The 72,089-nt window shown below is 42.6% G+C and overlaps 1 protein-coding gene across 1 annotated transcript; it reads left to right on the forward strand.

The window, feature by feature from the left end:
• Positions 1-7,999: 7,999 nt before the first annotated feature.
• Positions 8,000-45,588, forward strand: fam174c (family with sequence similarity 174 member C). The gene is made up of 3 exons (XM_028816626.2): positions 8,000-8,384; positions 12,472-12,588; positions 43,814-45,588. Exons 1-3 carry the CDS (start codon positions 8,107-8,109, stop codon positions 43,815-43,817), a joined length of 399 nt encoding a protein of 132 aa, XP_028672459.1. The 5' UTR covers positions 8,000-8,106; the 3' UTR covers positions 43,818-45,588.
• The last annotated feature ends 26,501 nt before the right edge of the window (positions 45,589-72,089 follow it).

A 72,089-nucleotide genomic window follows, 5' to 3' on the forward strand; every position in this document is an offset into this window, starting at 1 on the left:
ATTAAAATGTGGCCCACGTATTCTTCAAAGAAACGTGTCGAGACAGTTTAGTTGTTCAGATATCGCAAACCAAATAGCACTGTACAAAGTTTTAAAATTTCAAAATCTCTCATTGAAGAGCATTGGCAGATTTGCAAACTCATCTCTCTTAAAATTGAAAAAAGTATATTTTGCATGTTTTCCCCTTTTACGCCTCCAATAGCCGGTATGGACAGCAAACAGATCCCCGATACAAGTGAATGAAACGCCAGCAGATTGTGTGCGCAGGTAGAAAGTTACTGTCATTGGCTGCCTGCATGCACTGTAGGACAAAATGGCAGTCCCTTCCAAAAGTATTGGATCAACCAGGCCAATTTGTTTTTTGCTGTGCACTGAAGACATTTGTGTGTGAGATCAAAAGATGAATATGACGAGTGAGCAGAATTTCAGCTTTTAGTGTCATTTCAGCCATATACAGTTAATACAGCACATAGTGAAATGAAACAACGTTCCTCCAGGACCACGGTGCTACCTAGAACATTTCCGGCATCCAATCAGAACTGCAGGGACTGCTGGGAGTTGAAGTTTTTACTGCCCGGTAGCACTGCTACAAGGTCATTCATTGTATTTCACCTGATAAAATTTCAAGAAAAACTGAGGTGTTCTAAAACTCTTGAGAAGTAGTGTAAACCGTAATAATACAGAATTCATGGGCTCAGAAGAGGGAGGCTGTGTTTTACTAACATGCTGGAATTCAATGAGGAAGCAACAAAAGCATATGACTAGAGTGGAGCATAATTACCATATATACTCGCGTATAAGTCGGGTCTTGAAACCTGAAAAATCAATCATAACATCAGACCCCGTCTTATACATCCGTTCAAAAATGCAACCCTTATTTTTAATTTTTTTTTGACATGAACTTTTCTACATAGTCACCTTCCCTTGTGATGCAATTTTCCCAGCGTCATACCCACATTTTAATACCATCAACAAAAAATGTTTTTGGTTGAGTGTGTAGCCACTGATGCACTGCTGCTTTCACATCATCATCATCATCATCACATGGTCTTAGCTGGACGTCGGGAGCGCTCTGCATCCGTCACACTAGTACTGCCATTTTCAAACATTTCAGTCCACTTATAGATGATGACAGAGAACTTTATCCCTATAGTGAGCACACATGCGGAGATGAATTTGTGCTCCCAGCACACACAAAGCGTATAACAGACCGCTGTTCCTCTTTGGTGCAATTTCTAAGTTTCACAGTCATCTTCAACACAGAATGACAACTCTTATACTAAACTGCAAGGGCAGCCAGCTTGCCAGACAGAACTAGTCACATGACACTCTCAGCCACGCCCAATTACTACTCCTCCCTCCCGCCTTCACTGTTTCCAACGAAAACAGAAAAGTGCGGAAACTTTTTGAACGTCCCTCGTAGATGTTGTGTGGGCTTTAACACATTTGACTCTCCCCTTCTTCCAATTTGTTACAAGTGATTTCCCCCTTAAATTCATGAGGTTTATTTTTCCAGACTTTTTCCATAATGTAGTGCTGGCATGTCAAACTGAAATCCCGGAGGCCCACAGGTTTTCGTTTCACTCACTTTTCTTAATTGGGGTCGATTATACTGTTTAGGATTGTCTAGACTATAAGTCATCAGACATTTGCTTGACTCCTATAGAAGAATAGCTATTAGAATATGGTAGAGTCTTTCACCCCCTGTGAATTAGGATGAGATAGAACTTTCTTGCTATATCTGCTATTTTTATCCAAAAAACATTAGCTATCTTGGTTCCCAGAAGTGTACTTAGTCCTATATTTTTCATCAATGTTGTTGGTGGTGATACAGACAACCCAAGTATTTACTTTAAAAACATCCAAAGTCCCTAGTTTGTGGTGCGAATGATGTGTACAACAATAACCAGAGATAGAATCCTTATACAAACATTCACAAAATTGCCCCAATTTACATCTGGCTGTGGCCTTAAATTAGATGATGCACCTTTGCTGCATAAAAACAGATATCTTGCTAAACGTAGGTGTCAATCCTCCCTTCAAAATGGCAGCACTACTCTCATTAATGCAAGCCATTTAACATTAAAATTGCAAGGGTTCGTTCTATCTATCTATCTATCTATCTATCTATCTATCTATCTATCTATCTATCTATCTATCTATTATATAGTGCCTGTTTATCTATCTATCTATCTATCTATCTATCTATCTATCTATCTATCTATCTATCTATCTATCTATCTATCTATTATATAGTGCCTGTTTATCTATCTATCTATCTATCTATCTATCTATCTATCTATCTATCTATCTATCTATCTATCTATCTATCTATCTATCTATCTATCTATCTGTGTATGTATGAATGATATGGTGTGTTAATGAAGTCATTTGTAGTTGCTGCTTATAATCAGTGGCTGGTCAGAGTGAGATTTACAAATATATGAACCCCAAAGAGTAGTTTATTCACTATTCAATTGGCAGTATACGCATTGACTACTGGTTATGTTTCATATCTCATCAGCATTTTTTACACACACATTAGTAAGGTACATATTTGGCTAAGAAAGAATGTTACATTTATAGCGGCGAGAGAGAGCAGAGAGAGTGCATTTGCTCTGCAGCCTTCATATGTATTACTGAACTCCATGCGCCTGTTCTTCCTTTTGAAAATCTCCCATCACTTTCTTGGAAAAGTCCTCCTTATATTCCTTTAGTTTTAAAAATCCATTTTGGCAGTGAGTCGGAACAAAAAATAAAAATAAACATCTCGATGCAGTGCACTTCCATCCATCCATTTTCCAACCCGCTGAATCCGAACACAGGGTCACGGGGGTCTGCTGGAACCAATCCCAGCCAACACAGGGCACAAGGCAGGAACCAATCCCGGGCAGGGTGCCAACCCACCGCAGTGCAGTGCACTTGACTTTCTGATATCGCTAATTTAAAGAGCCTCTGTGTAGAAGAACAGCAGCAATGAGCACCCGTTGGGCCCACATGCGGTACTGCCTGCCTCACCATGTTCCTTTTCACTGCGGTTTTATGTCCCATCAGCAAGACTAAATATGTCACAGACATTCATTAAAGATATTAGCCAGACTGTGGGAAGTTAGGGTGTATAATAAATGTGTCTGCAAACCTTATATTGGCGACATAAAGAGAGACAGCAACAGGTACGCACATCAACCCTGTCAGTGTGTGAGGGAGCGCGCAGTCCAAGGGGAGGTGAGGCTCATCGCTGCCGCACCTCGCGTTTCTCTGTTTATTTGAACAGGAAATGAGCCAATTCAGCGATTTTGACTATAAAAATGATCACAATTATTGGAATCAGAAAACAAATTTATAGCACAGACCAGTGGACACATTTATCTTATGTTATCATTATTAGTTTTTTTTACTTTTCATGATGACAGGGCCTGCTTAGAACAGGTCCCGTTGCTAGCAGGGACCGAAAGACCCACTTACAGCATGAAAATGGGATAAGCATCCAGCTTTCTGTGGTTGATCATTTCCATCCTTTCGTTCCTCACACATCACCATATCAGTCCATAGCAGTAGAGAGAGCCAGCAGGATTTTCGGACCACCCATTGTGTATTCAAACCTCACATTTTTACTTCCTGTGTGTAATTCTTTACATTTACTGACATTAAATTTCATCTGCCACAAATCTGCCCAAGCCGGTCTGCTGTCCAAGTCCTTCTGTGATGATATAACGGATTCCAAAATTATCTGCTACTCCACCTATCTTGGTATCATCTGCAAACTTAACCAGCTTGTTCCTTATATTCATATCTAAATCATTTATATATATTAAAAATAGTAGCAATATAGCAATATACATTATAAGAAATTGACTCCAGATAGTCACAAAGGTTTGGGGCAGCCACCTGTATGATATGATCCTAGCTGCAAAAGCTTTGAAAAAGTGAGTTGTTTACAAGACAGAGTCCAAAACAGAACTGCATAAGTGGAGGTAAGATGGCGGTTTTAAGGGCTAGAAGAGGAAATAATGTCATCCATGCTGGAACTGGAAGTGGCGTCTCCGTGGACCGGAAGTGACATCACCAGATGCGCCGGAACCTGAAGTGATGTCATCAGTGGCACTGGAACCTGCCGGGATTTCCCGGGAATGGTCTGCAAGAGACTGAGAGAGACAGTTGGCACACTCTGCCACCCCCTGGTCTGACGTAGTATTACAGTCACTCAAGCCCTTTAGCTGCCTCCTAATCGCACGTGTGTGACAATATATATATGATACAGTATCTGCCAAACCATACAAAGAGCATACGACACGTGTTTTGCCCTAATTGGGGCTCGTCAGGTGTAGATAGATAGATAGATAGATAGCAGTCTGTCGCTGAAGCTGCTCCTCTGTCTGGAGATGACCCTGTTCAGTGGATGCAGTGGATTCTCCATGATTGACAGGAGTCTGCTCAGCGCCCGTCGCTCTGCCACAGATGTCAAACTGTCCAGCTCCATGCCTACAATAGAGCCTGCCTTCCTCACCAGTTTGTCCAGGCGTGAGGCGTCCCTCTTCTTAATGCTGCCTCCCCAGCACACCACCGCGTAGAAGAGGGCGCTCACCTCAACCGTCTAATAGAACTTCTGCAGCATCTTATTGCAGATGTTGAAGGACGCCAGCCTTCTAAGGAAGTATAACCGGCTCTGTCCTTTCTTACACAGAGCATCAGTATTGGCAGTCCAGTCCAATTTATCATCCAGCTGCACTCCCAGGTATTTATAGGTCTGTACCCTCTGCACACAGTCACCTCTGATGATCACGGGGTCCATGAGGGGCCTGGTCCTCCTAAAATCCACCACCAGCTCCTTGGTTTTGCTGGTGTTCAGGTGTAGGTGGTTTGAGTCGCACCATTTAACAAAGTCATTGATTAGGTCCCTATACTCCTCCTCCTACCCACTCCTGATGCAGCCCACGATAGCAGTGTCATCAGCGAACTTTTGCACGTGGCAGAACTCCGAGTTGTGTTGGAAGTCCGATGTATATAGGCTGAACAGGATCGGAGAAAGTACAGTCCCTTGTGGCGCTCCTGTGTTGCTGACCACAATGTCAGACCTGCAGTTCCCAAGACGCACATACTGAGGTCTGTGTACGCGCTTTTGCTTTCCCTTACGGCAGGGTTGGGCAGATTCAGTCCTGGAGGGCCGCAGTGGTTGCAGGTTTTTGTTCCAGCCCAGTTGCTTAATTAAAAACCAATCCTTGTCAATTATTTAATTTCATGGCTTCTTAGTGCTTTAACTCTGCCATGTCAGGTCATTCTCATATCCTAGATTTATTTTCCTTTCTAAGGATATCATCCAAATGATTTGAAGTCTAAAACAGATGAGTAATTCTCAGTGCTTCACTTTTTTCTCTTCACTTTCCTTCCAAGTATTTAATAATAAAACCAAATAGTGCGTGATAAATACACATAGGTGTAAATGAAAACAAGCTAAATGGAGAAATGCTGGTCTCTTTTGTCATTTGCATGGTATTGCTAATTAGGAGCAATTAAAAACCAAGAATACAGCTGTTTAAGACTAAAATAAGCAATAAAGGTTCAAAATCTTAATGAGCGAGACAACTAACGTGAAGATGAAGTGTTACTTGAGCAATAAGGGCTTCTTATTAAGCAATTGGGTTGGAGCAAAAACCTGCATCTACCGCGGCCCTCCAGGACTGAATCTGCCCACCCCTGCCTTATGGGGATCGAACCTTGGATGTCAGCGCCTGAAGTGAAGCCACGGCATGCTGGTTTGCTTACTTGACAGGGTGAAGATGGGAGAATTACATTTTTAGGTCTGAGTGGCAATCTGATTATTATGGTATGTATTGCATACTATTCATAACTCTCTGAATGTGTGTCGGTATTGTATTGTCAGCTGTTCTGAGATGACATTCTGTTAAAAGTTTCCTTAAACAGTGTGCATATGACAATAAAGTTGAAGTTGACAAAAGGGTTCTGAGAAAAGTCAGTCAGTCAGTCAGTCATTAGCCAACCCTCTATACCAGGGGTGTCGAACTCCAGGCCTGGGGGGGCCGCAGTGGGTTTCATTCTAACCGTCTCCTTAATTAGTGATCAGTTTCTGCTGCCAATTAACTTCTTTTGCCTTTGTTTTAATTGAGGTGACTCGGACCCCTTAGTTGTTTCTTTGTCCTTAATTAGCAGCCAAACAATAATGAGACACAAAACAAGCAGCCACATGACCAGCTAACCTGTGCCCATCACACAATAGCTGAAAATAAAGAAGGGTGAAGGTCTTAGTAAAACAGACGAGCAACAGTTTTGGAAATGTCTGCTGTGGCAGAATGAGAGCAGCAACAAGTCCTGGAATTAAATGACGGGTTCAAGAATCAGCATCTCATTAAGAAACTGGTTGGAGTGAAATTGGTTGGAGTTTGAATCCCCAGTTTAATTGAAAATCTGTTGGCTCGTTTCACGTCTAATTTCTGTTTGGCTGTCATTTAATGAAGAAAATAATGAATTCAGGGGACTCAATCCTTAAAACAGGGCTACAGAAAAGAAGTTAATTAGCAGTAAAAACTGGTCACTTATTATGAAAAAGGTTAGAATGAAAACTTGCAGCCATTGCAGCCCTCCAGGCCTGGAGTTTGACATCAGTGCTCTGTACCCTAACACTGGGTCACGGGGGGTCTGCTGGAGCCAATCCCAGCCAGCACAGGGTACAAGGCAGGACATTGACAAAGGGCCACCCTAACGTATGGGCGCAATGGGCACTGGCCAGGGGTCCACGATGTTTCTGATGCCTTTGTATGTATCTCTTATATTTTATGAAAACAGGGGTCCCAGCGCACTACTTTGCCTGGGGTCCTACGATGCTTGTAAGATGGCCCTGCATTGACAACCAAACTTAATCATGTAAGCAAAGATCTTCAAGTAACCCAGTATTCATTTTCACGCATTTCTTTCTATATTTGGGTCAAAATTGAATGCGCTTCTTTGAGGTTTATTTTTTACATAAAGATAAATAGACAGTGGCCAGATATTACCTTATTTGTCCTAAAAGGGAAACGAATAGCTGAATTTGTAATAACATCTTTAAGTAAAATGCCTCCTATTCCTTAGATCAGGGGTCCTCAATCACGGTCCTGGAGGGCCGCAGTGGCTGCAGGTTTTTGTTCTAACCCGGTTGCTTAATTAGAAAGCAATTCTTGCCAATAATTTAATTTCATAGCTTGTTAGTGCTTTAACTCTGCTATGTCAGGTAATTGTCATATCTTAGATTTTCTTCCCCTTTCTAAGGATATCATCCAAATGATTTGAAGGCTCAAATGGAGGAGTAATTCTCAGTCCTTCACTTTCCTTCCAAGTATTTAATTAAACCCAAATAATGCATGATAAATACACACAGAGGTGTAAATGGTAACAAGTTAAAAGGAGAAATGCTGGTCTCTTGTCATTTGCATGGTATTGCTCTGCGGTGGGTTGGCACCCTGCCCGGGATTGGTTCCTGCCTTGTGCCCTGTGTTGGCTGGGATTGGCTCCAGCAGACCCCCGTGACCCTGTGTTAGGATTCAGCGGGTTGGAAAATGGATGGATGGATGTTATTGCTAATTAGGAGCAATTAAAAACCAAGAATACAGTTGTTTAAGACTAAAATATAATAAATATATATAAAATAAAATAAGCAATAAGGGTTAAAAATCTTAATGAGCAAGACCACTAAAGTGAAGCAGAACTGTTACTTGAACAATAAGTGCTTTTTATTAAGCAATTGGGTTGGAGCAAAAACCTGCAGCCATTGCGGCCCTCCAGGACTGTGACTGAGTACCCCTGCCTTAGATGGATTCTCTCATTCGTTTGTGTCCGAATTATTAACCGGTTAATATCGTCACCTACATCCCCACATGTTTCTCATATCCCGCCAACGACTTCCGCCCCCTCGGTCCCACGCTTATCGGCTTCCCGGAGACAACTTCCGCCCCTCAGTCCCACAGCCATCGATTTCCCGACAACGACTTCCGCGCTTTGCTCGACGCGCACTCTGTCCGGCAACTACTTCCGGTTTGTCACGACCAGGAAGTCTTCAGCTTTCGAAGGAGTAAATCCCCCTGCTTGCTGCGTGTCTTTCCGTAGAAAACAAAAATGAAGATTTCATATTCCCTTCATCTGTCTTGGTGGTTATGGTTTGTGTTGTTGGTGGCACAAAATAATATCCCATGGCGGACGATGGCGGAATCACATAATAACGCGCCGGTTTTAAGCACCAACGCCACGACTTCATCACATCTTCGAAACGAGACCAGTGGCGGACATTCGATCAAGGGTCTTGGCATCGACAGGTCCATGGTCAATCGGGCGTTATACGTGCTCATCGGGTTCAGCACTATTGGAGTGTTTTATTTCGTGATCAGGGCTGTCAGGTAAGCATTTTTACTTTTGGTGTTTAGCCATGACGCCGCTCAGTGTGGGCGAGTGATACTCTTAACAAAGCCTTTCGATGGCAGTGGACGGGTGATGCTGGAAGCTATGGATTACTTTTACGTACCTGTCACCTTTAAATGCAGGGCTCACAAGATGACAAAAGGGTGCTGTGATGTAGCCTGGCATGCGAGTAAACCTTAGATATATGAGTGAGACGGGGAATTTGGTTAGGTTGTGTTTTTGATGCCACTTTAATCCTGTGATGTGAACCGGTGAGTGATACACCGAAATACGGAGTTCACTGGATCTGACCCAGAAAATGAACCTTTAAATTGAAAATTTGCCCCAGTTGCTCAGTAATTAGATAGTGTAGATTGTATTAAGATGGCCATTTCTTGTAGACTAACGTCCACAGTACCAGTACTGAACATTCGCTCTTCTGACCACCCAGCCTGGCATTCTCTTAACCTCTAGGTGTGTGTTTAAAAACGGAAATCTGGGTTATGTGCTATACAAGTGAAAGTTGTCATATTATGTGATCACCGATGGATCACTGTGCTTTTGCGAGTTGACAAAGCAAAGCTTAATCTTCCTAATTGCACTTGAATAAAACAAAAAGACCCAATTAGATAAACTTTATTAATCCCTAGGACAGGGGTGGCGAACTCCAGGCCTGGAATGCTGCAGTGGCTACAGGTTTTCATTCTAACCCTTTTCCTAATCAGTGACCAGTTTTCACTGCTAATTAACTTTTTCCCCATCACTTTAATAGCCCTGTTAGAAGCGTTCAGCCCTCTGAATTGATTCCTTTCTTCATTAAATGACAGCCAAGCAGAAATGAGATGTGAAACGAGCTAACAGATGACCAGCTAAACTGGGGCTTCAAACTCCATCCAATTTCACTCCAGTCACTTTCTTAACGAGAAGCCAATCCTTGCTGTTAATTAAACCCGTTATTTAATTCCGTGGCTCGTTGCTGCTCTCATTCTGCCACAGCACACATTTTCAAAACTGTTTTTTTATTTTTTCTAAGAATATTGTCAAAATGTTTTGGTGACCTGAGAGATCAACCTTACCAAGGCCATCACTTCTCTTTAATTTCAAATATTGTGTAATGGGCACAGGGGAGCTGGTCATGTGGTGGCTTGTTTTGTGTCTCATTATTGTTTGGCTGCTAATTAAAGAAAAGGAAACAACTATGGGGCCTGAGTCAAGTTAATTAAAAGAAGTAATCAGCAAAAACTGGACACTAATTAAGAAGATGGTAAGAATGAAAACCTGCAGCCGCTGCGGCACTCGAGGCCTGGAGTGCCCTAGGGGAAATTTAGATGCATAGTGCCAGGTCAGGTTGGGGAGCCTGCACTGGTACAGGATGTTGCCACACCCACCATACAACAAAACAGCACAGGATCCCAGTTGGCAACCCCCCAGGCAGACACCTGGTCCAGTCCCACTCCCCAGAAATGACCCTCTATCTGCCGCAGCCAGGTGTTACGTGGGCATCCCCTTGGCCTGGTCCTGCCACTTGGGTGCTCAATAATAAGGGTCCTGCGAGCCAGATCACCCTCCGGTAATTGTGCCACATGGCCATAATGCCGTAACTGACGCTCCTTCACAATGCAGGTCATGTGCCTCATTCGGGACTCCATGAGCAACACAAAGTCAAACCAGGAGCACCTAAGGATTCACTGGAGAGACACAGTACCAAAGGAGTCCAGTCCTCGTCTCAGGTCACTGGACAGCATCCATGTCTCACAGTAATATCGCAAGATAGGAAGCACCAGGACTCTGTAGACTTGGACCTTCGTCCTTTTGCAGTGACATCAGGACCACCACACACCCCTTTCCAGCAACTTCATGACCCCCCATCCTCTCCCAGTCTGTCTACTGACTTCATAGGAAGAGTCACCAGAGACATGAATGTCACTGCTGAGGTAAGTAAACCTCTCGACGAGGTCGAAACTCTCTCCGCAGACAGACACACTGCTGATGGCCGTCCCCAAGAGGTGTGTTTGTCTGCAGCGAGAGTGTCAACCTCGTCGAGAGGTTTACTTACCTTGGCAGTGACATCCACATCTCTGGTGACTCTTCCTATGAAGTCAGTAGATGGACTGGGAGAGGATGGAGGTCATGAAGTTGCTGGAAATGGGTGTATGGCGGTCCTGATGTCACTGCAAAAGGACGAAGGTCCAAGTCTTTAGAGTCCTGGAGCTTCCTGTTTGGGAGACACGGACGCTATCCAGTGATGTGAGAAGAATACTGGACTCTTTTGGTACTGTGTCTCTTCGGAGAATCCTTGGGTCCTGCTGGTTTGACTTTGTGTTGCTCATGGAGTCCTGAATGAGGCACATGACCTGCATTGTGAGGGAGTGTCGGTTACGGCACTACGGACGTGTGGCATGTTTCCCAGAGGGTGACCCGGCTCGCAGCGAGTGGCTGGACCAGGCCAAGGGGACGCCCACATAACACCTGGCTGCGGCAGATAGAGGGTCAGTTCTGGAAGGTGAGACTGGACCGGGTGTCTGCCTGGGGGGGTAGGTTGCCAACCAGGATCCTGAGCTCTTTTGGTGGGTGCGGCAACAAGCTGTACCAGTGAATGCTCCCCAACCTGACCTGATGGTGACCTGAACTGCACACAGTACTCCAGATGTGGTCTCTGTAGCCACTTGCAGTATTTACCAGAGGCTTGGCTATGGTTAAGCAGAAGGATTAGCATTGCTGACCAATTAAAATATCAGTAAATATAGTTTTAGCTGATTCTGGCATTATTTGCCCTCCTTGTATATTTAAATGCCCACCCCAAGATGACATCCTATTAACACCACTGACGTGTGCACTAGGATTCAGACCGATGACATGGAATCAGCTAAATCAATACAGAGGGACGTGGACAGCTTATGGGTTTGGGCAGATTTGTGGCACAGATGAAATTTAACATACGTAAATGTTAAGGGTCACACATATAGGAAGTAAAAATGTTAGATTTGAGTTTACAGTGGATGATTGAAACTTGAAAGTACACCTCATAAGAAGGGCCAGGAGATCGTCGTGGCTCAGTCAATATCTATGTTCAGAAGACAGTTAGAAACTAACAAGAAGGATTGTGGGATATCAGGTCGCACATAATGCTTCTTGACTTGTACTCGCATTATAACATTTTATTACCTTTTTAACTGTTTCTACAGATAGATAGATACTTTATTTATTCCAAGGGGAAATTCACATACTCCAGCAGCAGCATACTGATAATAACAATATTAAATTAAAGAGTGATAACAATGCAGGTATACAGACAGACAATAACTTTGTATAATGTTAACGTTTACCCCCCGGGTGGAATTGAAGAGTCACATGGTGTGGGGGAGGAACGATCTCCTCAGTCTGTCAGTGGAGCAGGACGGTGACAGCAGTCTGTCATGAAGCTGCTCCTCTGTCTGGAGATGATCCTGTTTAGTGGATGCAGTGGATTCTCCATGATTGATAGGAGCCTGCTGAGCGCCCGTCGCTCTGCCACAGATGTCAAGCTGTCCAGCTCCCTGCCTACAATAGAGCCTGCCTTCCTCACCAGTTTGTCCAGGCGTGAGGCGTCCTTCTTCTTTATGCTGCCTCCCCAGCACACCACCGTGTAGAAGAGGGTGCTCGCCACAACCGTCTGATAGAACATCTGCAGCATCTTATTGCAGATGTTGAAGGACGCCAGCCTTCTAAGGAAGTATAGTCGGCTCTGTCCTCTCTTACACAGAGCATCAGTATTGGCAGTCCAGTCTAATTTATCATCCAGCTGCACTCCCAGGTATTTATAGGTCTGCACCATCTGCACACAGTCACCTCTGATGATCACAGGGGTCCATGAGGGGCCTGGGCCTCCTAAAATCCACCACCAGCTCCTTGGTTTTGCTGGTGTTCAGTTGTAGGTGGTTTGAGTCGCACTATTTAAAAACTCACATCTTCAAGGTAATTGTATCTCAATGTAAACCCGTAAATGTTTTTTACAGCTTGTTTCCTGTAGTTTAGCATTTGCTATCTTGTACTTTTAATTTAATGTTCTCTTTTTTTCTGCACCTCTCTTTATTGTCCTTTTCCTAGATTAAATAAAGCCCCCAAGAAGAAATATGGATTGCTGTCCAGTGATGATAACATGGAGTTGGCCGCACTTGACAGTGACGATGATGATACTGTGTATGAAGCCAAAAGCTTACGCAGGTAAGCTGAGCTGGAGCTCAAATGAGGCTGTGGTTTCTGCATGATCAGTAAGTTGGGACATCACTTAGAGAAAGATAGAAAAGCAATGCAAAAAAATCTGTGCCAGTGTCTCTTTAGACAAGAAGTTACATAGTGCCATGTACTAGTGGGTGTTTAATGCCATTCCTGGTATGCCAAGCACTCACATTCTAATATTGCCAGGTTTTGCAGTCATATGAGACGTATTGTGTTGATTCCACAAACTGAAAGGAGACCGACTGGTTCTTTTGATCTGGGGTACTCCTCTCCACTCCTGGAGGTCCGCAGAGGCTGGTTTTCATTCCAACCAGTGTTATAACTAGAAGCCAGGCCTAGAAGATAATATGGCAGAGTGGTGGCTCTGAGGCTATGGATCTGTGCTGATAATTGGAAGGTTGCCGGTTCAAATCCCATAAACCCCAAAAGTGACTTTACTCCGTTGGGCCCTTGAGCAAGGCCCTAGAGTCTTACTCTCCACCACACTGCTTGGTCACTCATTCCATGTGTCTGTGTTCCTTTGCATGATAAAAAAACCTTCTAATATTTGTGAGAAATTTGATCTTAACAAGTTTCCAACCACGTCCCTGTGTTCTTCTTGCAGAATCACTTATAAAGTAACAACTCATTTCATGATTTTAAACATTTCAGTCCAAATAGGAAAAGGCATTAGGCCACAGCACCAACTCCTGGTTGGGAGTGTAATTACATTTACCTGAGCCTTGATGCGCGCCTGGCGCACTTGTTTGACAATTATTACTGTCCCTTAATATTCCTGGGTAGAGTGGTGGCAATCAGAAGGTGGCTGGTTCGAATCCCGTAAATGCCAATAGGGACTATGCTCTGTTGGGACCTTGAGCAAGGCCCTTCACCTGCAATTGCTCCATCTTGGGTATGACGTTAATCTGCATCCAGTCCTGCATGGGGGCCCTCCAACCTGCAGAGAAAAACCTGGGGGTTGGTGACAGAATTGGCACTCCAGCCATCATAAAAAAAGATTCCCACTGGCTCCATTCCATCTGAACTAATGTGGCGCTGAGGTGCCACCCATTGCATGGCTGCTCTCGGGTCCTGAGTTGGTTTGTCTTGCACTGTACTAGAAGATAATGAAACCTGGTATTTAATTATATGGCTTGGTAGTGATAGACAAATCTTTATCAGATTATTTTTTTTGTTTTTTGATAACATGTTTTGTGGTCTGGAGAAGAGTTGTATGTTTTGGTCCTTCCCTTCTTTTTCATTTATTTCAAAACGTTTTGTTAACACAGATACTTAATGATGCTTATACACAGTGTGAAGCCCAGGGCGCGTACAGCCGGCCTCTCTATCCCCAAAATAGACAAGACAGAACACAATTTTGACACACAGCACTTGGTTTATTTACAGTCTAGCACACAATGCTCACAGAGTAAAGCACAACTCCACTCCTCCTCAGGCTTTGTCCTCTTCCTCCCGACTCAGACCATTGAGTGGTTGTGACTGGCTCCTTTTATATGGCACCCGAAAAGGAGTCCAAGTGCCCAATGACCTTCTTCCGGCAGCACTTCTGGGTTTAGTGGAAGTACTGCCAAATAGGGCCCTGTATAAGTCCAAGCGCCCCCTAGTGGTGGCCACAGGACCCCCAGCAGGGTTGAGCTTCCATGCTTACAACCTGTGGCCCCGTTACAGGCCAAGAACACCTGGCTGTGGCAGATAGAGGGTCATTTCCAGAGGGTGGGACTGGGCCGTGTGTCTGCCTAGGGGGATGCCAACCGGGATCCAGAGTTGTTTCGTCATGTGATGGGTGTAGACCAGTGCCTGCTGCCCAACTTCCATCCATTTTCCAACCCGCTGAATCCGAACACAGGGTCACGGGGGTCTGCTGGAGCCAATCCCAGCCAACACAGGGCACAAGGCAGGGAACAAATCCTGGGCAGGGTGCCAACCCACCGCAGGACACACACAAACACACCCACACACCAAGCACACACTAGGGCCAATTTAGAATCGCCAATCCACCTAACCTGCATGTCTTTGGACTGTGGGAGGAAACCCACGCAGACACGGGGAGAACATGCAAACTCCACGCAGGGAGGACCCGGGAAGCGAACCCAGGTCCCCAGATCACCCAACTGCGAGGCAGCAGCGCTACCCACTGCGCCACCATGCCGCCCCGCTCCCCAACTTGACTTGACTTATTAGAACTTAAACTATTTCATTCATGCGGTTTTAATCACTCATATGACGGAGGTTAAATTTGAGTTCCACAACTAAGCCTTTCCTGCTGAAATTGTTTCCCCGCCCCAAGAAAGTAAAACTACCTGAGTAAATGTTTAAGAGCAGAGCACCATGTATGGTGTGAAAGTGGATTGGCACATTTATTTTAACAATTTGTGTTTAAAATGTCTGTACAGAGTTCTTGGGTATCAAGTAATGAATTATTAATTATAATTATTAGTATTTTTTTTCCATTTTTCTTTGTTGATGAGCTGCCATTGAAGTTATTGGTAACGGAACATATAGGACGCACGCCAAAATGACTGAAGTAACAACTTTTTCAATGCCATTTTAACTAAGTTTACTTTCTGCCACCAATCACAGAGCACCCCGGTTAAACGACTATAATACACCCTCAACCTTGAAACACAGACTTTATCACATCGTGGTGTGTTTCAAAACACATTTTGCATGGAGTATGCGTTAAATCAAAAAAGAAAAGGACACAAGGAGATTGGTGACGGTCACACCTTAGTGTGCCGTGCCAAATCAGAAGGGACAACTGAATTTCACAGGGCACAGATATACTCATAACAGGGGACCTATGTGATGGGCAGATGAATTTCAAATGTTTTGCATGCCTTCCTTTTGTTTTGATGACCGGTAGCATTATATTCAGCCCTTCGTTCATTATTCCGACACAAGTGTAACCAGCCTCTTATTGAAATTCACAGCCATCCCCTCAGCAGCGGCGTGTACTTAGGAATATTTTCTCGCGAGCATCACTGAGTCTGACGTCACTTTTGCTGCAACTCCCTCGCAACCAGCGCAGGATATAAACTAACCTTTATGCAGCTCTGGGATATGCAAGGGAGCTCGTGCTGACACGTATGTTAACGGCACATCCGCTTAACAATAAAAATGAAAAAAAGGGCCTTTTGCAACTGTTTCAATATAATTAGTTTAAAATTTCAATGATTTAATTCGTAACGGGTAAACAAAGTCAGTCAGTCAGTCACTTTCCAACCCGCTATATCCTAACACAGGGTCATGGGGGTCTTATGAAGCCAATCCCAGCCAACACAGGGCGCAAGGCATGAACAAAACCCGGGCAAGGCGCCAGCCCACCACAGGGCAAACAAAGTAGAAAAGATAATCACCAAATCCTATTTTTGGCTGCATTTGAGACTGTTTTAGTTGCAGTCTGGAGAGCTGGCGGGACTATGGGCTGGGCCACTCGGAGTTTTCTTCTGGACCACATGTGGCCTGCAGCTGCTATTTGAATAAGCCTTTCTTACTGTCTGCCATGCTACTTTATTGCTTATTCCATGTGTCTGTGGTTCTCTGTGTGAGGAAAATCTTCCTAATGTTTGTGCGAAATTTCCCCTTAACAAGTTTCAAACTGTGTCCCCGTGTTCTTGATGAACTCATTTTAAAGTCACCGTCTCGATCCACTGGACTAATTCCCTTCATAATTTTAAACACTTCAATCAGCTAATGTTCATTTGCTTAACCTGAAATTGTTTTAAATTTTCTTTAAATTTCTAAATTTTCATAATACATCCCCTGTAGCCCTGAATCAGCCTAGTCGCTCTTCTCTGGACCTTCTCTAGTGTCGCTTTGTCCTTTTTGTAGCTTGGAGACCCAAATGGCACACAGAACTCTAGGGGCCTCATGTATAAACGGTGCGTACGCACAGAAATGTTTTGTAAGAACGTTTCCACATTCAAATTGCGATGTGTAAAACCTAAACTTGGCGTAAAGCCACACACATTTCCACGGTAGCTCATACCCTGTCGTACGCAAGTTCTCTGCATGGTTTTGCAGACTGACGGCACCCAGCGTCAAAGCAGTGCTACTGTTCCTATGTGGTTACCCATTCTTTTTTAGATCCACATCCCTGACGCGGCTTTATAAATACACTGAAATTAACCTCATATTGTTTATAAGTTTAATACATCTGATTGTAATTAACCTGTAACAATATAATGGTCCACAGAATGGTCAAACTATTCTAAATACCATAACTGCTTTAGCGTTGTTGCTCTCACTGCACCTTCTTCTTCTGTCGGCTGCTCCCGTTAGAGGTTGCCACAGCGGATCATCTTCTTCCATATTACTCTCACTGCACCACTCGGAGTATTTATATCACTGTATCTGAGTGTGAATCACAGATCTACAGCGATTGGAAAGAGAATTATCGGTATACAGCAACAAGCACTCGCTGCCTCAGCCATTCGCTATTTGAACTGCTCTCATCCGATCAACGCTTCAGAGCATTTCCAGTTCAGACCTCGTGCTTCAGAAACAGTTTCATCCCAAGAACTATACACGCACTAAGTCAGTCCATCAAGTGCTCCTTGTAGAACTGTTTGTACTTGCAAGTTACTGTGAGATAATTGTACTTTTGATACAGTTATAATATTGCACAACCTGAGCCAGTTTATAAAGCGCGTATTTACATATGATGACAATATCATTTTTAAGATGAAATGCAGTAAAATATATTTATTATATTGTACAGCGAGGTTGAGCTTCGTTCATGGTTTGTTCCTGCCTCGCGCTGTATTCATGCTGTGGCTGGCGCGACACTGGAAGGAGAGATGGATAGAATTATTAAACATTATGAAGATATTTCTATGTTCCTTAAAAGTTTTGAAGAATCAGCGTTCTAAGCTTACAGATGGCTTAACGTCTGTTACAGAGCTGATTGTGTGGTGATTGGGTATTTGGAGAAAGAAAAGGACGGACAGGAATTGGGGGTTAGTACGTTTGAAAAAGACCGTACTTCTGTAATAAAGCATTTCATCGAAGGTCGCGAATGGCACAGCAAGCATCTTGCGTAAGACATGAACAATCACTGCGCCGCCATGTTCCCATGTTTAATAACATGCTTTAACTCATATCATCATGAAAATGATATCACGTATACTTCTCAGTATTTTAATTATTCAGAGAGCTGTAATATTACGAATGTAATGGGTTCTGTGTCCTGTCGGAGGAAGAGCACGTAGCGATTCAGGCACATATAAGATCAAATATACAACAAAGCATTTTAAGTGCTACTTTAGTTACGATGGAATTTGAGAAACTATTAAACGATTTTAAGATGAAGTTTTTGATATTCTACTTTAATGACAAAATAAACTACGTGATTAAAGTGGAAATTTCGAGATTAAAGTTGACATTTTGTGCTTTTTTCACACTGTGTGCCTTTTTTTTTTTTTTTCAGTGAATCCTAATACGCTTTCATATGACACTCAGACGGTCCGCTACGAGTCGCCTTTTCACGCCGACTTTGATATGCGACAGCTTCTTTTTTATTTCGGGCACTGTGCAACTTTGTGAACTTGAGCTTTCGAGTTTGGTATTTGGTATTCGCTGAAATTCTTCTATTTTTCCTCCTACTTTTGCCATTGCCTTTTCACAGAACGCTGAGCTTAAGGGCTATTTATATTGCTTTGCATATTCAAAGAGGCGTAATTCTGGGAGGAGTTGGGGCGGGACGCTGACCTGGATTTATGGAGCAGAAGTATCGTGGAAGTTGGCGTTGACACAGATTTATGCATCTGGATTTTTTTGTGCGTAAGCACATTTCCGCTTTTGTACTTGCGTCAAGTTATAGTGCGAATTCTATGCATGGCGTTATGCATGAGGCCCCAGATGAGGCCTCACCAGTGTGTTATAAAGCTTGAGCAGAACCTCCTTTGACTTTTACTCCACACATCAAGACGCTATATAACCTGACATTCTGTGAACCTTCTTAATGGCTTCTAAACAGTGTCTGACAGTTGATAGTAATGAGTCCACTACGACTCCTAAATCCTTCTCATAAGGTAGACTTTTGATTCTCAGACATTAGAACGTTAAAACATTAGAGCAATCAGGACAAGAGCAGGCCATTCAGCTCAACAAACCTCACCAGTCCTGTCCATGTATTTCTTCCAAAATTACATCAAGTTGAGTTTTGAAGGTCCATAAATAAAGTCCTCCTGTTCACCACACTACCTGGTCGCTTATTCCAAGTGTCTTATTGTTTTTTGTGTATAAGAAAAACTTACTAATGTTTGTGCGAAATTTACAATTCACAAGTTTCCAGCTGTGTCTCCGTGTTCTTGATTAACTCATTTTAAAGTCACCGTCTCGATCCACTGGTCTCATTCCCTTCATCATTTTGTACACTTCACTCAGGTCTCCTTTTAATCTTCTTTTGCTTAAACTGTAAAGGCTCAGCTCTTTTAATCTTTCCTCATAACTCATCCCCTGTAGCCCTGAATCAGCCTAGTCGCTCTTCTCTGGACATTTGTTTGTGCTGCTATGTCCTTTTTGTAGCCTGGAGACCCAAACTGCGCACTGGACTCCAGATGAGGCCTTACCAGTGTGTTATAAAGCTTGAGCAGAACCTCCTGTGACTTGTACTGCACACATCAAGACGCTATATAACCTGACATTCTGTTAGCCTTCTTAATGGCTTGTCTGGAAGTTGATAGTTTAGAGTTCACTACGCCTCCTTAATCCTTCTCATATGGTGTACTTTGAATTTTCAGACCCCCCCATTGTGTATTCAAACCTCACATTTTTACTTCTATGTGTAAATCTTTATATTTACTGACATTAAATTTCTTCTGCCACAAATCTACCCCATTCTGTATGCTTAGGCGGGCAGTGTAGTGTAGTGGTTAAGTCTTTGGACTTCAAACCCTAAGGTTATGGATTCAAATCCTGCTCCTGATACCAGGACTGTGGAGTCGAGGAGTTGGAGACAATTTTGGGTATTCGGGGTCAGAGTCGGCAAAAATGTACCAGCTCCGACTCCTAATAAATTTAAATTGTAATGAAAAAAAACACAGCAAGTTCAAATGTCTCATTTCACAAACAATAGTCCTAATTAGGTACTTCTCTGATCTATATTACTAAACGACAGTTTAATTTATGCATGGATGGCAGACGCACCAAGGCGCATGCGCACAGCGCCTCGGCACCCCAGCGGCTTCCCAGAGTCAGTAGGTGGCGCCCACACAACACAACCTGTAAACTAAACTTGCTCTAATCCACTGTGCCAGCAGTCAGTGTGGCATATTTGGATCACATGACGGTAATTCAGTATTAAAAGTAAGTTCAATTATGATTCCTAACAGTAAACGACGTCTACCTAACGACACAGCCACAGAACAACAAAGAGGAGACCGCATAGATAAAAACAATAAACGGGGGCTCCTACAACGCACTTCAAAAACACCAGACGCAAAGAAGTCACGGCTCCACAATGAAAGAGCTCAACTAACAGAAATACAAAAACGAGCCCGTATGGATAGACACAATGACCGAAGGCGCCCACAACGCGCTTCTGCAACAGCAGAGGCAAAGGAGTCACGGCTCCAAAAAGAAAGAGCTCAACGATTAGTAATACAAAAACGAGCCAGTATGGCTACAACCTGTAAACTAAACCTGATGTGCAGCGTGCATGCCAGGTTGTACGGTATATATGCACAGATGCCAGAGGCAACAGGTAAGTCATTCACACTACCACCGCTGCTAAAAGCGAGACTGCATGGATAAAAACAATACACGAAGGCGCCTACAACGCGCTTCTGAAACACGCCTCATGACTAGCAGAATCGTACGTCAATGTCGCCGCCATACTGTGAGTGGCACTGCTGTGGAGTGAAGTGGACGCACCCACCCTCCATGATATTTCATCCCTCCAAATATCGGAGGGAACAGAAACTGATTGCCATTCTTGGATTTGCGATTCTTTTGAGAATCGCGGGGTTTTTGGTGTAAGAATAAAACCCAGTGCATTGTTGTGTTACTACTAGTGTGAAGTTCAACTGAGCTATTATACAATCTGACACTCACATGTTGTAATCTGGATTATGGTACATTACAAAAAGTGTTTTCATTTGATTTCAGATATAATGTGTTTAACAAGTCCATTTGAGTATAATGATGTAGGTGGAGGTGTGTGCTATCTCTTGATGTATCTTCAGGGGTTCTTGTCTTTTGTTTAAACTGGCCAATACGGTAGTCAGCTTCCTAGCCAGTAGTTCTGTGGTTAAATGACGTCTATGTTGCCTTCCTTCAATCAACATGAAAAATATATTAGCATATAAATACAGAGGAGTTGGGGAGTCGGAGTCAGAAGTACTGGAAACTGAGGAGTTGGAGTCGGAGTCAAAGGATTTATCTACCGACTCCACAGCCCTGCCTGATACTCTCTGACCCTGAACAAGTCACTTGACCTGCCTGTGTTCCAATTGGAAAACCAAAAGAAATGTAACCAATTGTATCGTAGAATGTAAGTCCTCATGGATAAAGATGTCCGCCGAATAAGTTAACGTAAATGTAAATGCTGCCCAAGTCCTTCTTTAATGATTCAATAGATTCAAGGTTATCTGCCAATCCAACTAGCTTGATATCATCTGCAAATTTAACCAGCTGGTTCCTTATATTACTATCCGTATCGTTTATAAATGTTAAAAATATCACAGGCCCCAGCACTGAGCTGGTCACCACTCTTAACATCAGCCAATTCTGATGACGTTCCTCACACCATCACCCTCAGCCTTCCTGTGTCTGAGCCGATTCTGCACCCATCGACACACCACACCCTGAATTCCCACTTCTTTTAGTTTGAGGCCCACCCTCTCATGTGGCGCCTTATCAAATGTTTTCTGAAAGTCCAGATAAATAATATCATATGCTCCAACTTTGATTGTATCCTTTTGTTGCTTCCTTATAGAATTCCAGCATGTTGGTCAAACACGACCTCCCTCTTCTGAGCCCATGTCCTGTTCAGTAAAACTTCTGTTCTTGCCAGGTGTTGCTCAGTCTTATCCTTAATTATCCTTTCCATTAATATAATGGATCCTGCAAACTCTAAAGTGCACCAGCAGGTCAATGTGGATTTTCCTGTTTTTAGTGCTTTTCCATAGTCTAAATATCCAACCTTGTTATTTGCGTCAGGGAATTATTTACTTCTTCTGTGGTTGTGCTGTGTGATCTTAATGCTTTTGTCAGTGAAGTCGGCTCATCTGAATGCATTTGCACACTGCACAGATTACATTTAAGAGGCTTTTAGTTCTGCTTCAAACCATAGTTTCCCAGTATTTTTGTGGATTTGTCTCCTCTCATATTGTACACTTGCCAAAGAAAAGGCTGACGTTTTGTCAGTCAGTCAATCATTGTCCAACCCACTATATCCTAACACAGGGTCACGGGGGTCTGCTGGAGCCAAATCCAGCCAGCACAGGGTGCAAGGCAGGAACAAATCCCGGGCAGGGTACCAGCCCACCACAGGGCACACACACACACACACCAGGGACAATTTAGGATCTCCAATGCACCTAACCTGCATGTCTTTGGACTGTGAGAGGAAACCAGAGTACACAGAGGAAACCCAAGCAGACAGGGGGAGAACATGCAAACTCCACGTAGGGAGGACCCGGGAAGCGAACCCAGGTCTCCTTACTGCGAGGCAGCAGCGCTACCACTGCGCCACTGTGCCAACCATTTTGTTAGTTACTTGTGTAAAGGGAAAATTAAAATTAGATAGATAGATAGACAGATACTTTATTAATCCCAAAGGGAAATTCATATACTCCAGCAGCAGCATATTGATAAAAAACAATATTAAATTAAAGAGTGATAACAATGCAGGTATAACAGACAATAACTTTGTATAATGTTAATGTTTACCCCCCGGGTGGAATCGAATAGTCACATAATGTGGGGAAGAAACGATCTCCTCAGTCTGTCAGTGGAGCAGGACGGTGACAGCAGTCTGTCACTGAAGCTGCTCCTCTGTCTGGAGATGACCCTGTTCAGTGGATGCAGTGGATTCTCTATGATTGACAGGAGTCTGCTCAGCGCCCGTCGCTCTGCCACGGATGTCAAACTGTCCAACTCCGTGCCTACAATAGAGCCTGCCTTCCTCACCAGTTTGTCCAGGAGTGAGGCGTCCCTCTTCTTTATACTGCCTCCCCAGCACACCACCGCATAGAAGAGGGTGTTCGCCACAACCATCTGATAGAACATCTGCAGCATCTTATTGCAGATGTTGAAGGACACCAGCCTTCTAAGGAAGTATAGTCGGCTCTGTCCTCTCTTACACAGATCATCAGTATTGGCAGTCCAGTCCAATTTATCATCCAGCTGCACTCCCAGGTATTTATAGGTCTGTACCCTCTGCACACAGTCACCTCTGGTAATCACAGGGTCCGTGAGGGGCTTGCGCCTCCTAAAATCCACCACCAGCTCCTTGGTTTTGCTGGTGTTCAGGTGCAGGTGGTTTGAGTCGCACCATTTAACAAAGTCTTTGATTAGGTTCCTATACTCCTCCTAATGCCCACTCCTGATGCAGCCCACGATAGCAGTGTCGTCAGCGAACTTTTGCACGTGGCAGGACTCCGAGTTGTATTGGAAGTCCGATGTATATAGGCTGAACAGGACCGGAGAAAGTACAGTTTCCTGCGGCGCTCCTGTGCTGCTGACCACAATGTCAGACCTGCAGTTCCTGAGATGCACATACTGAGGTCTGTCTGTAAGATGCCACCAGGTATGAATCTACACCCATCTCTGTCAGCTTGTCCCTAAGGAGCAGAGGTTGGATGGTGTTGAAGGCGCTAGAGAAGTCCAGAAACATAATTCTTACTGCACCACTGCCTCTGTCCAAGTGGGAGAGGGATCGGTGTATCATGTAGATGATGGCATCCTCTGCTCCCACCTTCTCCTGGTATGTGAACTGCAGAGGGTCGAGGGCATGGCGGACCTGTGGCCTCAGGTGGTTAAGCAGCATGGTCTTCATCACATGTGACATCAGAGTGACAGGCCTGAAGTCATTCAGCTCACTAGGATATGATACCTTTGGACTGGGGTGATGCAAGATGTTTTCCAGAGCCACAGGACTCTCCCCTGTTTCAGTCTCAGGTTGAAGATGCGCTGTAGAGGACTCCCCAGCTCCAACGCATAGGCCTTCAGCAGTCGTGGCGATACTCCATCTGGACCCACTGCTTTGCTGGCACAAAGTCTGCCCAGCTCTCTGCTTACCTGGGCTGCTGTAATTGTGGGTGGGGGGAAACTCTCTCCTATGCTGGTATCAGTAGAAGGATGGGTGGAGGGTGCAGTACTCTGAGGTGAGAGTGGGTTAGGGTGGTCAGACCTGTTAAAGTAATGTTTCTATTGCTACTTGTTCTTAAACAGAATAATAATAATACATAAACAGTCAAGGAGATCAGGGGGGTATTTTTCGTACGTGGATTAGTCATTTAGCCAGATGTAGTTGTTGACGATTTGGCCTGATCCTGGATCTGTCTGTTTTTCGAATCTCTTTCTGGAAGTGTTGTCATAGCAACACATCCTAATCCTCAAACCTGCTCGGAGCAGGTTTGTTCTATGTAAACAAGGATTAGTTTACACACGTAATCAGTGACGGTGCGTGGAAGTCATCCAGTCATGGCTTCGCTGTTCATGAATGAGTGACGAATTGAAATTGGTGCACAAATTATACGAAGAGAATTTCATATAGAGAGGGTTTCGCGCGATCGGCAAGATCCTTTATTGCTCCTGGAGGAAATTCTTTTCGAAAGATACCGCTTTAGCCGAGGGGGAATATTGTACCTCAAAGATTTATTAGCTCCGTATATTAGAAGTCAAACTCAGCGAAGTCGGGCTCTCACAACCACACAGACAGTATGCATTGCTTTGAGGTTTTTTTACAAGCGGCACTTTTTTATATACTGTAGGCGATCTAACTAAAAGTGCAGTTTGCCAGGCAATTCGTAAAGTCTGTTTGGCTCTGAAATATTTCCTTCGGGTTTTCATAGTGTTTCCTGGACACCTGCGTGTGCAGACAATAAAAGAGGCGTTTCATGCCATTGCAGGTAGGTAATACACAGGTAAAAACACCCACAGTTCCATGAAGAATCTCACAATCAGCCTAACATTCTCATTACCAGGATTTCCAAATGTGATTGGGACACATGGGACGACACATGGGACTGATCAGAGTGAAGTTTGATCAAACATTTTTTGGAAAATGTACCTCTCCTCCTGATGAATAATCAGACACAGTGTCTTCATCAAATATTTGACCTTCGTTAATATCTCGTTGGTCAGACACAGGTTCTAGGGATATGACATTCCCTGCAACTGACCCAACAAAAAAGAGGGATATATGGAACATACCTATGGCACACATGGAGGACAAATATATGCAATGACCATCCTTTACCTGAAATGAAGTGACCACTGCATCCTGCTACTGGTTCTGAGGAGGAGCTTCCCCCTGGAATGCCCTCAGAATCGGGGTGATGGGGATTTTGCTGGAGAGCCAACTCTTCTGCAGGGGTTAGGTCTGGACTGCGTGGACCTCCACCTGTTTTTTGCTTGTCTGGACCAGTTTGAAGTATATTCTTGTACTTCACTTTAACCTGTTCCCATGTTCTCCTTGTGCTCATGTTTGATCTGGAATTATGACATATTAAATAATAATTAATCTGACACATAGGAAATGAAATGCTGCATTCAGTAAGTACAATACACACTACTTAGCGTTTAATTTGTCGGCCACTTTTTGCCAGCCGTCTTTTCTGGTCTGGGCTGCTTTTGCAGTGTTACCCCTTGTGCATATTAAATCTTGAAATTCTTCATGTCCTTCGAATAAAAGGTCTTGCGCCGCATGTGTGAAAAAAAAAATGCGCCTGTTCTTTGGTCATTTTGTTACAGCCTATCAAAGACTTGCTGATCATGTTTTCGAGACTCAATATATATGGGCTTTTCATTCAGCGCGGGCGCGCGCATTCATCTCGTATGATTAGATCCAGCTAGATTAATCTAATTACCGGCCTATCCTGGATGAGTGTCACCGCCATTAACTTATCCAAGATGAGGCATCTGATCTCGGATGATTTAAGCGACGTACGAAAAATACCCCCTAGGCCTGTTACTTTAAGATTGTATTTAGGAGCCAATCGTGTCTTTTATTTATTTATTTATTTTTATAAATTATTTTTTCCATTTTTTTTTTTTTTGTTGATGAGCTGCTGTTGAATTTATTGGTAACAGAACATACAGTGCACATGCCAAAACGACTGAAGTAACAACTAACGAAGTGGCATTTTTCAATACCATTTTAGCAAAGTCTACTATCCGCTGTCAATCAGAGTACCCTGGTAAAATGAGTATAATACACCCTCAAGCTTAAAACACAGACTTTATCACAGTGCGGTGCGTGGCAAAACAGCGGGCAGGCTACTGCTCATACATGTTAACTGACAGGCAGGCCGGCATTTTGAATGGAGTATGCGTTAAATCAAAAGAGAAGAGGACACAAGGAGATTGGTGACAATCACACTTAGTGTGCCACGCCGAATCAGAAGGGACAACTGAATTTCACAGAGCACAGATATATTCATAACCGGGGACCTATATGATGGGCTTTTTTATTTATTTTTGACAGACGTGCATCACCAAGAGTGAAAGAGAAGGTGTACAGGACGGTAGTGAGACCAGCTATGTTATATGGGCTGGAGATGGTGGCACAGGAGACCAAGCTGGAGGTGGCAGAGTTAAAGGTGCTAAGATTTGCATTGGGTGTGATGAGGATGGACAGGATTAGAAATGAGGACATTAGAGGGTCAGCTCAGGTTGGACAGTTGGGAGACAAAGTCAGAGAGGTGAGATTGCGTTGGTTTGGACATGTGCAGAGGAGAGATGCTGAGTATACTGGGAGAAGGGTGCTAAGATTAGAGCTGCCAGGAAAGAGGAGAAGAGGAAGGCCTAAGAGGAGATTTATGGATGTGTTGAGAGAGGACATGCAGGTGATGGGTGTAACAGAGCAAAATGACGAGGACAGAAAGATATGGAAGAAGATGATCCGCTGTGGCAACCCCTAACAGGGGCAGCTGAAAAAAGAAGATTAAATTTATTAAAAGAATACAATATTCCATGCAATCAAGTCAAACTTAACGTAACAACATAACTAATTCCTGTCTTTATTAAATGCTACACCCAGGAGTCCCCCCAGCCAAACAAAGATTCAAACTTAATTCCTAGTAAATGAAGGTATACAGAAAAAATGCAAAGATTTACAAGCACACAGGGAAATATTTGTAATCACAGACACGCACACAAAGCACGGGGTTTCAGTAAATGTCTCTCATCAGTGTTTCATTCAGCATGGAAACCGCATTGCTGGTCTAAAGCAAGATTTGATATACAGTATGCAGTGAGAGGCCAACAACGGGGTCCTAAAGAACAGAAGTAGTGCAGCTCACCAGTCTGACTCGACCCTGGGGTGAATTATTTCCTGTTGATGGGCCTCAGTAGGTGTTACTCCATTAAATACTCTTTTCCGAGAATATCCACTGTTTAAACGTTCCTCAGCAGGGTTACTAACTGGGTACCCATGCAATTGTTCCTCTTCTTTGGCTCAAATCTCAAAGCTATTTAAAGGCAATCATGAAATTTGCTGATCCTCCACACTGTGCAGTCTCCACAGACTCTTCCCAAAACACCACCTGTATGTATTTCCTTTATTTATACAAAAAGCGCCAGCTGCACCGGCCTCCCGGTGACATAGCTCATGGGTCATTTTCTCTTGTTTGCGCTTGCTTGTCTTTTTATTTAAACAATCAGTAATAAAAGAACACAGATGCTGTATCCATTTAAGCCATTACATTATTTTTGTGTGGTGCTCTCTGTTCAGTACAGACTTCGAAAACATGCAGAAATTCACATCTGTGTGGTTCACAGTAAACGGCTAAACAATCCAGCATTTGGATAGATGGACAGATTGATTGACGGTACTTTGTTTGCCGCAAGAGAGAATTTTGCATTTGTACAGAAACTCAATAAATATTATAACAAACAAACAACCTTGCTCAAATCCACACAAGAGTCATAAAAAAAGAAGAAAATGTTTATCTTGGTTAAAGATTAAAGAGCAGTTTACAGGGAGGCCTCGTAAAGGTGTATTGCTGTAGGTGTGAAGGAGTCCCAGTAGCATTTTTGAATACACTTCTGCGGAATGAATAAATAGATAGTGCTTTATTTGCCCCAAGACTTTTTACAGAAGCTCAATAAATAAGCAAGTAAATAAATGCATAAATATTATAGCAAATGAATTACTAAAAAGATAGAAACTTCTGACTTGGCTAAAAATGAAAAGAGCAATCACAGTCACAGTGAGACATTAGACGGGTGTATTGTCTTTTGGTATAACGGGACCTGCAGTTGCGTTTCATGGCGCATTTCTGCTCAGAAAGTCTTCAGTGTTGTTGTGTCAGAGAGAGGATGTGCTGCATTGTTCATAATGGCACACAGTTTTGTTTGTATTCTCTCCTCCACTACTAGGTTTGATTGGTCTAGTCTTGACTACACTCATTTCTCTTTGTCATAAAGCACAATAAAATGAATCGAGAGCAGACCAGCATAGCAACTATAATCAAGGAGACGGTCATCCCAGGCTCCTAGATCGCCAAGGTACAAAGAAATGTTCGTAGGTCTCGTCCCGTGATCCACAGTTGTTCCCAGTCAAGGTAAACTCCATAAAGTCCGTAAAAATTAATCCAAATCCATACAATTCGAGTCAGCTGCATCCACGAACTATACATACAATAAAGAAAATAAAACAGACGTTAAAAAAGTGCAGGATTAAGATGAATTTTTACGAAAAGTGGTGTTAACAGGGAGGAGTGGCAGGAGCAGGCGTGCGCCAGCGTCCCCACTTCTGTCCAGTTTCTCGAATTAAGATTCATCTTCCTTCATTTTGCAGTCATGGCCTGCTGTTTTCCACCTCTTGGCAGAACAAACCAAAGAATGTAAAAAAATTAGAGTACATTTTATTGTCATCATTGGATCCCAATGCTCCCTATATAAGTTGTATTATATTTCTGTTCCATTGGCATTGTAGCACATGGTGCTGCAGCGGGATTATGAGAAGAGACTCTGAATACAGAAACAATTCATAATGCTGTCTTCATTTGTATGTCCATTAAATTGGTAACCCACAGAATTGCAATAGGAACAGCAAACCAGCAACCCTAATCTTGTTCTCGACTGAAATAATGTGTTGTCAGCATGAGACTAATGGGATATCCTGCACACTGTCAGGTAGAGTTTTATGGCCCTTTAGGATGCATTGTAAGTAGTTTGATAACACTGTACTAAAGATATTCACTAAAGATGATTAGCAGATAATTTGGAATCCATCATATCATTACAGAAGGACTTGGATAGCAGACAGGCCTTGGCAGATTTGTGGACGATGAAATTTAATGTCAGTTAATGTAAAGAATTACACATAGGAAGTAAAAATGTGAGGTTTGAATACACAATGGGTGGTCGAAAAATCGAGAGTCCACCTTATGAGAAGGATTTAGGAGTCATAGTGGACTCTAAGGTATCGAGTTCCAGACAGTGTTCAGAAGCCATTAAGAAGGCTAACAGAATGTCAGATTATATAGCGCTTTGATGTGTAGAGTACAAGTCACGGGAGGTTCTGCTGAAGCTTTATAACACACTAGTGAGGCCTCATCTGGAGTCCTGGGTGCAGTTTTGGTCTCCAGGCTACAAAAAGGACACAGCAGCACAAGAAAAGGTCTAGAGAAGAGCAACAAGGCTGATTCAAGGCTACAGGGGATGAGTTATGAGGAAAGATTAAAAGAGCTGAGCCTTTACAGTTTAAGCAAAAGAGGATTAAGAAGTGACCTGATTGAAGTGTTTAAAATTATGAAGGGAATTAGTCCACTGGATCAAGACTGTTATTTTAAAATGAGTTCATCGAGAACACGGGGACTCGGTTGGAAACTTGTTAAGGGTAAATTTCACACAAACATTAGGAAGTTTTTCTTTATACAAAGAATGACAGACACTTGGAATAAGTGACCAGGAAGTGTGGTAGACAGTAAGACTTCAGGGACTTTCAAAACTCGACTTGATGATTTTTTGGAAGAAATAATTGGATAGGACTGGTGAGCTTTGTTGGGCTGAATGGTCTGTTTCCTTCCAGATTGTTGTAATGATTCTAATATTACCTATTTTTTCTTTCAGTTTCTTTTAAATACAGCAACATGTATTTCTATAGCACATTTTCATACAAATTATGTAACTCAAAGTGCTTTACAAGATGAAGAAAGAAAAAAAAATATACAAATAAAATTTAAGCAATACTGATTAACAAAGACTAAAGTATGGTCTGGTGGCCAGGGAGGACAGAAAAAAAAAAACCTCCAGAGGGCTGGAGAAAAATAAAAAGCAAAATCTGCAGGGGTTCCAAGACCACCCAGCCCCCACTGGGGATTCTACCTAACATAAATTATCTCAATCAGTCCTCATGGATTTCAGGCTTCATGTGGAAGAATTTGATGGTGATGTGGACCTCTAGCCTTCAATTCATCAATGTAGGGACTGCATGGTGCCCTGATCAGGTGTGGCGGTGAAAACCAGAAAAACAGCAGAGAAAGTAAGGGTTAGTATGGATTGTGGTGCCATGATAAAACGATAATTAAATGCATATTCAGAATATCAGGGTTACACTAAAATGAAGCTCTGAGAAAGCCATGTTAAAATAATGCGTTTTTTACAGTTTTTTTAAAGTGATCTACTGTATCAGCCTGGCGAATTTCTGTCTGTAAACTTGTATTCCAGATTTGAGGTGCATAACAGCAGAAGGCCGCCTCACCACTTCTTTTAAGTTTAGCTCTTGGAATTCTAAGCAGACCCCTATTTGAAGATCTAAGGTTACAATTTGGAGTGTAAGGTGAGAGGCATTCGGAGATACAGGATGTAGTAGAGATTATTGAAGGCTTTGTAAACCATCAGCAGCATTTTAAAGTCAATTCTAAATGGCACAGGTAACCAGTATAGTGACACTAAGACTGGGGTGATGTGCTCGGATTTTCTTTTCCTAATTAAGATTCTGGCAGTTCCATTCTGCACTCATTTGTAACCATTTGATGTCTTTTTTGGGTGGTCCTGAGAGGAGTGTGTTACAGTAATCTAGTTGACTAAAAACAAAAGTGTGAACTAATTTTTTAGCACCTTGCAATGTTATAAGGGATCTAACTTTTGCTATATTTAAGTGGAAAAAATGCTGTCCTAGTAATCTAATTAATATGTGATTTAAAATTCAGGTCACAGTCAGTAATTGCCCCTAAATTCTAAAATACTAAATGGTCTAGTGTTTAGTCATGCTTACAGAACTTTATGAACAAAGTCCTGGTTTCTCAATTTCTAGTCCAGAATAAATTTACTCTAAACTGAGGCCTGTCGTCTGAAGACCAGAATTGGAGATGCTTGTACAAGCTTTTCTTTTTGGGTCTTCACTACTGTAATGCCTTGCATGCTGGTCTGAGTAAATCCTCCCTTTCTTGGCTACAGTTAGTCTAAAATGCAGCTGCTAGGCTTTTAACTCAATCTAGTTGGAGGGCACATGTCACTCCCATTTTGTATGCATCGCACTGGCTTCCAGTTTATTACAGAATTTGTTTTACAATTTAGCTGTTTACCTATAGAGCTCTCTGTGGACGAACCCACTGGCCTCCTGCACCACCATACAGCCTGTCAGGCACTTAGGTCTGGGCCACTTAATCATCCCTCGTACCCGGTTTAATCTAGATAGATAGATAGATACTTTATTAAATTCACATACTCCAGCAGCAGCATACTGATAATAACAATATTAAATTAAAGAGTAATAACTGCAGGTATAACAGACAATAACTTTGTATAATGTTAACGTTTACTCCCCCCCGGGTGGAATTGAAGAGTCGCATAGTGTGGTGGAGGAACGATCTCCTCAGTCTGTCAGTGGAGCAGGACGGTGACAGCAGTCTGTCGCTGAAGCTACTCCTCTGTCTGGAGATGATCCTGTTCAGTGGATGCCGTGGATTCTCCATGATTGACAGGAGTCTGCTCAGCGCCCATCGCTCCGCCACAGATGTCAGACAGTCCAGCTCTGTGCCTACAATCTACGTGGGGATTGTGCTTTTCAGTCCACTGTTCTAAGGCCTTGGAATGGCCTTCCATTAATGTTACACATGGCTGAAACAGTTGATTCTTTTAGTAAGCAACTTTTTTGTTTAAGCAGGCTTTTGAACTCCGCCGAGTCTCTGCTTGGACCTTTAATTTATTTTTAGTTTCTTCTTGTTTATCCTATTTTATTTTTTCTTTGTATTTTTCTCGTTTATTATATTTGGTTGGTGCTTTTATGTTTGTTTGTTTTTCAGCGCTTTGTGATGTCATGTCTATGAAAGGCACTTTATAAATAAATTTTACTTACTCTTCATTGTGCTGGTGCCATGACAGCCGCACAAGGGTAATTGGACTGAATGAATTCCTCATCCACACACATTTTTGTGTGCCATTGTGAAGATTCTAGCATAATTCGTTAGCTGAAGGGAGAGGCGTTTGTACCTTGCAGATTAACCTCAACAGACTGGACCAGTTCAACAAGCAAGGCGAGACCGTTGACAGGCTGCTACAGATAGCTGATTGACAGTTTTGATTGATTATTCTTTTTCCCCAGCAAGAAAAACAAAGAGACACAAGTTACTTTTGGAATTTAGTGTATTATATTTCAAGAAAAAAACACTACATTGATGTAATAGTCAACGGGGGTAGTAAGACAACACAGTTCCTTTTTAATTTATTAAAAAACCTGACAGATTTTTCTGTCTTCACTTTGTACATTGCATTCTCATTTTGGAGGCTGTAATGCAGCATTCCAGCCAGCAGAGCCTCCTGTTCAGAGACCTGAGCAGTAGTTGTCCCTGTTACTCTTTGTGAGATGCTGGCTTAAAGATCAAACATGGTAATGGAATGCAGAAAGGCTGGACTGAGCAGCTCAGGTTAAGCATAACTGTCACTCACCTCAAGGTTCAGCCACCAGCAGAGTCAGCTTGGGTGTAACTGGAGTGTAGGTGTGTAGAGCAACGACAGTAATTCAAGCCAGGAAATAAAGTGGACTAGTTTACAGGAATGTAATAACCATAATAATGGTAAATATCTATACTTGGGTCTAAAAATAAGCTACTGAGATGCAAGGGGTGACATGTCCGGAGGAAAAAAAAAATCCCAAATATGCATTTGTGTGTGTGTATGTATGTAAATTTTCAAACAAAAAATATTAGTGTGTGTTAGAATGTGGGGTATCAGGGTTTCCTTTGCAGCTCCAGCACACACTGACTTTGAGTGTAGTGAGCCTTCGCAGATTGACATTGAAGGTCCTCACATCGCTTCATATCATTGAATATTCTGTATGGGCAGCTTTGTTTTTGTAAATCCAGAAAGACGTAGTTGTACCTGTGATGGACTTGTGCCCTGGTCGAGATTGACTTCTGCCATACACCTGAAACTCAAAAACAGACCTGAAAACCTGAAGAAGGCCTCAAAAGCACAGAGTAGTCATGGCCCTGAGACTCAATAACAGGCTAGTGGCCTGCACACCCGAAAAGGGCCATTCCATATAAATTCAAAAAATGGGAAATGTGGGCAGCAAAAGAAAAAACAGTATTATTATTATTAGTAGTATTAGTAGCAGTATTATTATAAAGTGTGTTAAACAGTAATTCAAAAAATAAATTCAAGTTTTCAAATCAGACATAAATTCAAAAAGAAAAACAAGAAAATCGTAACCCCAAAGAGCAAACAAAAAAATCAGAAGACCACAAGACTTATGAAAGCAAAAAGTAGTGAAAAAAAAAAAGAGGAGCCAAACAACAAGAGCAGGTGCGGATGCCTCGGCACCCAGTTGAGGCCGTATTGCCCAAGGAGATGCAGCAGATTAGAATTAATGATTAGGAAATGAATATTTAAAGTAGGATACTTGAAAGCAAAATGGGCTGGGATCAAAAATCAAGAAGTCAAACATTAATACAGAAACACCAGCACAAACGTTAGACAAAAATCTTTTTGCCAAAAAGTTGATAACCTAATTCTTTAGTAAGCACCACTAAATAAAATAAATCACAAAAGGTTTATTTGATTACAGATAGAACAGTCTTAGACGCTGGCCACAGCATGTTACCATCTTAAATACTATTTTCCAGATAATGAAGCAATGTGCCGCTCTTAAGTGTCACGTGGTAGCAGCAAACTGTGTTGTCAACAACAGCAAGAAGCCATCCAACCCAAAATCCATACAAAATAGGCAGCGTCAAGACAAGTCAGCTTTATCTATATAGCACATTTAACACAACAAAAAGTTGACCAAAGTGCATTGCAATAAAAAAATTAAATATCCAGTAAAAATACAAACGCAGAAGCTAAAAATTAATAAAACTAGGGGGCTTTCCCCCCTGCTCGCTTCGCTCGCCAACCCTTGTGCCTGCGCTACTCGCTAGCCTCTTTGCGGTTCTATTGCTTTTTATATCGGGATGCAGATGTACAATTTACTATTTTAGATTACAGCGAGTAAGTAACCGTATTAAGAAATAGTAAAACGTAATAATTTGAAAGTAAATTATGTTTCATGTTGTGTTAGAGTTATTAGTTGCTTAATACGATTTTGTTCTGTTTGGCTTTGAAATAAACATGCAAAAACTTTTTAAACTTTTACTGTAAAACTTCAATAAAAACAATTTTTTTAATTAACTTTGTCAATATCGCATTGAATTTTGATTCTGTGTTTGGACTTTCATTGTGACAACGCAACGTATGAGTGCCCGTGATTGAATTTCATTTCTTTCTCTCTATTAAATAAATTTTTTTTTTCTAGTGTTTGGCTCTGAGATTTGTAAATTGTCTTAGCAAAAGCTATTCTAACGGGAAACTGTAAACGTTTTAATATGAATGGCATATCAAGATTTCCTTTGGTGTCTAATGTTATCCCCTGAAGACGTACTACATTACGTACTATTATAGGTGGAGTGGTGGCTGTGAGGCAAGGGATCTGCACTGGCAATCAGAAGGTTGCCGGTTCAAATCCTGTAAATGCCAATAGGGACTCTGCTCTGTTGGGCCCTTGAGCAAGGCCCTTAACCTGCAATTGCTGAGCGCTTTAAGTAGTGAGAAAAGCGCTATATAAATAAAAATAATTAATAATTATTACATTACCTTTCTTGGATACATCCTTCTTTCAACAGTAATTCGTGCAGAGGAAGACCGGATGGTGTTAACGGTTGTAGATATTCTTCATGGTGTTGTAAGTTGCTGTTTTCATCAAAGTAAATTATAAGACAAATGACTGCAAAGCGAATCGTAGAGCGTATGAGAACATGAGAGCGACCATTAAGAAGGATATCAGGGAGGCTAAAAGACAGTTGGAGAGGAATATAGCAGATAAGGCGAAAGAAGACCCTAAGAGATTCTTTCAGTATTTTAGTAGTAAAAGAACAATCGAGGATGTGAAGTGCATCAGAAATAGTAAAGGGGAATTAAAAGATACAGACAGGGAAATAGCGGATGCCCTAAACTTACATTTTTCTGAGGTGTTTACAAGTGAGCAATTGGATAACCTCCCAGAGGTAAACGCGACAACTAAGGAGGTACTGAGGGATTTGGAAATTGTAGAGGGAGAAGTACTGTGATGATTAAATAAGCTGAAATCAAAACAAATCACCAGGACCAGATAATATGTATCCTTGTGTTCTTAAGGAGGCTAGCGAATACATACTGTATATAAACCTTTGACACATATTTTTAGGAAGTCACTCGCACTGGAGAGATTCCGAAGGACTGGAAAATGGCAAATATCATCCCATTATATAAAAAAGGTGACGGGGCAGATCCAAGCAACAATAGGCCAGTAAGCTTAACATGCATCACAGGAAAATTAATGGAAGGAATTATTAAGGATAAGATTGAGCAACATCTGGCAAGGACAGGAGTTATTCTGAACACTTAGCAAGGGTTCTGAAGAGGGAGGTCATGTTTTACTAAAAGGCTGGAATTCTATGAGGAGGCAACAAAAGGATACGATCAAAGTGGAGCAGGTGAGATTATTTATCTGGACTTTCAGAAAGCATTTGAGAGGTTGGACATCAAATTAAAAGAAGTGGGAGTTCAGGGTGATGTTTTTTAGGTGGGTGCAGAATTGGCTCAGACACAGGAAGCACAGGGTGGTGGTGCGAGGAACCGTCATCAGAACTGGCTAATGTTAAGAGTGGTGACCAGCAGGGAGCAGTGTTAAGGCTGCTGCTATTTTTAATATCTAGAAATGATTTAGATCGGAATATAAGTAACAAGCTGGTTAAGTTTGACGAAGATAGGTGGATTAGCAGATAATTTAGAATCTGTTATATCATCATAGAAGGACTTGGATAGCATACAGGCTTGGGCAGACTTGTGGCAGATGAAATTTAATGTCAGTAAATGTAAAGTATTACACATAGGAAGTAAAAATGTTAGGTTTGAATACACAATGGGCGGCCAGAAAATTGAGAGTACACCTTATGAGAAGGATTTAGGAGTCATAGTGGACTCCAAGCTATCGAGTTCCCGACAGTGTTCAGAAGCCATTAAGAAGGCTAACAGAATGTTAGGTTATATAGCGCCTTGATGTGTGGAGTACAAGTCCAAGGAGGTTCTGCTCAAGCTTTATAACACACTGGTGAGGCCTCATCTTGAGTACTGTGTGCAGTTTTGGTCTCCAGACTACAAAAAGGACATAGTAGTGCTAGAAAAGGTCCAGAGAAGAGCGACTAGGCTGATTCCAGGGCTACAGGGGTTGAATTATGAGGAAAGATTAAAGGAGCTGAGCCTTTACAGTTTAAGCAAAAGAAGATTAAGAGGTGACCTGAGTGAAGTGGTTAAAATTATGAAGGGAATTAGTGCAGTGGATCGAGACTGTTATTTTAAAATGAGTTCATCAAGAACATGGGGACACACAGTTGGAAACTTGTGAAGGGTAAATTTCGCACAAACATTACGAAGTTTTTCTTTACACAAAGAACAATAGACACTTGGAATAAGTGACCAAGTAGTGTGGTGGACAGTAAGACGTTGGGGACTTTCAAAACTCGACTTGATGTTTTTTTGGAAGAAATAAGTGGATAGGACTGGCGAGCTTTGTTGGGCTGAATAGCCTGTTCTCATCTAGAGTGTTCTAATGTTCATCTTCCGCACCATCACCACCAGCTGTTTCAGCATAGTCTATTGATACACATTTAACCAATTTGCCATGTAACCGATCAACATTTTTGGCATTAATTCGTTTGACTTCATCGTTTCTCAGTGCTAGGATTGCCCATATACTCATTTCTTCTGTTGATAACCCTTCATGATGAAATTCTTCAATAAGATTTGGATATAATACGTCTTCTTTAATTGGGAAGTTAAAGTGAGGAAATCATTAGAATTTATAAGAGCTGAGAGAGCAGGAACGGTGTCTGTCAAAGGCATTCAATGATATATATATATAAAAAAAAAAAATAGGGGTTTTATTTATTAGCCATGGCATCCAAGAAGAGTGTGGGAGCAATGAACCTAAGAGAAAGGTTGTAGTATCGACTTTTGAGGTGAAAAAGGAACTTCTCGCGAAGCATGGAAGTGGTACATGTATGGTGGATCTGGCAGCCATGTTTAAGATACCGAAGTAGAAGGGAGAGAGAACACCAGAGGTACAGTTACTTGGTGTGTTTATGGAAGGGGACTTCCCTTCCATACAGTAACCTTTCTCTTCCTTTCCACCAGCCACATGGGACATCACTCACGAAGATACAGTGAATGCAATTTTCATGCGTTTTATTGTACAGTATTTACTGTTTTCATGTTTTAAATTATTATTTAGGGCATTTACGTGTGTTATTTTTACCTTACATTGGGTGCATTTGCTGTTTTAAGTTTATCAAAATGGGTATTGAGTCTGGGAATGGATTAATTCACTTTATATTATTTCAAATGGGGAAAATTGATTCAGACTTTGAACAATTCTGAGTTCAAATGGCCTCCTGAAACAAATTAAACTCGAAGTACGAGGCACCACTGTATATCATGTCACAGAATATAAATAGAAGTTACGTTAAAAATAATAACATAGCTGAAATGAATTGTCCTAAGTAAACTGCATTACAGAGGCGCATCTGGCCTTTAAATAGTTCTGCTCCACCTTCAAGGCTTCCCTGTTTCTGTGGGCTTTACATACAAAAGGTGGGATACATAAGAGCTCCTTCTCTCACTTAAAGGGTCACTGGGTTGAAAGTTTTTCAGGCTGTGTTATTTTTTCAGCTTTTGCTTGTTGTCTGTTTGCCACAATAAATTGTGTTTGAAAAAAATCTAGCAATTTCCATACATCTTAAAACTTCTCTTACTCACACTGTCGCTTTGCAGTGGATGCGGTAGGACACGGGTATAACTGGAAAACAAAAATCTTAAAGGTTACCCAATGTATCGATTTTCAAGTATCGATCCCCGTGTTACGATTACATACACTTTGTAAAATAGCTTATACGTGTTAGTTTTGAACACAAAAGCACCAGTATTATGAGATTCAACTATTTTAAATGAAGATCAGCTCTGTGTGCTACCTCAGTGCTTGTAGTTTTCCATAATAACCTTTCACCAAGTGGCGGGAGGTGTCCTGATTTCCTCTTGAAAGATAAAATCATACTAAACTGTTTATTCCACATGGTAAGTTTTGTTTCGATTTCCTTTGGTATTTGTGTGAGAACTCACCCAAGCGATTAGAAAACATACCCTTACCTCAACAAAAATAGTTCCAGGAATATGCGATAAGAGATTATTTCCAAATCCCTTTTGTTGTCACAAATATGCATTGGAAACACTGAAAGCAAATTTTCTTTTTTCTGTACTCAAAGAGGACGTTTTTGGTATGTTTTAGACTTTTATTTTCCTGTGGTGCTTTGTACTCCAATGTGCACAAGATACCTTTTAAAATTAATAGAAAATGCTTGATTTTTAAACACAATTTCTTGCAGCAAATGCATTATACAGTTAGGTCCATAAATATTTGGAAAGAGACAACTTTATTTCTCATTTTGGTTCTGTACATTACCACAATGAATTTGAAATGAAACAACTCCGATGCAGTTGAAGTGCAGACTTTCAGCTTTAATTCAGTGGGGTGAACAAAACGATTGCATAAAAATGTGAGGCAACTAAAGCATTTTTTGAACACAATCCCTTCATTTCAGGGGCTCAAAAGTAATTGGACAAATTAAATAACTGGAAATCAAATGTTCATTTCTAATACTTGGTTGAAAACCCTTTGCTGGCAATGACAGCCTGAAGTCTTGAACTCCTGGACATCACCAGATGTTGGGTTTCCTCCTTTTTAATGCTCTGCCAGGCCTTTACTGCAGCAGCTTTCAGTTGCTGTTTGTTTGTGGGCCTTTCTGTCTGAAGTTTAGTCTTCAACAAGTGAAATGCCTGCTCAGTTGGGTTAAGATCAGGTGACTGACTTGGTCATTCCAGAATTTTCCACTTCTTTGCTTTAATAAACTCCTGGGTTGCTTTGGCTGTATGTTTTGGGTCATTGTCCATCTGTATCATGAAACGCCTCCCAATCAATTTGGCTGCATTTAGCTGGATTTGAGCAGACAGTATATCTCTGAACACCTCAGAATTCATTCGGCTGCTTCTGTCCTGTGTCACATCATCAATAAACACGAGTGTCCCAGTGCCACTGGCAGCCACGCACACCCAAACCATCACACTGCCTCCCTCCACCGTGTTTTACAGATGATGCGCTGTGCTTTGGATAATGAGCTGTTCCACGCCTTCTCCATACTTTTTTCTTGCCATCATTCTGGTAGAGGTTGATCTTGGTTTCATCTGTCCAAAGAATGTTTTTCCAGAACTGTGATGGCTTTTTTAGATGTTCTTTAGCAAAGTCCAATCTAGCCTTTCTATTCTTGAGGCTTATGAGTGGCTTGCACCTTGCAGTGCACCCTCTGTATTTACTTTCATGCAGTCTTCTCTTTATGGTAGACTTGGATATCGATATGCCTACCTCCTGGAGCGTGTTGTTCACTTGGTTGGCTGTTGTGAAGGGGTTTCTCTTCACCATGGAAATGATTCTGCGATCATCCACCACTGTTGTCTTCTGTGGACGTCCAGGTCTTTTTGCGTTGCTGACTTCACGAGTGCTTTCTTTCTTTCTCAGGATGTACCAAACTGTAGATTTTGCCACTCGTAATATGTAGCAATTTCTCGGATGGGTTTTTTCTGTTTTCGATGGCTTCTTTCATCTGCATGGAGAGCTCCTTTGACCGCATGTTGTCTGTTCACAGCAAAATCTTCCACATGCAAGCACCACACCTCAAATCAACTCCAGGCCTTTTATCTGCTTCACTGATAATGACATCACGACGGACTTGACCACACCCGCCCATGAAATAGCCTTTGAGTCTATTGTCCAATTACTTTTGAGCCCCTGAAATGAAGGGATTGTGTTAAAAAAATGCCTTAGTTGCCTCACATTTTTATGCAATCGTTTTGTTCATCCCACTGAATTAAAGCTGAAAGTCTGCACTTCAACTGCTTCTGAGTTGTTTCATTTAAAATTCATTGTGGTAATGTACAGAACCAAAATGTGAAAAAAGTTGTCTCTGTCCAAATATTTATGGACCAAACTGTACACTCACTGGCCACTCTATTAGGTGCACCTTGCTATTACCCAGTTGGATCTGCTTTTGTCTTCAGAACTGCCATAAATCTTCATGGCACAGATTCAACAAGGTGCTGGAAACATTCCTTAGGGATTTTGGTCCATATTGACATGATAGCTTCACCCAGTTGCTGACATTCATGATGCGAATCTCCCATGCTGCCACATCACAGAGTTATTTTATTGGATTGAGATCTGCTGACGGTGGAGGCCATTTAAGTGCAGTGAACTCATAGTCATGTTCAACAAACCAGACTGAGATCATTTGAGCTTTGTGACATGGTGCTTTATGCTGCTGGAAGTAGCCATCAGAAGATGGGGACACTGAGGTCATAAAGGGATGTACATGGTCAGCAATAACACTTGGGTAGACTGTGACATTTAAATGATGCTCACTTGGTTCTAAGGTGCCCAAGGTGTGCCAAGAAAATAACCCCCACACCCTTACACCATCACCAGTCTTACCCGTTGTTGTTGTTGACGACGCCAAATTCGGACCCCTACCATCTGAATTTCATAGCAGAAATTGAGACCCATCCGACTAGGTGCCATGTGTGAACTGTAGCTTCAGTTGCCTGCTCTTAATTGACAGGAGTGGCACCCGGTGTGGTCTCCTGCAGCTGTAGCCCACCTGCTTCAAGGTTTTACGTGTTGTGCATTTAGAGCTGTTCTTCTGCACACCTCGGTTGTAACGAGTGCTTATCTGGGTTCCTGTTGCCTTTCTATCAGCTCAAACCAGTCTGGCCATTCTCCTCTGACCTCTGGCATCAATAAGGCCCAGAAAACTGCCACTCACTGGATATTTTCCCTTTTTCAGACCATTCTCTGTTAACCCTACAGATGGTTGTGCGTGAAGATCCCAGTAGATCAGCAGTTTCTGAAATACTCAGAGTAGCCCATCTGGCACTTTCAAAGTCACATCAGTCCCCTTTCTTCCCCATTCTGAAGCTCGGTTTGAACTTCGACAGGTCATCTTGACAAGGTCTACAGCAGGGGTCTCCAACACGTCGCTTGCGAGCTACCGGTAGCTCTCCACCCCTTTCCAAGTAGCTCACCAAAGGGTTAATGAATCCTACATAAATTTGAAAAATTGATTAGTCAAATTAGGGGTGGGCGATCTTTCCAAAAAATCATATTGTGATCCTTTTAACACAATCACAATCCACAATCTGAATTGCAATCTCTCTTTTCAGTGTGGCGTACACTTAAGAGAATATCTGGACTCAAACTCATCAAGACCTAAGTAACACTTTATGGTAAATATCAAACAAAGTTGAAGTTAATTGTTCTCTCATTCGCTAGCTAAGTGGAGTTAAGGAACACGCCCCGAAGCTGGCGTCTCCCCTTGGCCTGCTGCATGTTTCTCGGATTTGCGCAAATAAAGCAAACAATGATACATACATAGCAAAATGAGAGAATTCGAAAAATCAACCAGAATGTTCAAGCAAATTATAGAAAAAAACCTGATCTAAATCCGTGAAGTAGTTCTCATGTGAAAAGTGGACATACAGAGAGATGGACATTGGATTTTATATAATATATATTAGTAAACTTTCAAAATAATATACAGTTAAAGTCTCAACAGCATTTCTGGAGCTTAGTAGAGCCAAACAGCTCTGAAAATTTCTGCTTTGTTTGGGTCTCCACACCTCTGTGAGTCTGACATGAATGTCATGAAATCAAAGTTCAGAACAAGATTGACAAATGAACATTGAAATGACTCTGTGGTATAGCGGGTCCGCGGCATCAAAAAAAAGGGCCAGGTTTTAAATCCATAAAGCCACATCATTCTCTGTGGGCGCAATTGCATGACCTCGGGGAGTTAATGAGGTAGTTGGTGTGATCGTTCACAATTGCTTCACAGGCTTCCTGCGGCTTGTGATTAAGGTGCTGTGCCCACAGAGACGTGGGTGTATATATACGGGTCGGCACAAGGAAAGAGAGGAATCAAAGAAAAGGAAAAAGATAGAATGAGGTTAAAAGACGTGAAAGGCAGTCTTGCCGATTGATCTGGAAGGAGAAAGTAGTATGAGCTGGGGCCCCGTGAAGGAGCATTAGCTCTGGCTCTCTAGGAGCTAGTTTTCCCCACTGAATATTTGGGTGGAATGTGGCGAGCAAGGCAGGTGTCCTCCCTAGGCTTCCGAGGTGCGACCATGTGAGCGCAAAGGAAGAAGGGAGGAGATCCGACCTTGGATAGTCTGGCCGTGATGCCTGGAGGCAGCCAAGATGGAGGTCGGCTGAAAGGAGCTTATGGCTGCTGAGTCTCCACCGGCTATGCGAGCAATGAGTGAGCCGGGGAGAATGAGAAGGAGATGGGCTGAGATCAGGAGGCGTTAGTCTGCATTTTAACAGATTTATTTATTGATTTTTATCCCCACTTTTCACAATGATTTTTTTATGGATTTATTTAGGTACTTTATTTAGAACACTGCACAATGGACACTTGTTGGTTTTACTTGTGTTGTGACTGTTTTTTAATTAAAGCACTTGGGCACTTTTTCCACTATCTTCTGGCTTCATCTGAGAATTGTCCTCATTTGTCAGCTGATCTCAGTCATAACTATCGATGGTGTTGGCTCAGCAGACTACCGTGTGGAAAGAGGGAGTCTGCAGGGGACCGGCATCGTCACAGACTCCATAAGAGTGAACCTAAGTGGCTCCACTCCACCATACATCTCAGTGCCAGTCATCTGACTAACTAAAAAACACATCACACATGCAACTGGACCTGTGAATAAAGTGACACAGTGACATGTGACAAAATGACAAATGAATAAGTCATATCCGTGGATTTGGAATTACATTCATGTTTTAATTCAATAGTGTGAGATACACTAGAAAATGCATACAGACATACAGAATGCACTTGGAGGTGAACTCAATATTTTTTGTGATGTTTTAATGGAAAACGTGAGTTGTGGACACCAACATTTTGTAAATGTTCAGGCAAAACAAGCTTATTCAGTTTGTGTGGGTTGAAAGAAGCTACGAGAGGAAACGTTAGAAAACAGGAGGAGCTCTCGGCCATTTTCATTTTGTAAAAGTAGCTCTCATGGGAAATAAAGGTTGGAGACCCCTGGTCTACAGGCCTAAATGCATTGAATTGCTTCCATGTGATTGGCTGATTAGAGATTTGCGTTAACAGCAGTTGAAGAGGTGTACCTAATAAAGTGGCTGGTGAGCGTGTATTATGTTTATCAAGAAATAACTTTGACGTGAAAAATACAGAACCTCTCTTTTAAGTGTCAGTTTAGGAATGGTGCCGTATGTACGTTGACTCGGGTTCCCTTTATCTGATGTTGCAGCTTTCTAAAGATCTGATAAAAATACAAAACTAGAGGGTATCAGAAAGGGGCCTGTGCGTTTACAGAGCACTGTATGCTTTTCCAGTTGACTGAATTACATGTTTCTTTTGTATAATAATTTTTTACTGTTTTTCTTTTACAGATGAATATCCTCGACACATTCCAAAAATTGATTTTGATAAAAAAAAAAAAAGAAACCAGTTCAAAAGTTCACATCTATTTTTCTACAGACATTTTTTTTTTTTTTTTTTATCAGACTGTGAATATTTTTTTGTTTTCTGTTTTGGAAATCTCAACTTTTTATGAAAGAAGGGGAATTAAAGACCGGAAAAGTTTATTAATAAAGTGACCAAAAAAAAAAAAAACATTTAAAAACAAACGCCTTATCGTGGACCAAGCCGACAGTATATAAGGAACATGGGGCAGCTTACAGGTGACTGGGACCGGCTTCTTCTCTTCCATTGCATGCCCACCCATCACCAGCTGACCAACCAGTTGTTTCCAGCCAGCCAGACGAGATTACGCGCAGAAGCTTCAGTGCCTCCCGATTCCCGATGTCAGAAGTGGAAATGGTGGACGAGTTCATACTTCCTGAGAAGGGTTGCCGTTGCTTTGTTTCTACTACTGTATTATGTTTGTATTGCTCAACGTGTTTCTGAAAGGTCCAGAGCCAGCAAGTAGTTTTGCTTTGTTCCTTTCACTTTTTTGAAGCGGTGTGTGACTCCGAAGTGTTCAAAGTAAATAAACGTGGCTCTTCCTTGCTGAAGCGAAACTTAAGATGTGGCACAATTGAAGAGAGCTTGCTGAGCCGTGACGGGATTAGCACGTGTCGATCCCAGATGGCTCCAATGCTTGATGGACTGAATAAAGGACTGACGCCAAAAATGGAATCTCAAGAAAATACTGCTATGTATAAAATCTGGAAGAAATCAAGCAGCAGTTTGCCTGATATTAGTTTTTAGCCCGTTTTTTTGCTTTTCATTTATTATTTCCGGGTTTTTCTCCTATTTGGGTGGTTTTCTTTGGGATTTTTTTTTATCTTGGGTGGATTGTTGTATTTTTTTTTTAATGTTCCTTTCTCTTCTAAGTCAAGTTGCAGTTGTTGTTTTCTTCCAATTGGGTTGAGATAACCTCACTGTGATGGACGAGACCAAAAATCGGACCAAACTGCGTGGACCAATTTACAATGAGACCAGCCGGAGTTGCCTGCCTTTAGAGAAAGGAACAGACCTCATGCTTGTTTGAGCCGCACCCATGTCTCTGTTTTGTCGTTTTTTGGTTGCTTCTTGCCACAGGTGACTCACCTTGAAGGGCCTGCATGGAATATGCCAGATATTAAGACATCCAGGGTGCAAGGTGAAGAATTGTCACCAAGTCTGAAAGAGAGACCTCCAAAAAGAACCCCCCTCAGTTTTATGGTGACTAAATGCTTTGAGGTGCTTTGGGTGGTCAATTTTTGTTTTATTCCTGCAAGCTGGGCAAAAGCTCGCTTGAGTATTTTCATGTCTGTGCCATTCTAAAGGAGTGTCATCAGTATTTGCCAATGGGGGGTCCTGCACAAAATCATTTTAATGTCAAAATCTAAAGTATGTTATTAAAAGTGACGTGGAAGGGGTGGAGGATGAGGTCTCTGTCAAAGTTGTGGCTGCTTGTTACGGAGTGATGATCTGTGACCTCTTAATGCAGAAGGAGGGACAGAAGAGGTAGTGTGCAAAAAAAAAAAGTGTAAGTCAAGCAAGTCAGAGGTGGTGGGCATCACCCCAAGTCTGTTGTGAGCACAAGCGACAAGGACATTAAGCAATAAAATGTGTTAAATAAATAAAAGAAATGTGTGTCAAGGCTGTGTGGCATTGAGGAGTCCACGTCACGAGGGGTGTCATATTGGGACAGTCGCAAAGGGTGGAATGAGGACTGAATTCGTAAAACACGTTAAAGGACACATTTGGTATTTTTTCAAGTTAATTCTTCACAATCATGGTGTATACTGCAGGGAAAACAAGTATTGAACGTGTAAATGTTTTTCTCAGTAAATGTATTTCTAATGGGACTATTGACATGAAATTTTCACCAGATGTTGGTAACAACCCAAGTAATCCACACATCCGAAGAAATCAAAACAGATAAGTCCATAAATTAAGTTTTGTGTAATAAGGTGGAATGACACAGGGAATAAGTATGGAACACGCTTAGTTCATACTTAGTAGAAAAGCCTTTGTTGGTGATGACAGCTGCATGGAGAAACAAGTCGCATGCATTGCTCAGGTGAGATTTTGGCCCATTCTTCCACTCAAACGATCTTCAAATCTGGAAGGTTCTGGGGGTCTCTTCTCTGAACTCTGATCTTCAGTTCTTTCCATAGATTTTCAATTGGATTCAAGTTGGGTGATTGATTGGGCCATTCTAGCAGCTTTATTTCCTTTTTCTGAAACCAACTGAGAGTTTCCTTGGCTGTGTGTTTGGGGTCCTTGTCTTGCTGAAATGCCCCCCTTTCATCTTCAGCATCCTGGTAGATGGTAGCAGATTCTTATCAATAGTGTCTTTTTACATTTCTCCATTCATCCTTCCTTCAATTCCATGAAGTCTGCCAGTATTTTGGGGTGATGTGCAGTGCCATTTCACCTCCAAAAATAGGTGTGTAGTGACATCCAAAGAGTTCAATGTTGCTCTCCTCTGACCAGACTCTGTTCTCCCAGGATTTCAATGGCTTGTCCAAGTGTTGTGCAGTAAACTTTAAACGAGTTTCAACGTGCTTTTTCTTCAGCAGTGGAGTCTTGTGTGGTGAGCGTGCATAGAGGTTGTGGCGGTGGAGTGCATCACTTACTGGACCTGCTAATTCCAGGTGTTTCTGCAGCTCTGGACGAGTGGTCCTTGGCTCTTCTGATTCTTCTTTTGACTCCTCTGTCAGAAATCTTGCGAGGAGCCCCTGGTTGTGGCCAGTTTATATTGACATGATGATCTTTACACTTGTGGATTACGGCCACAACAGTGTTCACTGGAACATTCAGAAGTTTAGAAATGCGTCCGTCACCAAGGCCATCACCAATAAGGTTGTGAAGGTCTTGAGAGAGCTCTTTGCTTTTCTCCATCATGAGATGCTTCTTGTGTGACGCCTTGGGAACGAGAAACCTTTTTCTAGGCCATCAATTAGGACTAAAGCAGCAGATATTCATTTGAACTGACAGGAGGCTATCAGGTTTGACAAATGTCTGCTGCTTTCCTGGCTCTCCATGCCTTTTTCTGATGTTCTTTTCTTCATGTGTTCCATACTTATTCTGTGTCATTCCACTTTATTACACATAATTTATGGACTTGTTTGTTTTGATTTCTTTGTATTTGTGGATTACTTGGGTTGGTACGTTTGAGGATTCGGGGCGGGTTCATAGGGCAGTTTTATACACAATTTACATTACATTTCTATTATTAAGTTGTTCGCATTTGCAACCCGAGATTTTTCTTCTTTTTTTGAATATAACAAAGACATATGCATTGCATTTGTCATTCCAACAGATTGCACATCACAAACATTAACGTTGTCGTTTTTTTCGTGTCTGCCGTTTCTATAGGAGGGTGACAATGAGTTAAATTCCAGTGGATGTTTTTCAAATGTTGACAAGCAATAAGCAAAAGGTATCACTGAAAACCACAGGAAACAAAAACAGCAAAAAAAACAAACAGTACGAGGAAAGTTCGAAGGAAGAATTTTTTTTTGTAATGTCTCTGTTTGGGGATCGTTGTGCACAACTGAGCTGCAACCACAGATCTAAACGCTCTGCGGATGATTCATTCAGGCATTTCAAGGTCACTTTGTTGTAATGAAAGTGTCTGCTGAATGCACTTCGTAGTAACGGGATTTCTGTAGACTCGAGTCATATGGGGAAACTGTCGGGACTATAAAAATACTTTGTTGTAATACTCTCACCTCGGTCTCACTCCTCTCTCTGCGCCGCTTCAAAGCCCCGTCCACCAAGCGTTCTGAAAAGTCTGAGTGAGTCTCCGTTGCCGGCAGTTCTCTCGGACTGAGGGTTGGGGACCCCTGCTTTAGACAACTGAATGTTTTGCTGCCCGTGGTCTTATTTGATATTGGTTGTAAGTAGGGCATGTCTTGCAAGAATCTCGTGTTTTACGTCATCGCGAGACGGTCCTGGGGTCAATCTCTTGGCACAAAGTCTCATGTTTAAGGTCCTGGTGAGACGCTCCGTGGCCATTCTCTTTTGTCTCGCGGGTCTTATTAAGTGTCTTCCATTTTCTTAACATGAAGATCACATCTCGTCTCCCGTCTTTCTCTCCCAGGATTTTTTTTTTAATAATAGATATTGGATGATGCTGCTGGATTGATACATTTATCACTTATCATAGTTTTGGGGAATGAGAATATTGGACATGTGGGCTTTTTGTCCTGGTTATGAGTTTGGACCGATGCTGTTCCACTACAGCCTCGCATCTCCTGACCAACAACGGACTGTTCGTCTGACTCCAAATTATTGGTTTTGCTCTAAAACGTAATTTTTATGATATAAACATTATTCTAATAATTGAGTTAGCTTGACTTCCTGTGGTTTACATAACCCTAGAAATGAACATATCTGTTTATCTGTAACTCCAAAGGTCGATGCTTTTAAACTACCATGTGCTTTATAAGGAAGCCTCAGGTGCTAATAAAGCATGTTATATAAATAATATTTCATATGCAAGTTCAGAAAATAAGTGCCATACCTTAGTGTGGGCGGCACGGTGGTGCAGTGGGTAGCGCTGCTGCCTCGCAGTTGGGAGACCTAGGGACCTGGGTTCGCTTCCCGGGTCCTCCCTGCGTGGAGTTTGCATGTTCTCCCCGTGTCTGCGTGGGTTTCCTCCCACAGTCCAAAGACATGCAGGTTAGGTGGATTGGTGATTCTAAATTGGCCCTAGTGTGTGCTGGGTGTGTGTTTGTATGTGCCCTGTGGTGGGTTGGCACCCTGCCCGAGATTGGTTCCTGCCTTGTGCCCGGTGTTGGCTGGGATTGACTCCAGCAGACCCCCGTGACCCTGTGTTCGGATTCAGTGGATTGGAAAATGGATGGATGGATGGATACCTTAGTGTGAGTTTCAGATGAAAACCTCAGAGGCTCGAAAGCGTAACTTAATGCAGGGATCTTAAACTCCAGTCCTAGGTGAGCCCCAGTGGCTGCAGGTTTTCATTCTAACCCTTTTCTTAATTAGTGACCGGATTTTTGCTACTAATGAACTTCTTTTGAATTCATTTTAATTGACTTGCTCTTGAAGTTACTCAGACCCCTGAATTGTTTCTTTTCCTTATTTATCAGTCAGACAATAATGAGATATAAAATGCACCAAAACGTGACCAGAAAACTGTGTCCATCATACCATATCTGAAAATAAAGGAAGGTGACGGGCTCAGTAATGTCGATCTGCTCAGATCCACAAAACAGTTTAACGGAGCTCTTAGAAAAGAGAAAATCGACAATTTTAGAAATGGCTGCTGTTGCACAATGAGAGCAGCAACAAGCCATGGAATTAAAGAGCGAGTTTAATTAACGACAAGACTGTGTGCCTCATTAAGCCACTGGTTGGAGTGAAAATGGTTGGAGTCTGAGGCCCTGACTGAGTTGGTCTTCTGTTGGCTCACTTACTTCATGTTTCATTTCTGTTTGGGTGCCATTTAAGGAAAGAAATGAAGACATTCAGGGGAACAAATCTTAAAAAAACACGTCAAGATGAAAACAAAACCAGTTAATTAGCAGTAAAAACAGGTCACTAATTAAAAAAAAAAAAAAGATTAGAATGAAACCCTGCAGCCACTGCGGCCCAGCAGGAGCGGAGTTTGAGATCCCTGACTTACCGTGTGTTGCGTGTAATTCAAAGCCTCTCTGTTAAATAAGACTACCCAAGTATTCATTACAGTGATAGCAGGTACAGTTGTGTTCAGAATAATAACAGTGTATTTAAAAAAGTGAATAAAGCTCAAAATCCTTAGATAATAACTGTTATTTGTATACATGCAACTGCATTGGGAACCCTGCACATTGTATTCCAAATCAAAATGTGAAGAAAAAATGTATCGAATTTGTGTTATTCCTTTACAGAAAGTGAAGAAAGGGGAATATTAGGCCTCTCAAAAAAATAGAAGTGTCTGCGTTCTTCTTTACAAGCTCAAACAGTCAGTCATCGTCCAACCCGCTATATCCTAACAAAATAAATACAATAACAAAAAGGAAAACACGAGGACACTCAGCTGGAGACGCGTCACAGAGCAGAAGTCAGTCAGCAGCAAGGAGAAGTGAATAACGCTCTTGGACTGGCTACTTTCACCATCCCAAACCGTGTTTCCCTCAGCGGTTGCTTCCTGTCCTCTCTACAGCAGAGTATTGCCACGAGAAAAGCCATAAAAAATTGCGGAGGATATTTGCGCTTTCCGCTAACAATTAATAGTTAGGTTCTAAGGAAAAATCCACGAACGACTGAGTCCGCGAATCCTGAACCGAGACTTTACGGGGTCTACAGTACTAGAAATACGCCATGTGCTGTACTGAAGATGGAGGTACTAATCTTCACTTTTGTCATTTGAAAACTTCCACACCTTACATATCCTGAAAAGCTTGTGGCGGTGCTACGTGATTAACGTCATCACAAATGTGACATTTTGTGCCAAATCCCGTCTTTCATAGCGTCGTCCTGTTTACACGGTCTGTGTGTCTATGGCAATATACTCCCCAGGAAACAAAGGGGGAAGGATAACACTGTGGAACCGTGGTCCCTCGTGATAATTTGTCCTAATCACCTGCATCCGGGACATTCACTATTTAAGCAGGAGGTCAAAAAGATGAAAAAAATAAAGAAAAAATCCCGTTCTGCTATACGGCCAATTGATTGCAGGGCGAAGTGAAAGCAGCGATCCTCATCACTTACACCTTTTTTCTACTCGGCACGTTCAACGTCTGACAACTTCACCTTTACGACGTGAAACCCTGGGGTTCTGGACTACGCCAATGTACCAAGGATAAGCACGGTGAGACTGTTTCTTGTTGTTTTGGGGAGAGGAACGAGTCATCATTTTCTTTCGTATATAATCACTGTAGCACACTTTTCCAGCTGAACAAGGTTCACAAACGTTATTCTTTTTCCGTTTAATCTTCTTAATGTTCAGTGTGGGGTCAAGGGAGGGTTTGTGTTGTATATAAACTATTTGCTGCAACTTTTGGGGTTGAGTGTTATGTCGGGACTGGTTGGGGTGATATATATATATATATATATATATATATATATATATATATATATTGCTTGGAGTTCATTTCTTTTTTTTATTAACTTGCTCCACTCGCCAACCCCTGGGCAGGTGCTACACGCTAGCCATTTCACGGCTCTGCCTTTCACATATGGGAAAGCGAATGTAAAATTTAAACAGATTGTTATTTTCATTGGAATTGTTACATATGCATAATAGAACTAACTATTTTACATTACAGCGAGTAATTAACTATAGTAAAAAAAATAGTAAAACGTAATAAATTCTAAGAAAATTATGTTTCATGTTGCATTAAAGTTATTTGTTGCGTTATACGTTTTCGTTCTGTTTGGCTTTGAAATTAACACACAAATGCTTTTTAAACTTACACTTTTACTGTAAAACTTCAGTAAAAACAATATTTGGAATTAACTTTTCATCAATATCGCATTGAATTTTGATTCTGTGGAGTTACATCATGACAATGCTACGTATAACTGCCCGTGAGTGAATTTCGTTTCTTTCGCTCTAATAAATAAAATGACTTTTTCGTTTTTTCGAGTGGCATAATTATAAGATCTCCTTTGGTGTCTAATGTCATTAGTGAAGATGGACTACATTACCTTTCTTGTCGCCTGTTAAAATTATACATGTCAGAGTTGTTTGACCAATTTTGAATACAACTAATCTTGTCCTATTGCATAGCACATCACTCAGACATAAATTACGCAATATCATTACGATACGTCCTTCTCTCAACAGTAATTCGGCCAGCTGAAGTTGAGATGGTGTTAACGGTTGTAGATATTTTTCGCGATATTGTAAGTTGATGTTTTCATCTTCTGCACCATCACCACCAACTGTTTCTGCAGAGTCTATTGATACGCATTTAACCAATTTGCCGTGTAACTGATCGACAATTTTCACATTAATTTGTTTGACTTCATCATTTCTCTGTGCTAGGATTGCAATGTACTCATTTCTTCTGTTGATAACCCTTCGGGATGAAATTTTTCAATAAGATTTGGACATAATATGTATTCTTGTATTGGGAACTTAAAGTGAAGAAAACAAAAATTTATAAGAGCTGAGAGAGCAGGAACTGAGTCTGACAAAAGCATTCATACGAATGAGAGGTGAGAGGACCACGGGCGTGGGCCGTGAACTGGAAATGGTGGAGAGGAGGGTGGGACTTGAAAAAATCTCTTGGCAATAGTCTCGTCTCATCTCAAGAGTTACTTTTATAATAGAGAGATACAGTTAAGTCCATAAATATTTGGACAGAGACAACTTTTTTCTAATTTTTGTTCTCTACATTACCACAATGAATTTTAAATGAAACAACTCCGATGTAGTTGAAGTGCAGACTTTCAGCTTTAATTCAGTGGGGTGAACAAAATGATTGCATAAAAGTGTGAGGCAACTAAAACATTTTCTGAACACAATCCCTTCATTTCAGATGAAAGATGACATGACAGATGAAACCAAGATCAACCTCTACCAGAATGATGGCAAGAAAAAAGTATGGAGAAGGCGTGGAACAGCTCATTATCCAAAGCATAGCACATCATCTGTAAAACACGGTGGAGGGAGGCAGTGTGATGGCTGCCAGTGGCACTGGGACACTCGTGTTTATTGATGATGTGACACAGGACAGAAGCAGCCGAATGAATACTGAGGTGTTCAGAGACGTACTGTCTGCTCAAATCCAGCTAAGTGCAGCCAAATTGATTCATGATCCAGATGGACAATGACCCAAAACATACAGCCAAAGCAACCCAGGAGTTTATTAAAGCAAAGAAGTGGAAAATTCTGGAATGGCCAAGTCAGTCACCTGATCTTAACCCGACTGAGCAGACATTTCACTTGTTGAAGACTAAACTTCAGACAGAAAGGCCCACAAATAAACAGCAACTGAAAGGCCTGGCAGAGCATTAAAAAGGAGGAAACCCAACATCTGGTGATGTCCAGGCGTTCAAGACTTCAGGCTGTCATTGCCAGCAAAGGGTTTTCAACCAAGTATTAGAAATGAACATTTGATTTCCAGTTCTTTAATTTGTCCAATTACTTTTGAGCCCCAGAAATAAAGGGATTGTGTTCAAAAAATGCTTTAGTTGCCTCACATTTTTATGCAATCGTTTTGTTCACCCCACTGAATTAAAGCTGAAAGTCTGCACTTCAACTGCATCGGAGTTGTTTCATTTAAAATTCATTGTGGTAATGTACAGAACCAAAATGAGAAAAAAGTTGTCTCTGTCCAAATATTTATGGACCTAACTGTAGAATATCATGGGTCTTTGAAGTATAATCACCACAACTAACAAAGAATTTTCTCCCTGCCAGGTAGGACTCAAACCAATTTAAGACTCTGCCAGAGAAGCCCACCCATTGACTAAGGTGATTTCTAAGAATGTTGTGATCAATGGTATCGAATGCGGCACTCAGATCTAAGAGGATGAGAACAGATAAATGGCCTCTGTCTGCATTGACCCACAAGTCATTTACTACTTTAACGAGTGCAGTTTCTGTGCTGTGCTTTGTTCTGAAACCCGACTGAAACTTATCAAGAATAGCAGGTTTATTGAGGTGGTCATTTAGCTGCATAATGACTGCCTTCTCTAGAATTTTACTTAAGAAAGGCAGGTTAGAAATAGGGCTAAAATTTTCAAGAGCAGAGGAGTCGAGATTATTTTTCTTCAGCAGGGGTTTAACTACAGTGGTCTTAAGACAGTCTGGGAAGACCCCCGTATCTAATGATGAGTTTACTATGTCAAGAATGCTATCAATTAGCACGCCCGATACTTCTTTGAAAAAATTTGTTGGTATTGGGTCAAGGGCACAGGTGGAGGGTCTCAGTTGAGAAATTATTTTATATAAATCAGGTAAATCTATTCATCCATCCATCCATTCTTCCTCTTCCGCTTATCCGAGGTTGGGTCATGGGGGCAGCAGCTTGAGCAGAGATGCCCAGACTTCCCTCACCCCGGCCACTTCTTCTAGTTCTTCTGGGGGAATCCCAAGGCGTTCCCAGGCCAGTCGAGAGACATAGTCCCTCCAGCGTGTCCTGGGTCTTCCCCGGGGCCTCCTCCCGCTTAGACATGCCTGGAACACCTCACCAGGGAGGCGTCCAGGAGGCATCCTGATCAGATGTCCGAGCCACCTCATCTGACTGCTCTCGATGCGGAGGAGCAGCGGCTCTACTCTGAGCCCCTCCCGGATGACTGAGCTTCTCACCCTATCTTTAAGGGAGAGCCCAGACACCCTGCGGAGGAAACTCATTTCAGCCGTTTGTATTCGCGATCTCGTTCTTTCGGTCACTACCCATAGTTCATGACCATAGGTGAGGGTAGGAACATAGATCGACTGGTAAATTGAGAGCTTCGCCTTGCGGCTCAGCTCCTTTTTCACCACGACAGACCGATGCAGAGCCCGCATTACTGCGGATGCCGCACCGATCTGCCTGTTGATCTCACACTCCATTCTTCCCTCACTTGTGAACAAGACCCCGAGATACTTGAACTCCTCCACTTGGGGCAGGATCTCGCTACCAACCCTGAGAGGGCACTCCACCCTTTTCCAGCTGAGGGCCATGGTCTTGGATTTGGAGGTGCTGATTCTCATCCCAGCCGCTTCACATTCAGCTGCGAACCGATCCACAGAGAGCTGAAGATCACGGCCTGATGGAGCAAACAGGACAACATCATCTGCAAAAAGCAGTGACCCAATCCTGAGTCCACCAAACCGGACCCCCTCAACGCCCTGGCTGCGCCTAGAAATTCTGTCCATAAAAGTTATGAACAGAATCGGTGACAAAGGGCAGCCCTGGTGGAGTCCAACTCTCACTGGAAACGGGTTCGACTTACTGCTGGCAATGCGGACCAGGCTCTGGCAACGATCGTACAGGGACTGAACAGCCCTTATCAGGGGGTCCGGTACCCCATACTCTCGGAGTACCCCCCACAGGATTCCCCGAGGGACACGGTCGAATGCCTTTTCCAAGTCCACAAAACACATGTAGACTGGTTGGGCGAACTCCCATGCACCCTCCAGGACCCTGCTAAGGGTACAGAGTTGGTCCACTGTTCCGCGACCAGGACGAAAACCACACTGTTCCTCCTGAATCTGAGGCTCGACTCTCCGACGGACCCTCCTCTCCAGGACCCCTGAATAGACTTTTCCAGGGAGGCTGAGGAGTGTGATCCCTCTGTAGTTGGAACACACCCTCCGATCCCCCTTCTTAAAGAGGGGGACCACCACCCCGGTCTGCCAATCCAGAGGCACTGTCCCTGATGTTCATGCGATGTTGCAGAGGCGTGTCAACCAAGATAGTCCTATAACATCCAGAGCCTTGAGGAACTCCGGGCGTATCTCATCTAAGTCTATCCTGGTGAAAGAATTTCATTTGTTTATAATGGAGTTCTGGGCTTTAAGAGGATCAGTGTCGGGGAGATGTACTATATTATTTCTAATATCATTAATTTTTTTAATTAAAAAATACAGCAAAAGCCTCACAAGTGTCACTGGAAGTGTTTTGGAGGCATTCCATTGAGTGACCTCTGGGTTTCTGCTGCTGGATTTAAATGTCTGCTATTACACAATGAGAGCAGCAACAAGCCACAGAATTAAAGAGCGGGTTTAATTAACAATGACACTTGACGCCTAACTAAGCAACTGGTTGGAGTTTGAGGCCCTGACTGAGTTGATCTTCTGTTGGCTCCCTCACTTCACATTTCATTTCTGTTTAAGGAACGAGATGAAGCAATTCAGAGGAACAAATCTTAAAAAAACAAGTCGATTAAAATGAATTCACAAGAACTTAATTAGCAACAAAAGCAGGTCACTCATTAAGAAAAAGGGTTAGAATGAAAACTTACAGCCACTGTGCTCCTCCAGGACCGGAGTTGGGGACCCCTGGTCTAAAGGAACCCTCAAATACCACAATTCTGCAATTCTTCTTGTCAATTGCTATCGTAAGGACCCATTTTATAATCAGAAAGATCAGCACCAGAGCGGTGAATAATTACTGAAATGTTAGAGAAGAGTTCAAGTAACTTGGTTCTTAGGTGGCAAAGCCTACTGACGCTCATATTTGAAATTGTTTTTTTTTTAAATTATTTTCACAATGGAACCCCAATACCCATTAGCTCCATTATAAAACACAGCAGTGGGATGGATATTTTTAGGGATATGTAAAATATGCTTCACTTTAGGATGGAATTGGATGGGGCAAATTAATTTTAGAATATTAAATCAACCTGGACAAGAGCAGGCCATTCAGCTCAACAAAGCTCACCAGTCCTATCCACTTAATTCTTCTAAAATAATAAAGTCGAGTTCTGAAGTCCCTAAAATCCTAATGTCCAGCACACTACTTGGTTGCTTATTCCAATGTCTGTAGTTCTCTATGTGAAGAAAAACTTCCTAATGTTTGTGTGACATTTCCCCTTCACAAGTTTCCAACTGTGTCCCCGTGTTTTTGATGAACTCATTTTAAAGTCGTTGTCTTGATCCACTGGAATGATTCTCTTCATCATTTTAAACACTTCAGTCAGGTCTCCTCTTCATCTCCTGTAAAGGCTCAGCTCTTTGAATCTTTCCTCCTAACTCATCCCCTGTAGCCCTGAATCACCCCGTCGCTCTTCTCTGGACCTTCTCTTGTGCTGCTATGTCCTTTTTGTAGCCTGGAGACCCAAACTGCACCCAGTACTCCAGATGAGGCATCACCAGTGTATTATAAAGGTTGAGCAGAACCTCCTGTGACTTGTACTCCACACATCAAGGCGCTATATAACCTAACATTCTGTTAGCCTTCTTAATGGCTTCTGAACATTGTCTGGTAGTCGATAGCTTAGAGTCCACTAGGACTCCTTAATCCTTCTCCTAAAGTGGAATTTTGATTTTCAGACCCCCCATTGTGTATTCAGACCTTACATTTTTACTTCCTATCTGTAATTCTTTACATTTACTGACATTATACTTCATGTTCCACAAATCTGTCCAAGCCTGTCTGCTATCCGAGTCCCTCTGTGATGATTCAATGGATTCCAGATTATCTGCTAGTCCACCTATCTTGGTATCATCTGCAAACTTACATCTTGTTATCTATCTAATCCTGCCAACTACGCTAATCTATCTATCTATCTATCTATCTATCTATCTATCTATCTATCTATCTATCTATCTATCTATCTATCTATCTATCTATCTATCTATCTATCTATCTATCTATCTATCTATCTTCACCTCAATCCGGTTTGTGAAACACGCAGAATGAAAATCTGGTCAGCCTTCATGAAGCTGAGCTCTTCACAGTTCCTACCCTACAAGTGTCCTGTATGGTCCTGAAGATTATTTCTGCCAAAATGAAATGCAATCCAATGTGTCATCTTACGATGAAATGCAATACATATGCAAGTGGGAGTCTTGATTTTGCCACAGTTTTATCGTGTCATTAAAGGCATACCAGCCAAATGAAATTTAAGTGTCCCACTTGCACATTTGTTGCATTTCAACGTAGTTGACGCGTTGGATTGCATTTAATTCTGGAACGCATAATCTTCCGTAGTCCCGAACTTTCAGACTGGGCGCTAATGTCTGTACGGCTGCACTCACTTGGGCCACAAGATGGCACTGCAGCACAAAGATTGGACCCAAGCAGAGCCACTAAAAAAATCAGATTACAATTTATTTGTCCCCAAGGTGAAATAATTTTTTTTTTTACTGTGGATAACCAATAAATAAATAAATAAATGGTGACAATAATGAACAAATCAATTAGGAAAAAAGACTGAGTTTTAGCTCTTAGTTAGACAACTGATATGTTACAAAAATAAATCAAAGTGGAAAATTAAGTAAAAAAAAAATTCAAACTCAATAAATAAGCAACAAAATTAAAGAGGATAAAGAACATTTTAAGTAAATTAAATAATGAGATTCAGTTCGTTTTTAATCAATTAAACTATATAATAACGGCTGGCGCCCAGCGATGTGTTCCTGCCTTACGTCCTACGCCAGATGGGATTGGCTCCACCGTCCCGCTACCCTGGTTTGGATTACGCAGTTTGAAAATGACATGACATATAATAACAGCTTGTATATAATGTCTTCCACTTCATTTTATTTTGATCATTTTTAGATAGTTACTAATTTCTCGTCATTTATTTTTTTGGTTTCACAGGCACTTGAATGTCAATTTTAGGGATAATTCGGTTCGCCGCCCGGCTGCTCTGCTCAAGATAAAGCGGATTTGGAAAGCAAAAGGACGGAACTGAGACAAGAATATCCAATTTTTATAATCCAATGGCGTGTCTGTTAGTGGCAAACGTGATTCTGAGCCACCGCTGCCTGTTGATTTGCACATTCAGGTAAGAATTTCACTGCACGTGTGACAATAAATAAACTATTCGTTTTGTTTTTGTTTCACTTGTATATTGCAGTTTTATAATGTTGTCATCTTTGAGCAGATTCTTTTTTCTAGTGATTTATTGGCTTTTTAATGTGCAATTCATCCTTTGTGTTTCTCAGTGACACGCACGGACATTTTGGTGGGCAGCGGCGGCTCACAAAAAGGCGAAGGGACACTTTATAGGACAGGATTTTCTTACATTTTAATCGTGGACACGAATGATTGCCTACATTTACTCGCCTGATTTTTTAATGCCACTGTAAATTAGGATGCATTGGCAAAAAAACATTTGTCGGTGATTGGTGAATATGTCAGATTATCAAAAAATCACAAAGCAGGTTAAACTATCGGCGAACCATTGGGCGCAGTTTATGAAACACTCGAACCGAGGGGCGCCTCTTTGATAACTGATGGGGTGCGCAGTCCGACACCGAGGATGACAAAAACACCCCAAGCCCCAACAACCCCACCCGTCTAATAATACTGAATGCGCGTTATGGAGACCAAGTGGCGAAGTTTATGTGCCTAAAGCAGTGCGCGCTCCAGAACCTCCGGTCAATACAGCAAACCACCAACCAAGTCCCCCTACAAAAAAAAACAACACACACACACACACACACATACACACACACACACACACACACACACACACACACACACACACACACACACACACACACTCCCGTTCAACACTAAGGATACCGAGGGGCGCATTTGGATTAACTCAAGGGACGCGCCAGGGAGCGCCATTTACGAAACTCAAGCAGCGCGCTCCCGTCCGGACCTTTCCTAAGCCCCACCCTCATCCGCGCTATGGACACCGAGGGGCGCGCGCTCCATCGCCGGAATTCTAGAAAATACGGATAATGACCAAATGAACTCTCAGGACATCGACATACTTCACAAACGCTTCTATAATTCCTTTTTTTAAGTTATCCTTAATGACAGAATCTTCATATTTTCAGGGCTGTCTTAAAAGCATCACAGCCAAACCCCAACCCCCCATTTTGATAGCATAACAGAGACATACATCGGCCCCTGTGCTCCTGGAGACCCCAGCCAGTGGCCATTGTGCCCATGCGTTAAGACGACCCTGCATCAGGTCACCTTGCAAGTCGCTAACTCCTGGCAGCAAAGTGTTGGATCTGTTAGACCTCTGAGAGCAGCCTCGTTCTTTCTCACCATTTCACTGTGATGGGCCACTTGATGCCTTGCCCCAAACCAAATCCCGATTGTTGCCCTCTCGCTCTACCAAGCACTTCAATCAGAAGTTGCCAACCTTTTCAAGAAGGCGCGGGAGCCACTTCCGTGTCGGGGTGGGGGGGATTTAGATTTGATTCGAACCTAGTTTAGTAAAATTTGACTTGCTTGTATGGAATGTTATATGTTTTTAATACATTCAATAAAAGTTAAAAAGAAAAAGTCCACTCTCCTCGATGTTGAAGTAGCTGAATAAAAACAGAAAGAAAGAAAAAAGATCACCATCCCGGGATACATTCCACTACAGAGCGCCAGTCAATTTTATTACACCATTTACTTACGATAATACAAATGATTTGTTGATTACTGATTAATAATGAGGGCGGCACGGTGGCGCAGTGGGTAGCGCTGCTGCCTCACAGTAAGGAGACTTGGGTTCGCTTCCCGGGTCCTCCCTGCGTGGAGTTTGTATGTTCTCCCCGTGTCTGCGTGGGTTTCCTCCCACAGAGATGCAGGTTAGGTGCATTGGTGATCCTAAATTGTCCCTAGTGTGTGGGTTGGCACCCTGCCCGGGATTGGTTCCTGCCCTGTGTTCGGACTCAGCGGGTTGGAAAATGGATGGATGGATGATTAATAATGTTCGATTCAAAACTCACTCTCGCTCATCTCTCTCTACCTCTCATATTCTGTCTTCTATTCTCTCACTCGCTTGTTCTCTCTCTTTATCTGCCCCTCTCTTGCTCTCTCTATCTGTCTTTTTTTTTTCTCTCTCTCTCTCTCACACTCACTCTTCTCTACACGGTACGAATCGGCCAATAGGACTCGGCCGAGTGAATATTTTACGAGATCGGCCAATCGGGCACATTTTTCTCCGTTTTCTACGACCAGAAAGTGAGGCGCAGAGAAGAAAAGGGGCACGTGGATCAACTAAGGGGCCCACTTGTTCACTTGCAGGGGGCTGAATGGGTTTGAACCCGTGCTCATCAGCTGACGAGACTGACGCCCTTACGACATGACCACTGCACCGATTATATGGGTGTCATTTACTTTTAAATATTCTGTACTCTTAACACCGTTTTTTCTCTTTATCGATACAACAGTTTGCCTTCGTTTTCTCGCTGTTTTCTTTCTCCATTATGTATTTTTAAACTCTCTTCTTCTGCAGTGCCGTTTATCTGTTAGCTATTAGCTGATTATTTTTTCACGTTTTGTCCCCTCTTGATTTCTTGCAGTCCCGGCCTTCGTTTTGTACTTCACGCCTTTCTGCTGCCCGCTCTCGCCTTCAGCTCGTCCGTCTCTGCCCGTGTCAGTTTAATTTAAATACAGTTGTGTCCGCCAGATGGCGACAAAGAGCCGTTCGCGAGGCCGACACGCCGTGATGTCGTCTCGCAGCAGCGCGCCCTTCACTACAAACAGCCGCGTCATTGTCTGCGTGACGCTGGTGCCGATGATTGAGTCTCCAGTTTACGGAGAAAGGGGTCAGGGGCGCATAAATGGCACGTGATTGTGGCTTCTGTGCTTTCAGCGCCATTGTGTCAAAGTTGTCACAAGGGTCGCTCAATCAAGTGCCTTTCAAGGCACCTGAGCGGTCCTGCCACGTCTTTTTATGGTGTGTGCTCAGCCCCAGCAGGCGTGGGTGACAGGAGCTCACCTTTAACCGGACTCGGTGCCTTTACTTGATTTACGGACATCTGCTCAAAATGTCCCCACGTGTTGTCTATCTTCTCCTTTTTGATATCCTGGACAATTTCATAAGGATGACACGACCCATAGGTCAAGTTTCTTTGACCAGCTGAGGGCTGCCGATGAACATTTCTTGGGCACCAGCATTAAGTCTCTCTCTACCCTACCACCATCAGAAAGTGGGGGTGACACCTGCTATATGATGGACAGAGCTGCTTTAGGTGTTCAATGGAGGACGCTGAGCCAGAGTGTCCATCTCAATATCCATCAGGAAGATAGCCAGTGGTCTGGAGTGTCCAGTCATCTGTCCTTTCCAATGGGCAGCCTATTCCTAACTTTGTCCATCTTGAGGATGGTGTTTCTCCATCCCAACCTGTTTGTTCAAAGTGCTTTTAAGTTTTAATTCCCTGGTTTCAAGTCTGTGCCCACCTTGTGTAACTTAAACACAGTTAGAGTGTCCATCACCGTAAATCGTGTTCAATTCTAGTGCATCTACGTCATTATGGACTAGAGGACACCATGATGCTGGTCTTGAAGCTGTGACCGACACCGCCATTCTGTGCCCCATCTGTTTAAAGATGGCATCAACTCATGAGAGACACTGGTTCTCGATGTCTGTCTTATATGGGGCCCTTGATGAAGGGATAGTGGCCATGCATGGGACATACCTGTCACCAAGCTTTATTATACAGAGAGCCTTTCATGATTAAAGAGTGGTGTCCACACACGGGGGACATACTGAATTTGGGACTTTCATTAGTTGTCAGTTATAATCATCAACATTAAAAGAAATAAATATTTGAAATACATCAGTCTGTGTGTAATAAATGAATCTAATATACAAGTTTCACTTTTTGAATGGAATTACTGAAATAAATCAACTTTGTCACGATTTTCTAATTTTATGACCAGCACCTGTATAGTGCCTTTCATGATGACCCCCGTCTCGTGAGGAGAATCTGTGAGAACAATAATGCTTTTACATAGGACACTGCCGTCATCCATCTTTACCATACTGTATATAGCGCCTTTCATGATAAAAACGACCATGTTCATACACCGCACTTCTGTCATCAGTCTGGCTGTCGCATATATAGTGCCTTTCATGATGACCCCCGTCTCGTGAGGAGAATCTGTGAGAACAATAATGCTTTTACATAGGACACTGCCGTCATCCATCTTTACCATACTGTATATAGCGCCTTTCATGATAAAAACGACCATGTTCATACACAGCACTTCTGTCATCAGTCTGGCTGTCGCATATATAGTGCCTTTCATGATGACCCCCGTCTCGTGAGGAGAATCTGTGAGAACAATAATGCTTTTACATAGGACACTGTCGTCATCCATCTTTACCATATGCAGCGCCTTCAGGCCCGGTCTTAGGTATTATGGGGCCCTAGGCGAAAGGGGGGTCCAGGGGCCCCCCTGGAAGCTCTGCGAAATGCGTGAAAATTAGACCAAGGAGACGTTTTCTTGTAACGTTACGAGGTCATCACCCTGCGTCCCTTTTTCGCCTGGAGTAGTTAGCTGCTACAATTTAGCCAGTTTCAACTGTTTCCACTGGGCACCACGTGGCGGTATGTAGCTAAGCCCAGCTTAGTTTTTTTGTATTTTTTATTTTTTTAGTTTTTTTGTCCTTTTTTATTTTTTGGGATATTTGAAACTTTTGGAATGCATTGCGAGGGGAGGGGCGGGCCGGGGGCCTGGCCGCCGTCGATCCGGGACCCTAGGCGGTCGCCTACTTCGCTTATGCCGAAGGCCGGGCCTGGCACCTTTCACGATCAAGTTCGTACACCGCACACTGCTGTCATCAGTCTGTCTGTCTCATATATATAGCGCCTTTCACGATGACCAGCACATCTACACAATATGCGCACTGCCCTTCCGTCTCAGTTACTCGACGTTCGTCCAGCCACGTCCTCCTCTTCTGCGCACGCCCCCCGGCGGCGGACTCGAGCGCCTACAAGTCACCGTTCATTAAGGCCATTCAGCACCTGACGCCCGGTCGGCCGATCGCTCCGAGCGTTTCCCACCTCCGAATGACACTAATGAGGTCAGCGGAGACAGCGACCCGGGCTGCACGGGGAGAGGAGCTGCCATCGCTGATGGAGGAAGGCTGGAGGCAGATGAGAGCTGGCAGAACAGGACCTTGGGTGAAAGGTTAAAAATTTATCAAACGGCGCTCATCCTCTCCCCGCCTGTCAGGGTCCGCATTTTTTTTTCCTAACGGCGATGCAGCTCACCTCGAGTCTCCAGAGTTGCTTTTGCCTCCAGAAATAAAATAAAATGCTTGTAGAGCGAGGAAGGAGCGGGGAATGGTGAGGGGGGAATGGGGAGGGGTGTCCTGTAGATTAAACGGGATCAAAAACTCCCGGCATGAAGTCTCGGAAGGCGCAGGAGTGCAGCGCGCGCACTCGGCTCTTTAATATCGAAGACGCGGGCGGAATGGAAATCAACTGACAGCGCCGGAGTCGTTCAGCGAGAGAAGGAAGGAAGGAAGGAAGGAAAGAAGGAAAGAAGAAAGGAAGGAAATCTTCCAAATAATCATTACCGAACATGAAGTGTGCCTGGAGACCACTACTTCAAACGCACAGGAGGACCGGAGTGCCAGAGCGCGTCCAGTCAGGGGTGTAGTCCAGAACTCTGGGACCCTTCCTTCTGAAAACTCCTCATTTCAGGCTTTGAGGGCACCTCCACCCAGTGGACCCTGGGTAATCATTACCCTAACCAAGATGTCTATGCTTCCAGGATACAATACAGTACAATTTATTTTTGATATATATTCACATTTAGTTCAGTTTTATGCCAACAGGTGACACATCAAAACCAATAGCACTGCCTTTCAAATCCCATACCAAATGTAATTTAACACCAACATATTTAATGCATTTGTCATTCCAACAGATGGTATATCACAATCAGTAATGCTGCTTTTACAATACATCCATCCATTTTCCAACCCGCTGAATCCGAACACAGGGTCACGGGGGTCTGCTGGAGCCAATCCCAGCCAACACAGGGCACAAGGCAGGAACCAATCCCGGGCAGGGTGCCAACCCACCCGTAGGGTTGGGTGTGCAGTGGGTGCCAAAAAGAAAAAGGAGGTCATTACAATACAATACAAAAGGATGGGGGTGACGTAGTGGATAGTGCTGCTACCCAGCAGCTCCCGGGTTCAAATCCTGGCATGTGTTGTTGTGGCGCACTCAAAAAGAAATATGTGGCCACAATAGTTTTTTTTTTTTTTAATTGTTAATCTAATAAATCACGGGGTGGCACGGTGGCGCAGTGGCGCAGTGGGTAGCGCTGCTACCTCGCAGTTAGGAGACGTGGTTTCACTTCCTGCGTGGAGTTTGCATGTTCTCCCCGTGTCTGCGTGGGTTTCCTCCCACAGTCCAAAGACATGCAGGTTAGGTGCATTGGCGATCCTAAATTGTCCCAGGTGTGTGCACCTTGTGGTGGGCTGGCTCCCTGCCCGGGGTTTGTTTCCTGCCTTGTGCCCTGTGTTGGCTGGGATTGGCTCCAGCAGACCCCCGTGACCATGTAGTTAGGATATAGCAGGTTGGATAATGGATGGATGGTGTCACACACGTACGCATGGGAAACAGCTGAAGGGCCTAAACACTGGTAATTCTACGCCAGGCCAGGGGGCAGCGGAGTGTACTGACTATCTCTCTCAGGCCCTTGCAGACCTGTCCCGGGAAATCCCGCCTCTTGCCGGCCCCAAGGATGACGTCACTTCCAGACACTAGGACGCCACTCCCAGTTCCTGCTACGCTGACGTCATTTCCTTTCCAGGCCTTTAAAACTGCCATCTTGCCTCAGTACAGGCAGTTCTGTTCTGGATTCTGAACTGTACACATCTTGTATAAAAACAAGCAGTTTTGCAGCCGAGCATATTATACGGGTGGCTGCCCCAACTCTTTATGATGTCTCGGACTCATTCTTGTGACAATGGATAATAAATCACCTACGTGATTCTAAGTGGGAAACAATGGGTTCCTGTTGTAGAGTGGACCGTGAAAACAGACGGTGGAGTGGAGCAGTAAACGGTAGGAACGTTTCACACTGGGGTTGCATTAAGGAGATGAACTTCTGGCCGCCCCTCAGATGCAACTTAGATGACGGACTGAAAGCGGTGTGATCTCACAGACCCCCCCATTACAGCGAAGGCGGACTTCAGTTCCAGACTCACTACATGCACTTCAGGTTATTTGCTGCTTTGTCGTTTTTGTTGCTGCGGCCCACCCGTAACGTTGTGTTGAGTTGCACTTCGTCTTTCCACGTTCTTCCTGTTGAGTTGATTGGGGCTTCTGACTTGAAGAGGCGTCCTGTTCAGGGAGCAGTGCTTGAAATGGAAGCAAATCACTGGCGGCATTCTGTCTATGGTTTGATGCAGTGACGGGGTAGGAGGGGTCCCGTCATGCCTTGAGGTCCGTGATACTCTCAGTGCTGCGGTACCCTTAAGAGAAGGTGCCGGTGCTCTATGTAGGTCCCCCATGAATCTTCTGTCGTTGTGACACACTGACATTCAAACTTGGATAGAGACGCATTTGGTTTGGGGGACATGTCGGGGGGGGGGGTACATAGCACCTAAACAGTGAGCTGATCATACTTTTAATAATGCAGCGCATGAACACCCAGAAATGTAACATTTCCCACTCTTGTGTTGGGCACATGGAGACCCGATGTGATCCAGTTGTTCAATTTAGTGGTTTCAATGGATTCGATGGTTTTATCGACATTTGTCCATTTGTCATGCAAATATTCGCTCAGTTCATCGAGCGTTTTGGTGAAAAGACCCTTTGCAATCTGGGTACCCAGAATGCCCTCCTAGCAAATCCACCTCTGCTGACATTTGATCAAAGAGCCAGTTATGGAGCAAAGCTTGTCTCCCATGTAGCTTGGAGTGCCACGGCGGTACGCTAATAAAAGGTGTCGGCACTCACGGCCCACTTCATGACCTCATTTCCACCTTGTTGCTGATGCTCCTTCCTACAACTTTGACGTGGACCAGACAGGTCTGTGAAAAAAAAATTACGGATATCAAGTTCAATATCCAGCAATGAGTTTTGGAGAAGAATCTTCATGGAAAGCAGAGCAGGAATCAAACACTTCACCTGGTCAAGGTGACATCTTCTTGTCTCCAGAGTCTCCAGCTCCACTGTTGAGAAGAAGGCCCACCTGAGACTTGAGCTGTGTTGTGTCATGTATGAAAATTTCCATTTGGGGTCTTCCATAGGGACCTTTGAGACGTCCAACCCAGGATGGAAATTTGGGAAGATCAAACAGGGAGGAAATGAAAATCTCAGGATATACACTGTACTCTGGAACTGGACCCTTTGGGCTGAGCAGAAGACGGGTCTCCACTTACTGTAGGCGTGTGGTAGCCCACTTCATTGGCATATTCATCTGGAACTGGAGTCCTGGCCAGTGCTGGTCCAGTAATGGATAAAGTGTGTTCAGAAAATGGGGCGATGGATGGCCATGTGAGTGAATCAGATGTGTACTCTTTGGTGGGCCCTCCAGTCCCAGAGTTATTAAAGTGGTCTCTACTTCATTGGCATCAGACATGTAAACAGGATGGGTGCCATCTTGTGTATCCTGTTATCCTATGGCTATAAAGGGTGTAACATCACTGGCACGGGACATAATTAGTTTCAGGAGAGGGGTGGCTCCTGCAGTCCTAGAGTTTCTATCTATCTATCTATCTATCTATCTATCTATCTATCTATCTATCTATCTATCTATCTATCTATCTATCTATCTATCTATCTATCTATCTATCTATCTATCTATCTATCATATAGTGCCTTTCATTTTTATCTATCTATCTATCTATCTATCTATCTATCTATCTATCTATCTATCTATCTATCTATCTATCTATCTATCTATCTATCTATCTATCTATCTATCTATCTATCTATCATATAGTGTCTTTCACTCATCTATCTATCTATCTATCTATCTATCTATCTATCTATCTATCTATCTATCTATCTATCTATCTATCTATCTATCTATCTATCTATCTATCATATAGTGCCTTTCATTTTTATCTATCTATCTATCTATCTATCTATCTATCTATCTATCTATCTATCTATCTATCTATCTATCTATCTATCTATCTATCTATCTATCATATAGTGCCTTTCATTTTTATCTATCTATCTATCTATCTATCTATCTATCTATCTATCTATCTATCTATCTATCTATCTATCTATCTATCTATCTATCTATCTATCATATAGTGCCTTTCATTTTTATCTATCTATCTATCTATCTATCTATCTATCTATCTATCTATCTATCTATCTATCTATCTATCTATCTATCTATCTATCTATCATATAGTGCCTTTCATTTTTATCTATCTATCTATCTATCTATCTATCTATCTATCTATCTATCTATCTATCTATCTATCTATCTATCTATCATATAGTGTCTTTCACTCATCTATCTATCTATCTATCTATCTATCTATCTATCTATCTATCTATCTATCTATCTATCTATCTATCATATAGTGCCTTTCATTTTTATCTATCTATCTATCTATCTATCTATCTATCTATCTATCTATCTATCTATCTATCTATCTATCTATCTATCTATCATATAGTGCCTTTCATTTTTATCTATCTATCTATCTATCTATCTATCTATCTATCTATCTATCTATCTATCTATCTATCTATCTATCTATCTATCTATCATATAGTGTCTTTCACTCATCTATCTATCTATCTATCTATCTATCTATCTATCTATCTATCTATCTATCTATCTATCTATCTATCTATCTATCTATCATATAGTGCCTTTCACTCATCTATCTATCTATCTATCTATCTATCTATCTATCTATCTATCTATCTATCTATCTATCTATCTATCTATCTATCATATAGTGCCTTTCATTTTTATCTATCTATCTATCTATCTATCTATCTATCTATCTATCTATCTATCTATCTATCTATCTATCTATCTATCTATCTATCTATCTATCTTATTACAGTAGTGCCCACTTCATGGGCACTGCACATATGACTGAACAGGAAGGGTGCCATCTGGTGTCTCTTGTTATGATCACATGTGTCCTCTGGTGACTTTTCCAGTCCTAGAGTCCTTAATGTGGTCTCTGCTTCATTGGCATCGGACATGCAACTGAATTGGATGGGCACCATCTTGTGTCTCCTGTTATTCGGTGGCTATAAAGGCAGCTGTAGCACTGGCATGGGTCACATTTAGTTTCAGGAGAGGGGTGCCCTCTGGTGGCTCCTGCAGTCCTAGAGTCATTACTACAGTGCCACCTTCTCTGGCATTGCTCTTGTGACTAATCAGGATGGACGCCATCTGGTGTTTTGTGTTATCATCCTGTGGCCATAAACAACATCACTTCAATGGCCCTGGTCACATTTAGTTCAAGGAAGGGTGCGCCTCTGGTGGCTCCTCTAGTCATAAAGTTATTACTGCAGTGGCCCTTTCACTGGCATTGCATTTGATGCTGAACTGGATGGGCATCATCTAGAAAGGTGCTAGATTAATAAAGTGTATTATTATTGTATTATTATAGTGTCTCCTGTTATCATATTGTATCTATAAAGTCTGCCACATTACTGGCATGGGCCATTCATTTCAAGAAGAAGTGCGCCCTCTGGTGGCATTTCCAGTTCTAGAGACAAACGCTGCTGTGCCCCCTTCACTGGCATTGCACATGTGACTAAACAGGAAGAGCGCCATCTAGAGTCTTGTGTTGTCATCCTGTAACTATTAACAATGTCATTTTCAAAGTTCACTTCAAGGAGAGTGGCGCCCTCTGGTGGCTCCTTCAGTTCTTCTCAAGACAGTTTTACAAACCCATGACCTGCTCATCCGGAGGGGAGGCGAGTCTTCTGATGGATCCCCCACTGTCCATGAGCACCCTCTATACTTGAACTCGAAACTTAACTGAACAGGTGATGCCCCCTCTCCAGTTTCTTCTGCTTTTTTACTGTTTAGTAAGAAATGCCACTCTAAGTGCTGTGGGCACTTTGAGTTCATCCTGTAATGGCTACTCAATTCTTGTAGTAGACACTCTATTTGGCCCATCCCTGACCCTGGACTCCCTCATATAAACAGAAGGTGCCCCCTAAAGTGTGAATTTTTACGTTGCTATAAAGGCCATTTTTATTAAACTAGGGCACCTACACTTTGAGAAGAGACAACTCACTCAGTCTTAAAGTTGCCATCATCCTTACCATTACGTCTACTTTCAAACAGGAGGAGTGCCCTCCAGTGTTTCCTGTTACCTAAATGTTGCTTTAAAGAATACCACACCAGGGCCACTTTCACTTCAAGGTGGGATTCATTCTTGGAGTGCTACTCCATTTTTTAGCTTCACTATCTTGATGCACAGTCAACCAACCAGGAGGCGCTCATCCTAGTGTCGCCACAGGTCATGCCAACTATTTAGTCCAATTAGCATCAAATACCAGTAACTGCATGGCAGCAGCCACCAGAGTTTGCATAAACCTTTTAGTCCAAATATTATTAAATATGTGAAACTGCATGACTGGGCCCACTAGAGGGCGCACCAGCCTTTTAGTCAAATGTATAAGAAATATCTGTAACTGCATGACAGCAGCCACCAGAGGGCGCACCAGCCTTATATCAGTAACTGTATGACAGGAGCCACCAGAGGTTGTACCAGACTGTTTGCAAAATGAATATGAAATATGTGTAACTGTGTAGCAGGGCTACATAGTTATAGTGTTGTCAAATGTTAGTACTACGTGCGTCTTGTTTCCATCGTACCGTTTGCTGTTTATGTGTGTGTCAGTGAATGCCGTCCTCGATGATGGAAGGAGACCGCAGCCCCAAACCTGGAAAACACCTGTTCACTATCAATTAATTACATCCGTCACAGGAGTATTTTAGCAATCAGGAGAGACGAGAAGGAGATTCAGCTTACCTGCTGTTTTTTCACATCGCGCCATTGCACCAGTTTGTTTTTCATTTCGCCGGACTGTCTTCCATCCCTCATCTTCAGAGACCCCGGGGTCGGATCGTCATCCACCACGCGCCGAGAAATCACAGTGAGGTTGCTCCAATTGCCGGGAAAATCAAACAACTCACTTCTCTCTGGTTCAGTCAACCGTATTCAGGACAGTTTTTACAATCGGACTCTAATTCACGATCAGACATTCCGTATATCATTCATCGTTGTTATTTGTTGTTTTTTATATGTTACTGGGGAAAGGGAGGGTTTGTTGTATTTATATATGGTGGTGTCTCGTTGTTGCTGTGGTGGAGGGACATTTATATTTATATATGTATGTATTTCTATTTTGCATTTGTCTTGTTGTTTCATTTAATACAATTAACCAGTTTAATTTTACATACCTGCTTTACTGTTGCGCTTATATTTACACCATCGATTGTGGGGAAAAGTTTCATTTGTTAGAGGTCCAGCTTGATAGTTAGATTCAAACTCTTATCCAGGCCACAGGTCTTGGAGGTGTAGCTGCCAGCTGGGTAAGGGGTCGGCCGTTACAACTGTATGATAAGAGCCACCAGAGGGCAGCCTTTTAGTCAAATAAACATTGAATATGTGATATACATGACAGGACCCATCACAGGGCTCACCAACTTTTTATTAAAATGAATACGAAATATCTGTAACTGCAGGGTAGGACCCACTAGAGGGCACAACAACTTTTTAGTAAAAATAAATATTAAATATGTGAAGCTGCATGGCAGCAGGCACCAGAGGGACCACCAGCCTTTTAGTAAAATGAATATAAAATATGTGTAACTGCATGATAAGAGCCACCAGAGGGCAGCCTTTTAGTCAAATAACACTGAATATGTGAAGTACATGACAGGACCCATCAGAGGGCTCACCAACTTTTTATTAAAATGAATCAGAAATATCTGTAACTGCATGACAGGAGGCACTAGGGGGCGCACCAGCCTTTTAAATAACATAATGTAATGCTCACAGGGCCTTTGCCAGTGCAGGTCCACTCACATTCACACCTGATAAAAAATTTGAACTTGAACAGGAACAGCAATCTGGAGTCACATCACACACACACACACACACACACACACACATTTCTTTTGTAGATAAGAATGGGGAATGGGAATGAACATCAAATGCTGGTCCCTGTCTGTTATATGAGGGTAAATCAAAAAATAAAGGTAACTTGAAAATTACGTGGAAATTGTAGTGGATTGAAGCTGATGCGGTACAACACGTTTGCAGTGGCTTATGGGTACTCCACGCACGCACAGCGCAGTGTTAGTCTATCTGAAGTCCGCTGTGGGATTGCAGCATTGCTGAACAACACGCTGTAGTGAGATTTCTTCAGGCAGAGGGAGTGGAACCTGCTGAAATTGACTGAAGGATGTTGGCTCAGCATGGGAGAGAAAACACCAGGACTCGACAAAAAGTTTAAGAATGGGGAGAACAAGTGTAAGTGACGGAGCTCGATCTGGTCAGCCATTGACATCACGCGCAGACAGGCCCACGACGACATGGCAGGTACAGTATCTTCATTAGAGAGGAATGACGAATGACGTCGTCCGCTGTTGCGGCACATTTGCATATCAGCTGTGGATCGGCACAGTCCAAAGTGCGGGATTATTTGGGGTACCGTAAAGTTTGCACAAGATGGCCACCCAAAGAGCTTACTGATCTGCACAAACCAACAGCTCATGGAGGTTGCGACCCAAATCCTGAAACGTTTCGAAGACCACAGGTTCAACACGTCCTTGACCCTCTGCAGTTTTCATATCAGGAGAAGGTGGGAGCGGAGGATGCCGTCATCTAAATGCTACACTGATCCCTCTCTCACTTGGACAGAGGCAGTGGAGCTGTAAGAATTATGTTTCTAGACTTCCCTAG

This window comes from Erpetoichthys calabaricus, chromosome 12 (assembly GCF_900747795.2).
Source record: "Erpetoichthys calabaricus chromosome 12, fErpCal1.3, whole genome shotgun sequence".
In the NCBI taxonomy this organism is placed as follows: domain Eukaryota; kingdom Metazoa; phylum Chordata; class Cladistia; order Polypteriformes; family Polypteridae; genus Erpetoichthys; species Erpetoichthys calabaricus.

Excerpts from the sequence above, each read along its gene's own strand:
- fam174c (XM_028816626.2), top strand. The coding sequence starts at position 8,107 with ATGAAGATTTCATATTCCCTTCATCTGTCTTGGTGGTTATGGTTTGTG. Across the intron at positions 8,385-12,471 it reads TTCGTGATCAGGGCTGTCAG|ATTAAATAAAGCCCCCAAGA; the intron begins GTAAGCATTTTT and ends TCCTTTTCCTAG.